The following is a 58,490-nucleotide window of genomic DNA, read 5'->3' as shown; positions in this document are numbered from 1 at the left end:
GATCGGATTATTCCTGTTAGTCGGGGATGTTATTGCATCACGATTAACTCCACAACAAGTTTAATACCCTACCATATCGTCTCGCAGGCATTTACGATTCTTTGTGAATAGGTCTTACTGAGTTAAGAGTCCTCTTGAGGACTTTTAAGCTCTCCTAGACTTAGGTGCTACTTTTAGGCCTAAAATACTTTGTGAATTGCTCTTAGTGAAAAAAATTAGGAGTCCTAAATGTAAGAGTGACACGCCCATTATTTTTAGGAGTTACTCCTAAATTCGCCAGTTAGGACCTACTTTTAGCCCTAAGATCCTTTGTGAATACGGCCCCTGGTCTGTATTTATATGTGGATTTTTGAGACTCTTCTGACGTGGCTGGATTCACAAATGCATTTTTTTCAACAAGGAAATCTCTGTATCAGATGCCTCCCTCGTTTTCAGCCAATCACATGACTGCAGTGACTGGGTTTTTAGATTGTCTGTGCCATTAAAGTAGAATTAATAATTGTTTAGTACTTTAACGGCACCGACAAAACCTAGTCGAAACTAGATGGTAAAAGTGTGTAGTTCAAAACGTGATGCAGCTTTTACTTCTTCGCCACCTAGAGATTGTTATGTAAGATCATTTAAAAAACCCATGTTATTTCCCATAGACATTTGACCGAGGGAACCGGGAGGCTCGGAGGCTGGACTTATTCTTCAGAGGTCGGACTGCAGTCATGTGATTGGCTGAAAACGAGGGAGGCATATGATTGGCTACAGAGAGTTTCTTGTTGAAAAAAATGCATTTGTGAATCCAGCCACGTCAGGAGTCTCAAAAATCCACACATAAATGCAGACCAGTTCACACACAAATGCAAACAAGTTCACAAAGGAAAAGCGTTGTTAATACAAGTTTAACAGTATGTTTATGTAACAACATCCAAATACATTTTTGATGAAAATTGCTAATATTTTTTTAATTAATATATTTATGGATTTTTATTACATTTATTTAAAACAAGGCAAATTTGTGTGTGGATCAGAAATGTGTTTGTGAATCTTATTTTTGCTTAGGGATTTATTTTACATTTATACATACCGATATCCACTTGTGTGTGCATTGAAATGTATTTGTTAGAAGAGAGTAATTCGTATATAAATCACAAAATACATTTGTGAATCCTTCTCTGTGCATTCATTATTAATGAGACTGTTCTGACCCATAAAAATGTGAGGGTTCCAGACTAATACACATTTGCGAATTGGTCTGGCGATGTCGGGCTTGGATATAAACACACTTCGAAACAAACAGATGCGGTGTCCTGAGTGTGTTCTGGTAGATAAATAATCACATTGAAACACCATGCAGCTCCACAGCTGAGTACACAGACACAAACTTTCTGTGTGTGTGTATTCATCCAATCTAGGAAAAATAGCAACTGTATGACCATTGAAAATAACAGCATCACAAGTATACTTATTAGTGTCAAATCAACAAATGAAACAACCTATCAAACTCTGTTTAAGTCTGTATCTTTGCCGAGTTGCGTGTAACGCCTCTATCCAGCGCAACAAATTTTGTTTAGGAAACGTTCTCTCTAGGGATTTTTTCTAGAATGAATGACCGTTATTATAATCCATTCCTATCAGTGACAAAAACAAGCCATTTTAGAGGACGAACATTGACAGGGGGAAATTATTAGGTTTAAAATAGGTTGAAAGATTCTTCTTTAAAGACACCCAGTTGCTCATTGCCCCGTTACATTTCATAAGGTGCAATACAAATAGACTGGACAAATTCAAACATCTTACAACTTTATGGTAGTAAAAATTAATGAATTATAATGACTGTTTGTTTGGGCGTTGTCCCTAAACTTCTGCAGCCCAGTCCACATCATTTGGGGTGGATTTTTAGATCTGCTCCGAAACCATGTCCTTGTCCTAACCTGCAGTGTGTTGTTCATGCCTCCCCGCTGGGGACTGAGCGGAGTCAACAGCCCTCAGCTCTACAGATGAGGCAGCCTGAGACTCGAGTCCACCGTCCTCATTGGCTCACCTGTCCCATGGAGGGGGATGGAAGAGTGTGGCGCTGGCCACTTCTGCCTGGGTCTGCTGCTCATAGCCTTGTTGTTAAACCACCAAGTCCCCATACCTGTTGGATTCTGGGAAAGGATTTTAAAGGGCATTTAAATGATCAACATTTTTATTTTGTTGGACTATTGTTAGGGGTGTACGGTATAATCAGTATAAAACACAGGTGTGAATTCCGTCAGACTTTGAACAATGACAATGTAACATGAATAACCATTGTATTGTGCTACGGTATGAATTTTGACGTTACCGTGTGACCGGGTAAACAGTGTTGGTGTAACATGTTACATAGTAAGTAACACGTAATGCAGCAACGTAAATACTATTTTGCGTAAAAAGTAAAGTTACACGCAACTACTGAAGATGATGTAACGATACTTATTTCCTTTTTCTATTCGGCGCAACGTTACTTTTCCAGGGACAGATTTGACAGCAATACTGCCCTCTCAGGCAGTATGCTATTGCGCAAGCACACAGGCGCAATAGTCCCTTCACGAGCTCACATTCCACACCGTACGAGACTATGGGGTCAGAACAGTCTCATTAATAATGAATGCACAGAGAAGGATTCACAAATGTATTTTGTGATTTATACATAAATTACTCTCTTCTCACAAATACATTTCAATGCACACAAATGGATATCGGTATATGTATAAATGTAAAATAAATCCATAAACAAAAATAAGTTTCACAAACACATTTCTGATCCACACACAAATGTGCCTTGTTTTAAATAAATATAATAAATGTAATATAAATCCATAAATATATTAATTAAAAATGTATTTGGATGTTGTTAGATTTATATACAAACGGTTAAACTTGAGTTAACAAGACGATTTTCATTTGTGAACTTGTTTGCATTTGTTTGTGAACTGGACTGTATTTATATGTGGATCTTTGAGACTCTCCTGACGTCGCTAGATTCACAAATGCATTTTTTAAAAGTAAACTTCACCGACAATGTAAAAACCCTGTCACTGCAGTCATGTGATTGGCTGAAAACGAGGGAGGCATCTGATTGGCTACAGAGAGTTCCTTGTTGAAAAAAATGCATTTGTGAATCTAGCAACGTCAAAAATGCACTTATAAATACAGACCAGTTCACACACAAATGCAAAAGAGTTCACAAATGAAAAACGTCTTGTAATTTCAAGTTTAACAGTTTGTATATAAATGTAACAACATCCAAATACATTGCAATAGGAAAATTGCAAATAATATTTTTTTTATTCATATATTTATGGATAGATTTTACATTTATTTAAAACAAGATACATTTGTGTGTGAATCAGAAATGTGTTTGTGAAACTTATTTTTGTTTATGGATAAATTTTACATTTATACATACCGATATCCATTTGTGTGTGCATTGAAATGTATTTGTGAGAAGAGAGTAATTTATATATAAATCACAAAATACATTTCTGAATCCTTTCATTATTAATGAGACTGTTCTGACCCCATACGAGACAGACGCTGGTAGCGTGAAGCTGTCTCTGCATCTCTTCCACAGACATCGCTTCCGCAGGCATTTTACAAAGCCAGTGCTTACGACCAAAAAAGCCAGCGTTGGAACGAGATAACAAACACCGTCACTATTAACCTGTGTAAGGACATGGTTTACTTTCAAAATGTCGATAGAAAGGGCTTTAAAGAGATGGTCAAAACACTCGATCCTAGGTACGCGTTACCTGCCCGCACATACTTCAGCCAAATTGAGATGTCAAAACTATACGTCAAGGTCCGCAAGCAAGTGGAGAAAGAAATGCATACTATTAAACATTTGTGTTTTTCAGAGATGGAAGTAACTTTTTAAAGTAATTTAGCTTTTTTTTTTCATGCAGTTTTGCTGCCTAACCACCAGTATTTTACCCCTTCAGTAGCATTTCTATCGAAATTAGTAGATAACATTAACATACTGGGATATAATACCGTTACCATCTATGCCTCAAATCATACTGTGGTATATATTTTAGTCCATACCGTACCGTACAGCCCTAGATATAGAGTGGCAAAGTCACACACCTTCCGGTAGAGCCCATGGGACCTATGAGATCGAAAAATATGAATGGGTTTCAATGGAGAGAAAGTAATTATCTTCTGGTCCCAGTCTTTATATGCCCCGGATTACATATATGTTGTTTGTGGATTTAAATGATAATTTTTCATTCAAAGAAAACTAACCATTTTCGTGAAGGAGTTTGATAATGTTAGGTTTTTTCCAAGGGAGGATAAAAGCAGCAAAAGAGGTGAAAACCATTATAAGTCGGGGCATGTGGAGAGTTTCAGTTATGCAGATGGGGAGATGGTCAGTCTTGTCCACGCCAGTCGCAGGGAGCGTGACGGCACATACGAGACGTGTAGTCTTCCTCTTTGTGTTTTCTCTACAGCCTCGGTTTAGTGAACAGAATATAAAGTGTAGTCTGTAGATCTCGAGCAAGTTAGCTGTTTGTACGATGGCAAAGAATCTTGTTACAAAGATTGAGCAAGAAAGGTCCCCCCCCCCCCAAAATATGGATTTGCGCAAAAAACCTGGACTGGGAACACTTTTCTGAATCCACCTCATGCATATAATAGTATGATGAAGAATTTTTTTTATCATGCTGAGATATTAACGTCTTCCTGTCCGCTCCCCCCCCTGCATACTTCCTGTCCCCCAGAGGAAGAGGAGAGCCTGCGGGACAAAATCCGCGCCGACCACGAGCGCGCCCTGCAGGAGGCCAAGGAGAAGCTGCGCAAGTCGCGGGCGGAGCTGCAAGCAGAGATCCAGACGGAGAAGGTGCGGGTGGTGGAGGAGCTGAAGAAGAAGGAGGCGGGGCCAAGGCCCCTCCCCCCAGTCCCCATGCCCAAAGTGGTGGGCGTCAGCGACGGCGAGCCGCCTGAGCCCGCCGTCAAGGAGAAGAGGGACAAGATCCGAGAGGTAAGCCCCCTGATGTAGGGTCTGTGGGGGGGGGGGGGGGGGATGGTATGTGTCACTCTGGGCCTTCACACGTTCTTACAAATCCTCGATCCCAAGCAACTTGATGGGTGGAATCATATCTAGGGAGTGAAGGCTGTTGCAGTGTGGCATTGTATGAAGGCTGGGCCAATTTGATCAACAGACTTCATTAACCTTCCATCTCTTGCTAACCATGACTGTACAGTGTAGACTTCGTCTAGATTACAGCCACGCTTCATAATCAGCAGGACTACTGCAATTACCTCTGAACCGAGCTAGAGCAGATGAATGTTGTGTTCAGCAGTGTGCTGGAGCCCTCTCTGGGTGTGTCAGCACGGTTCAGGAGGAGTGGGAGGTTTGTTCGTCTCCAGGTCGGAGGGAAGGGCTGAACCAGGCTTGGGGAGAGAGAGCTGTTTTCATCTGAGGTGTTTTAGATTTATTCATGTTTGTGTGTGTGTGGAACGCAGGGGGAATGATAATATGCCTGATTATTATAAGTAGTATTAGTCGAGTGTGAGAGCGAGTGTCAGACAAAAACTCCATGAGCTTAGCCATATGCTTCTACCCCATGTTCCTTTGCATCTAAAAGGTGCCATGTGACTACCTCGTATCATGTACGCGTCTCGCTATGGGGCCACGCGTGAGTGCTGATCGCATTCCCAAGAAGAATACCTCCCCGTCCTTCTGTCTGTAAACAAACCCTTTGTTCCCGTCATAATTGTCCTTCAGTAAGAGAGAGCTACACTCTCCCCAAACCACGCAGAAGCTAGCAGCACACCGGCTGCAGCAAGGCATGACGGTTGGCCTGGTTGCTTTGCACAGCAAGAGTCATCAACAGACAAGGCTGCTGTACAAAAGTGCATTGTTTTTCATGCAAACAATCCTGTTATTTATATTTCTGCCAGAGGCGTGGGTTTCATTAGCTCTATTATGTTTCGATGGAGCATGGCGGTGTAGGTTCATTACCGAGCGGCTTCAAGACGCACACCGCACGTGTTGTTTCACAGTCTTCCACATGTGATGTCATTGTGATATGTCAGCATCGGTGCTCTCTGTCACATCAGACGTTTACCAGGAGTATAGTATGATGATCTACGATGATAGCATCGGCAGGAAAAAGAAGAAGTAATTAGATGTGCTCAAGTTGATTACTTCAGTGAGGTGCACTTGTTAGGTTAAGCATGCTCTTTATATTGAGTGTAAAAAGCCTTCTATTGGTCGGCCTAGAAGGCCTCTCCAGCCTTATCCTCCTCCAGCCTCATCTTATGTCTTGTAATGTATATATTTCAGTGACCGAATGGAACAAAATGACATGTTACCCTCATGACATCCATTGGACCAGAGCTATATGTAATTTTCTTTTCACACACCACACACATTACCATCCATTTGCTGCTAGTAGCCATTAGCCACCATTAGCCTTGTGTCCAAAGAGATAGTGCATACGCTAATAGGGGGAAGGCATGCTAGGATAAAGTGCTTTTTGTAAATAAACTGTTTCAGGGGTAAACAACTGCGTAAATCGAGTGTAATTGGATGGAATCAACTATAGCAAAAAGGCCCGCAGAACAATATGGACTTTGACAAACAAGCAGGCTTTTTCCTGCGTAAAGTACCGCAAGCCAACAGTCATTGTGAGATCTACCTGTGAACCAGGGCCCTCTTACCCCATAGAGAAGCTCCGCTACGACAACGCTTTGACCCTCTGCTGCTCCTGGTGGTTAACCACCACCATACAACATCTCACAACACATTCTGCCCACTTAAAAAAGAGCTCCAGGGTAACCAAGTGTGAAATCAGAAACATGCATTTTAAAGATGTAGAGGAAATAAAGAGACCACCAGTATGGCCCTCCGAGGCCTACCTTAAAGTTCACCGTAAGGGTAACTATATTCTCCAACAACAACCCTGCATACCCAAGCCAAACACTTTACATGACTCACAGGGGTGTGTGTGTGTGTGTGTTGTGTGTGTGTGTGTGGTGTGTGTGTGTGTGTGTGTGTGTGTGTGTGTGTGTGTGTGTGTGTGTGTGTGTGTGTGTGTGGTGTGTGTGTGTGTGCGTGCGTGCGCGCTACAGATGCACGAGCCCATAAAGGGACGACACAGACTCCCTGAGGAAGCACAGAATCTGCCGAGAAGGCAATAAGCCCTCGTTCTCCCTCTCGCCCTCGCTATGGTCCTGTGCCATGTAGTCTGTGTGCGTGCCGAGCTCAGCTTTAACTCCATCTTATTCCTCCCCCTCTCTCTGGCTTCCTCTCTGCCACTCTCTCCCGCTACACCTTGCCCCTGGCTCTAATCCCGTTTATTGTGCTCTTCCTCTATGCTGATCTCTCTATTCTCTCTACTCTCCCTAATGTCTCGCTCTCACCCCCCTCACCGCCTCTTTCAACCCACCTGTCCCACATATCTATCTATCTGGCACTCTACCCGACTCATGTAGTATTCTGAATACTGCTGTGTGTGTGTGTGTCTGTGTGTGTGTGTGGACGGTGAGCACAAAGCGAGGAATTCTTAAGTTCTTTAAGCGGTCGTAAAGCCTTGAAAAGCACTGTACATAAATGTAGAGAAAATGAAAGTTCAAATGAATGGCTCCACCCGGCTAACATCAAACGATGCTCTATGAAGAAGGAGATCAGAGGACCCGTGGGGAGCTGCTTTAATAGGATACGATGAGGCCGTTTATTACGGGTTGGTTGCCATATTATGCTTTAATCAGCTGGATTTTAAATACATTTACAGTAGGGTAGGGTACACTCCAAAATATCATCCATAGTAAATCCATATTATTTACACTTGAGCATGCTAGTGCTAACCAGATTCTCACACAAATAATAAAATATAAATAAATATTCAATAAATAAATATATTTTATGATGGAGTTGAAGAACATTTCCATTTTAATATATGATGAGTTAAGAACAGTTGCATGCATGGTGGCTTACTTATACAGCAGGCACAATAAGTGTCAGCTACTGTGATCTACTGCCTAGCATATCTTCGGTTTATCAAATACCCAGATAAGCAAGTCGCACCCCTCCAGGTCGCTGTGATGACTGCGTCAAGTCAGGTGCCACTGCTGCGTCGTGGGCGGTTGACCTGTCGGCTGAGGACCAGGCCGGGTCTGAGGCCCCGATTGGGGCTGAGGCCCAACGATCAGCCCCAGCCTGAGGCCCAGGCTGGGGCTGAGCGATGGACATGTCGACTGAGGCCTCGTTGGCTGAGGCCCAGGCTGGTTCTCAGCTGATGGAAGAGAGTGGGAGGCTGGAACAGAGAAGCTAGCATACCACACATCCCACCAAGCTCTTCCTTCCCTGGGCTTCTGCCACGGTATCGGCCCACTGTTCAAACAAACCAACTGTTAAACACACAGCGGCCTGCTTTACTGATGTCTGCTGGGTGGGTGTGGTTGTGTGTGAGGGTGTGTGTTTATACAACATAATACACACGAGAAGGAGTTTACTGGAAGGCTTCCAACATTTATGTCTAAAAAGCTGTAGGCCTATATTATTCCTGGGCTGTTTACAACGTCCTGTTTCTTTTGGTTAAAAAGTAACGTGTATACTGTCGCTATAACGGTTTAAAGCTACAGCCACTATCCATGGAGAAAGTCTGTCGTCAGTAGGTGACACGTCATGTGTTTTACTGCTGAAATGACCTCTACTGCTAATGGTTTGGGATCCAAATGAGTCAGAATTATTTTATACTGATTGAACACTTTATATTGATTAATTCTACGGATGCACGCAGTTCAACTCAATTCTTTGGTAATGCTGTGTTCTTGAGCCTATGCTGGGATGGACTGCACAAGGGAGGATTTTATGAATAGAGGTGAATTTAGTGTGTTGTTGCTCTGTAACAACCTGTGACGGCCTTATCCCATCACACCAGGTCTGGTATGGTGCTCCGGAACAGGTCTTGGCTGGGTGTTCGGTGGGAATCCTCCATAGCGCCACTATTTTAATCATCTGTTAGTTTAGTTTTTAATGAGCTCGGTGGGAGAGCGTTGCGGCGTTATGCTAGGTAGTCTTAATATTACATGACTCACCCGCTCCTCAGTTGTTCTCAGAGGCAGGGTGGTAGAGCGCAGCTTGGAAGGAACGTGTGTTTTTAAAAGACGAGTCATGGCTCTGTTGCTCTTGGAACGCCAAGGGAGTGTCTGCAAACTTCCAATGCTACCACTAACTGAACCAAACGGTAGTGGGAAAGAGTCAGCTGGTAACAGGAACGCGAGTTACAGGGACAGATGCTAGGAATGGAGCCGGAGGGTTTGGTATGGCTGCTCTATCTTCTGTTCTGCTGTACTGGGTTCAGCCCAGTGGAATCCTGAGCCCATTCGTTCCAGTGTGACTTCAACTCTCTAAGAGAGTCTTCTTCTCCTGTCGTGACTGATTTACTGACAGGCCTCATAGGCATGGTGGGGGGTTGGTGTTTACAGCTGTATGACCTCCAGAGGTCACTCCTTACTGCGGCTGTCTAGGGCTCTGATACATCACTTGGATTGATCCCTGTAACACAAGGCTCCACAATGCATGTGATCAGCAGGCAGCAGGTCTACAGCAGCTGCTTTGGAGATGGAGGTGCCTCTCAAGAAGAAGGTCACCAGCTCTACCGGTCGCCTCCTACTCCTCCTGTCCTTTAGGAAGTGGCTCACTGCTGCTGACAGGCCACTGGTCACCGTGCTCTGACATCTCCGTGGCTGTGGGTCTATTGCCAAGCGCTGAGAACCCTTATGGGGGACGTTTCCAGTCCAGAGCTATGAGGCCCTTGTATGCAGTGTCAAATAAGTCGCCTAAAAATAAAGATGTTGTTCTGAAGGAACAACATCTTTTATGCAAGCCTATATGCAAGCGTCAGTCTTTGCTAAAACTAAAAGATGTTGTGAAGGCCTGTACAAGCGGCAATAGGCTTGGACACATCTGCGCGATAAGGCGTTACAACAGTTAATAGATATTTTTTGTGTCACACACATGACACACAGCATGCGCAAGCTCACGTTCAGTGACTACTATATGTGACAACGCAATGCAAGAGAGCGATTGAGGACGTTAAGAAGATACTAAGAAAAATTAGAGAATAGCGCCGGACAGTCAGATTTTTTTCAGTTATCGTGGCCTTTTTTGTGACTTTATGAAGTTAAGATTTAGCCTCATGTGCTTGCAGTTAACGCACGCTTGTTGCGCTGATCGGTTGACAATTCCAAAACGCCTTGCATTCGTTTAATATAGGCGTGATTTCACGGTACAAACGTAAACGTGTCAATACTAGTGCGGTAAAAATCGACCTCAACTGTCGGCCTGGGTCGGGCTCGGACTTATCTTGATGCCTGTCGGGCTCGGGTCGGGCTTGGTTACTTCTCTGTCGGACGCGGGCGGGGCTCGAACAGAAAAATGCAGACCGTTCCACACTCTATTGCAGTTCTATGACTCATGCACGCATCCAAAGTTGTTTTCTCAGCCTAATCTTAAATCACACAATTTGCTAGACCGTTACACGGCTTCCCTAGAGAGACAAACCAATAAACCAATAATAGCAAACAGTAAGTAGTGCCTTGGATTGAATCCCCTCCCCCTATTTTTTGCTGAGGAATTGTGTCTAATAAGCTACCTGATTTAACGATTCCTACCAATGTTAGATTTAGTTTTAATGTTATGCAGCAAGAGTGCACTTTACTTGCTGTTTACCTTTTGAAACCAATGTTCATTTTGGGAGTTATGCAAAAGTCTCTGATTGTACTTGAATACAAGTCTAAACCACGTCAACATTCTTGTTGAATGTTCATACTTTGCAGAATTGCACTTGCACAATTGATTGAAATCGGTTTGAAAAAAAACTTTGGCCTAAATGGTCTGTTATTCTTTCAGTTTTGTTACCTTGTAGGGCTATACTTTTTTAAATAGGGAAATAAGTTTGGTGATACTGTTACTTGCAAAATAGTCTTAAAAACCAACATGAAAAAGAATTGTGATAAGATTGTGGATCGTGATCCTGCCTGAAAGAAATCGTGATATGTTATTTTTGCCATATTGCCCACCACTAGCACAGGCAATCGTAAAAGGAACAAGACACGTTTACTCAGATGATGACAGCCTGGAAGACAGAGAAAAAATGCCAATGCCATCACTTTCCAAGTGATGGCATTGGCCTCCATCATAAAGGGCCGTCCAATTACAAATCAACTGTTCGAAGATGCTGTTTGAATAATGTAAAATAAACTAACATAAGAGACAGCAAACGGCAGACAAAGCTCTGAAGAGGGTAGAAGCATGTGCAAAGGATAAAGCAGTGGTTTAGGGACGTGGCACCAAAGTTACAGCCCTTACTTGAAATTTAGGTTTTGATTTTCAAAGCATTATTCCAATAAATCTATATCCTTTCTTTCACTGGCACCAATGGGACTTAGGAAAAAAATTCCTGGCATCCACATGATAAATGGTGGCAGTATTCAGCCCTGCAACCTCTTCAGTGTGTGTGTGTATGCGTGTGTGCGTTTATGTTTGTTTGTGAGAATGTGGGGCATGCATCGCGGAAGGTAGAAAAGCGGTAAGTAAGTATTCCAGCTGCCATCTTAGCAGACTCTATGGGTTGGAGAGAGGGAGGTAAGGGTGTTGGTGGCGTATTTGTAAGAGAGAGGAGAAAAGGGGGGCTTGAGGTGGCGTTATTTAAATCAATCAGGCTGACTACGGAGGTCAATCGGGCAGAGCAGCTTCACTCAGCCAATCAGAAGGCTCCTGCAGACCTAAGATGGATGCTTCGGGGAGCCTAGCTGATTTCTTTCTCGTTTCGCAGTGGCACACGTATTGGCCGCACTCTCAGCACGCTCAAAGCCTCCTTATGAATATTTCAAGTGTGTGTGTGACCTTGGTGCATCAGGATAAGGTTGTGGGAATCCCTACTGTTCTTTTCCCCTCTCAGGCTGGATGGCTTGGTGTCACATCAGGCCTCCTGTGTGCCAGTGCCGGCAGACGGACAGACAGCGGGTACCTGTTTGACGGGCACTTGGCTGGCATTGAGAAGGTCATAGTTCCTAGCGTACACAATCCCCCCTCCCCCCAGGTGTCAGGTAGTTGATGGCATTTCCGGTTGACAGGCCCCTTAGTCTGCTCCACATCCACCAGGGCATTCTGCAGGCCTGCGTGGCACTGGGCAGCAGCTGTCCTCTGCCTTCACTCTTTGGTCAGTCTTGTGGTGTTGGGAATTCTAGTACACTAAGGTGTTCAAACCCCAGCCACAGGGTTCAGGTTTGAGATCCCTTGGCAGTCCCCGACTACCTGTCTCTTATTACTAATTAATTAATCTTATCAGCATTGAATTTAAATTGCCTAAAGTGAATCACTCATCTTTTCACCACGCTCTACCTTCTAGTGCTAAAGCCCAAGGATGGCATGGGAATGCATAACCAGACGGGTGATCAACAGGTTCTCTTTACGATGAATGGATTTTGATTCAGAGGATTTCTGCAGCGTAATATTAGCAACCTGTTTACTGCTGCTAAACTGGAATTTCCATAGCCATTCAGTGTTAATGAGGTAATTGAGAGGATAGGGTAGCTTGCATCAGTACCCCTCTGCATGCATCAGCCAACCTGGTCAACTCATAACATGTGCTAAACTCACACTGACCTTTACCAGGCTTGAGCCATGCAGTCAACACAGCTCTAGTTTTTGTTTATTTAAGTCTCAGAGATGTATAGAGAGCAAGACTCTGTCTTAATAACTTGGGTCCATTTAAGGCAATTCCAAGGCGAGGCACAACATATAATGTTGCATGATTATTGCGTCTACCCTGGTTTTATCAACAGTCGGCTCAATGAAATTAATAAAGATAGACGGACCAGATGATAAAGGACGTCTGCAGAAACAGACCACAGTATAGTTAGTACATAGTACATAGGGCTGCTAGATTATGGGAAAAATCATAATCACGATTATTTTGGTCAATATTAAAATCACGATTATTCAAACAATTATTTTTGAGTTTGAAAACATGTTGTATTTATTCAGCATGTCTCTCCCAAAAAAGACGTAACTGAGAACTTTGAAATTTCGGCTTAGAAAATAATATGCAGATATGTATCCAGCTGTTCTGCCCTTTCTATAAAACATTAAATATAGTATTAAATATATAGTACAGTTTACTACTACTACTGCCTCTAGTGGGGATGCTTTTAGTGTGATTAGGTTTAAGTGTGGTTTATTTATGTAAGTGAAGCAAATAATGCACACAAATAATGCACATCTAAAGCAGTTACTTATGAAATATCCATCCAACTGTAATCAGCTTTAATGAAACGAGATGCAGAATGCTGATTACACTAGATGTGTAATCGTTTGATGGATGTATGGATAGAAGGATGGCTAAACATGTAGCTTGCTTTGAGCAGCTTGGAGCCAAATGTTCTGTGGGATGTCTTTTAAATTTAGTTCCTATTAAGTTCCCTGTGAAACTAATTGCATGCTCAACAGGGACAGATCATCATTTTGTAAACAAACTCCTTACTTGAACACAAATGGTAGTCGATGTCACATTCTTTTAAATAATATTGTATGCCCTTTATGATAACATTTTATGTTGCCATATCCAACAAGATAATTGCACAAAGCATCTGATGAAGCTGTACTTGAACTGGCTGTTAAGTGAAGCCCAAAGATTGCCACCACCAAGCAGGGGGATACACGACCCAGCGACCGACGTACAGCCAGCGTCATGGATGTGAAGGCATTGTTTGAGGTGGCCAACTCGATAGGGGCGCCGCGTGGTGGGGCGTTCCTGAAGCTATGCTGGATATCTACAACTATGCAGTGATTCGGGTATCAAAAGATTTAATAATCAATAATTGGAAGAGATGGCTCTTGGGTGCAATTGATGGCTCGACACTAGAGCTCATGATAGGTGTCATGATGTTTTTTGTAGGTCTCCTATCCATGTGAATCCGTATGGTTTCAGTTTTCCCGTTGTAAAAGTACACTATGTGTGATCATGTGACTCCCGAGACTTCTGTTTTGTCCCCCCCCCGGCCCGTGGGATTGGCTTAAGCGGCTCCATGCTTCTGTCACCAAGCAACCGGGCGTCCTCCGCATACGCGCTGTAGTGGAAGCCGTTGGGTTATCAGATGGCAGTGTGTTTTGCCAGCAGGCTCTTGACGTCCCCCTTTTGGGGTATGCTCGGTCATACCGTCTGATAGACCATTAAACCTGGGCTACCACACGGATGCCTATCTCTGGATGGTTATATTTAGACGGGCGGACTGTAACTCTACTGATGCAGACTGCTTCTAGGCCCTGTTGGCATGGTGATGAAGGTTTTTATGACCCAGTGGATAATGGTGGCAGTACATATATCAGTGGGCGGTGTGCGCTAAGCAGTATTCTTTGATTGTGAATTTCTGCAGTGGTGATCTCCCATACTGAATTATCCCTTTTCTTTGTTATATGTTTTGTTTAGGATAAGTTTTGTGTATTTGGTTAAAGATGGTTCAGTTCAGGTAAGGGTTTTGCGTTGCTAAAGTCACAGTAGGATCCAGGAGAAAACACTGCATCATGGGAATATTTTGTCACACTGATTCAGAGGCCATTGAAGCACCAAACTACATGTGTGTTCATGGTTATTTTAATGACGTCACCAGCATTATTCTGACGGAGTTTGAATATGTAGAGATAACTTTCTACTGTTAAACCAAATCTAATCTGAAACACCCATCTAATTAAATTGCAATCCAACGTTGATGGTTTCATCTTGGCTGCCATCTTGTTTTTAAGGATGGAACAGGTTAATGAGTGACTCATGAAAAGAGCTTGTCACTTTGGCTAGTGGACAAAAATTATATTAGTTCCTCTCCCTCTTCTCAAATACGCCTCAATGGCAAGGAGGAGCTGTCAAGATCTCTCCGCACTCTCCCTGCGTTAATGTCCAATTAGTCTGCCAAGATCCTTGTAGCCGAGCAGTCAACATCCTCAAAGCTAGGACCGTCCCACAGGGCCTCCGCATATGGCCCTCTCAGAGTCTGATAAGGCGTCCAATCAACATGTATCAAAGGGTAGCAGCACGTGCCTAAGTGTCGTGTCCATGTCCCAGCCTGTGTAAACGTGATTTATTGACCTCAGTGTTCACGCTGCGGACGTCACGGAAATGCCAACGCCAAGAAGAGAGTGAGACCCGGGCACGGATCCCTGTGAGCCCGACTAGCCGCCCACCGCAGGGGGAGGGAGGGGGAGGGGGGAGAGGGGAGAGAGATCTGGAGGTTATTTTCAACATGGCTGCCTTGGCCAAGAAGAGGCCAGAAACACAAACTCATAGGCAGGTAGAAAGAGAGACGGACAGGCCGAATTGTGCCCTGTTTAACGGCAGTGTTCGAAGGTAGTTCTATCTCTTCACTTTATAAATTTGGCTTTGTGCTTTGCATGTTAATGAGCATGGCGCCTAGTCGGACGCGTGTACGTTCAACTAGCTTTGACCATAGTCAAACCCATACTGAAAACGTGTTGTGTTGATGTGCGGCTGGGTCTATTCTTTGTAAAGTAGTTGCATTTCAAGTGTTGTGTGTGATTGTGTTGCAGATGATGAAGCACGCCTGGGACAGCTACCGACAGTACGGCTGGGGTCACAACGAGCTGAAGCCCCTGGCTAAGAAAGGACACACCACCAATATCTTCGGTAAGACTTCCTCACACAGACACAGAGAATTCATGCATTTTTCTAGCTGATATCTGACTGGATATCGTACCATTAAATAAATATCACAAATATCATGCACTGTGGGATGAATGCTAACCTGGGGGGTTAGTCCCTGGTTACCTGGGACCCCATGTCGCAGCACTGTGGGCTGAATGCTAACCAGGGGTGTTGGTCACTGTTCTCAGTGATACCATGCTCCCACTATCTCTCTCTCTTCTCTCTTTCTTCTTTCGTTCTCCTCTGTCCCTCTCTCCTCTGTTGGAGGAGCACTAATGTTGCTGTGGAGGACAGATATAAACTGAGCCATTGTCTCTAGAGAGCTAGCTGTTAGCAATTCAGCACAGGATATAAGGCATCTCCTTGGAAGGAAGGAAGGAAGGAAGGGATCAAACCAGAGAGAACCAGAGACAGGACCCCCCTACACAGTGACAGGCAGTGCCAGCTATGTAGTTTATGCTCGCTCTTGCAGGCGACCTCAGATTGCACTTGAATACTCAATGAGTCTTTCACAATGTTCTTGTTGTGGAGCGTGACAATCGAGACGAAAAGATAGAAACAGACTGCTTCATGTTCATCGAAACTTTCCTCTAATCACTTACAGGGGTAATTATATAGCTAGCATAGAGGAATTTGATTTTGAACAGCGCTTGTACTCAGATGATGCCCTAACAGTGTTACAATATGGTTGTCAGAAAATGATATCCGCCTACTCAATGCTCGTTACTCAATCATAACAGTGTCTGTTTTTGAGGTGGTATGCACTGAACAGGCAAGGTTAAGTCAGGTTCTGGAAGACCAAAACCCTTTAACATTTTAACCTAGCACATCTTTAGAAAAAGTCATGATTGATTTGCTTATTTTGTAAAATGTAGTTAATGTGATTCTACAACCAATCCACGATTAACGTGGGCTTCAGTACATTGCTGGTTTGGAAATCAGGTGGTGTTTATTTCAGAGTGATTGTTTCCTATATAATCGCTGTTGGTCTGACCTCACTAACGGGACACGCTGGCCATCTGTACAAGGTCTTATGTCTCCTGTTACGTGTGCCTTTGATCATATTGTGTGGCCTACATCTGCTGTGGTTTCAGTGATCGATCAGATAAAAGACTTCTACAACCATTCTCCTAATCTCATGGCGTCTGATGTAGAAACTCCTGCTCATCCACACATGCTCTCACTCTTTTCTTACACTGAGGTGATGGTCATTGATCAGCTGCCATTGATCCATCTTGAAAGCATTTGACCTGCGCCGTGAGCCTAGGTTTCTAGTAGGGATGGGCATGATTAATCGACGATCGACTAATTGATCATTAAGAATTTCGTCTATGGGCAGTAGAGTAGAAAATATCGAGTCAACTCTTACGCAACACATTATAGCTTTAGCCTTTTTGTCGGTTAAACAAATCGTTGTGATGAATTGGAACCAAATTGCTTCAACACTGACAATTGGTTAAAAGACCTTATGTATCTCCTGACAATGATCTTGACCGTGGGGATGAAGATCTATGGATTTTTATAAAACTTTATAAGACTGTATTTGAGAAACTGGGCATTTAAATGAATTTATTAAAAAATTACTTTTGTCTTGTAATGTCCTTTGAGTTTTATCATCTTGTGATGTATGTTTATGAGGTTTGTGATTGTTTTGTTTGATGTTTTGTTTTGTGTTTAAGAAAATTAACAAAAACCCAAAAAAATATATAGATGTAAATTTCTCATCGAAAAAAACTCTTACTAAAAATATCTTTTTACAATTACCATTCTTAGTGTTGTTCAGCAGAGAAATAGTCCGCCAAAGGCGGACTATTTCTCTTGTTGCTTAGCGACCGGACACACTGGGGTTGATCATTTACCAGACTACTTGCAGAGTGAGAAGAAAGAAGAAGAATCAGGAAAAAAATCCACTTCCTTGACAGCGGTTCAGTTTGGTGTGCATAGAAGTACAGACGGACCAATTGCGAACTACTGCAACTGCTGATGCCATCTCTCGAAGTTAAAAAGTAGCCGCACCCACCCCAAACCATCGGAATAAGTGTGTTTGTCGATTATAGCAGATTACACCACCTCTTCTATTCTATTCCGCATGGAATTCTATTCCGATCAGAGATTTGTATTCCGATTAGCCGTGATTACATAGACACTTCTGATCCGATTAGATTTATAATCTGAATAGATGTATTCCTATCATGCAATCCGAATGTACTGTATATATGGCCCTTACAAAAGTGGTCAGCGTACGTCCGTATGTCTCTCGCGCATTCTCGTGTATTCCGATTTAGCCGTATAAATGATCATTTTCTATTCCGATTGAGCTGTTCTTCCACTTCTAATCGGACCAGAAGTTTCCATGTAATCGTGGGAGAATTAACAATAAATTGTCATTGCATTTCGAATATAGCGTATAAAGGGGCTGTGTCTCAATTCAGGGGACGCATCCTTTGAAGGACGAGGTCTATGAAGGTGTGGCCTTTGTAGACCGTGAAGGCCGGACCGAAGGCTGAACAAACGGTCTGGCCTACGGAGCATTTCAAGTTGGCGTAACAAGACGTTAACACCCTTTACCTTGCGTGACGACGCGCCGCTCCTGTCACCTAGCAACCCTGACAGCTGCGGTTCAAACCGGACGGCGGAGGAGAAATATGGTTAGATAATAATTATATAAAATATAACGTTAATTAGTTTAACGTTATATGGCTCGTGTTAATGTCATTGAACTTTGACGATAAAGTTACAAATTTAAAATAGTCCCAACTTTATTTAATATAAAAAAATGTTTTGTCATTAAATATGTAATTTGCTGCAACTGCCGCTTCCGCTCTCTCCGACGCTATTTCAATGCGCATTCCAACGCGCAATGAATCTTGGGATACGTTGGGCCGTGAAGGATCCAGCCGGTGGATCCTTCAAATCCAGGAAAAGAAGGCTGCATTTGTCGGCCGCATTTGAAGGAGCCTTCGTTATGGGACAGCCTTGACGCGTCGCAGTGGTGCAATCGGCCTTCGAATGCAGCCTTCGAAGGATGCGTCCCCTGAATTGAGAAACAGCCATAGTTAATTTTAATCTAAAATGATTAATGATCAATCAAAGATTTATCGCTAATTCTCCCGACGATCGACTAAGACAATTTAATTGAATGCCCATCCCTAGTTTCGAGGGAGAATGAGATGTTATCTGGAGCTGGGCTGTTCTGCCGGTTGCGTCTAGATATCCCCATTGATCTTTAATGCTCTGAAGCACCGGCCCGACTGTCGGCGCGCCTCCGATGTGGGGCATTTGGTGACTGTCTGTGGTCTTTGGTGACCGTCTGGGGTCTCTGGTGACCGTCTGGGACCTTTGGTGAGTGTCTGGGGGCTATGGTGAGGGTCTGGGGCCTCTGGTAAGGGTCTCGGGCCTCTGGTGAGCATCTAGGGCCTCTGGTGAGCATCTAGGGCCTCTGGTGACCGTCTGGGGCCTCTGGTGAGCGTCTAGGGCCTATGGTGACCATCTAGGGCCTCTGGTGACCGTCTGGGGCCTCTGGTGACCGTCTAGGGCCTCTGGTGACCGTCTGGGGCCTCTGGTGAGCATCTAGCCTGGGTTTCTGCGGCGTGCCCCACACCTATGGCACTAGTCTGCCTGTGTCTGCGTTTTTTTTCCCGCTCTTGTTTTTCGGCCGATTCAGGAAGTCGGGAATGGAAGCTGCCTATGGGTGAAATCACTTTGATTGGCTGTCGGCTTAAGCGAATCAATGCACGAGAAGATAAGCGGAATTGGGCAAAGCAGCAAACGACTAGGTCAGGAGTAGGGATGGGCATTCGATTAAGCTGTCTTAGTCGATCGTCGGGAGAATTAACGATCAATTAGTCGATTAATCGTTAATATTTTACATTAAAATTTAAAAAATATTATATTCAAAATGAAATAAATACAAATGCAACGTGTTTTCCTCATTGGGATTTTTATTTTTAGATGAACAACTCAGTTAAACCAGATCCGTTCAATAGTTATGCGCTTCTCTGCTCTAAGCAACGGAGCATGCAGCTCGAAGCCGGTGCTCAAAAAATAAACACAACCCTAGTTTCATCCCAAAATAATAACAATAATAATATAAAAAAAAACAATCATGTTATAACTTAACCAACCAGTCTACGGACTTGGCCGTGGCCTCATCCGCTTCATGATTACATCGCCGTGTTCCAATATCCATACTATCCGTACTTACTAGTCTAAGTTTGAGTACGTAGGGCGTTCCGATTCAGATCGGGCGAAAATAAGTGTACTGAAAACGGTCAAATCGCGAAGTGTGTGGCGATTTACACTTTTCGTACTCAACGGCAGCCATCTTAGCTACGTAGCGGAAGAGGGCTGAGCCAAAGTCGGCGCATTTTCCACATAGCCTGCATTAATAGTCATTTTGTAGTTTTTATAGTTTTTATAGCTTTTTACACCTGCTAGGCGTAAAGAGTTCACCGTTCAAAGCGGGATGTTTATTGCGGGGGAGGAGCCGCAAATTTAAATATTGCCCCCGTGTGGTAAAATGTTTAATTGCACACTGCATTAGTTTAATCAATGAAACATTTACGTAATCGACGAAACTCTTAACGATCAATTAGTCGATCGTCGATTAATCATGCCCATCCCTAGTCAGGAGGGCACCTGCTGGGATGGAAAGTTACTTCCTCTCACGCAGGCGCAAAGCCTACCTGCTAGTTGGCCGTTGGCTGTAGTCTTTGCCCTGTGTTCTAGGGGAACTTTTTGGCCAAGAAACGGGTGACCCTACGCATGGCAGCTCGTTCATTGATGTTTCAGGGCCTTTACACACAATGTGCTGTTCCTGGAAAAACGTTCTCAGGGGAGCAGGTCAGTTTTCATAGATCTATACGGTGAGACTTGTAAGCCCACACTGTTCTCTGTCACTATTTTCTCTCCTTCCTGTTCCTCTGTGGTCCGACAGACCAAGCCACCTTCTCTGGGATCCCCACAATACTTGTTTTCGGGATTCATTCACAGCACAACCATGAAAGGTTCTGACGTGGGTTAATTGAGTCACTTTGAACCATGTGCTTTAAGCTTAAAGATGTATTATTAAAACGGAGTAATTTTAAATAAGATTATACTGAGGAATTTAATCTGTGACCTTTTAGAGTGTTTTTCTTGGATTACTTTCAGTGGATTAAATTCAGCCAACTGAAATCATTGGGAGTTCTAGTGTTAAGTCTTCTAAAACCTTCTGCTCTGACATGTCGGTGCATGGCTTTGGCAGCTGTATACGTTGTTGTCCTGTCTCCTGGATTATCTCCTGGTTTCAGTTCTACCTTGCAGAGCAGCATCATCCCACACCACATAGCCTCTCTCTAGCCCTATTGACACCATCACAGAAGGTGAGCCAGGGCTGTGTTGGAGAGCAGGTGGTACCAAGCTAGGACAAATGGTCATGGTCAAATTACAAATAAGCCTTGTGTATTGACCATAGAAACACAAGCAGGCCTGTTGCTGTCATTGAAGCAAGGAATAGATTCCATGATAGTTCGATTTGAAGCTTTCGACTAGTGTTGTTCACATTCTCACTGTAGTCCACAAACCCCCCAAACACCTGATGATGAAACACAGCTTTGATCACCAGCCACCAACCATCAATATGAACCCACTAGTAGTAGTGGAAATGCACGCACGGACACACACACACAGACATACATACATACACACTGCTTTTACTACCATTGCCAATATTAGTGTGTTTGTTGTTCTCATTATTATCAATATCTAGGCTACATCTAAATGTGGTATCCTGCCAGGGCAGAAAGTAGTGGTGCATTCTGGGAAACCCAGGACCAGGCTTGACAAAGCGGTCACCATGGTAATGCGTCCCGGCACTGTGCTGATGATTTGGTGGCAGCATTAGAGAGATGATGTGTATGGAGGCCAGAAGGAAAGTGTGTGTTTCTGAACCTGGGGAGAGGGAGAGAAGAGCCTTGATTCCACCAGAGAGAGGGAGAGAACAAAGGTAAAATAGTGTGAAAGGAGAGGTAGAAGAGAAAGGGGGAGTGAGCAGTGTGGGGGGGTTTGGTGTGAGATAGAGAAAGAGATGGAGGGTGTGTGATTTCATGTGAGGATCTATAAATGGAAGCCAGCCAGGTAATGTTTTGAGCTGAAAAGGTTCTGAGTGTGAAACATAGCTTCTAGGCTCTAGCCCAGCCTGTGCATCTTCTCCTAGAAGGGAGTTATGTGTATTCAATAGCTGTAGGGCTGCAGAATGAGGAGGCAGAGAACCACTTTGTGATGAACCAACAATTCAGCTTATTCAGATCATTGTAAAGCTGACGTAAACACTAGAACTGAAACCAATTGTTAAACTGAACCCAATTCAAGAGATGCCACTTTCTAGAAGAGCCCCTAATTCAAGAAGGGATGCTTATTCCTAAGCAGTAGCGTGTTTCCTGGTAGCCAATTAAGATCCTTCCTCTTCCTTGATCGCTAGGGGATAATGGCTAGATGAAACTCTGTCTCCGCCTGGGTGCCAATTCCACCTGATCACTCCATAACCTCATTACCACAATCCGCCCCCTTTATTACCACTTACCTCCCCCTTCACTTCGTGCACCAAACTATCCTCAGCCCCTTCGCTAGCTCAAAAATAAAATCTCACGCATGCACGCACACACGCTCACGCACGCACACACGTATCCTCACGGTGAATTGCAGAGTTGTGTACCCCGGGAGGTTAATATCATCTTAATGAAAGAGTTGATTTCCCTTGTTAGAGGGGTTGCACAGAGCCAACCTTCTCTGCTTTACGATGACAGTGACTCCGTGCCAAACAACAGGTTCTCGCTAAATCCGGGGGTAAACTGAGAGTATGGAAGTATCCGGAAGCTTCTGTACAGAGGCAGATATGCTTGTTAGCAGAGCCGTGAATGGAGTACTTTTGTGGGGCTGGGAGATTAGACATTAGGGAGAGGTAAGATCAAATGCCACAGGGCCTGAAGCAGCCTGTTACGAGAGAGAGGGAGAGGACATGCGATGGTTCTGCTTGGGATATAAGCATGTTTATAATTGCTCTGGAGCTATTCTGACTAATGGGGGAGAAAACTGTGCAGATGCACAGTTAAAGCGACTACTCTGTCTTTGTGTCATTATAACATTGAGGCTGCATGCCGCTGTAAGTGCACTTAAAAAACGCTTTTCCAGTGCCTGTGCCAACTCAGAAACCAATCCATGTTCTGCTTCCCATAACCCCATGTACATCCACATTCGCATGCAGACAGTAGTTTGAGCCAGCTTGTTGGGAGCGGTCTCTGTTGGGGTGTTCTGCTCAACAGTTGCTTCGCTATATTAGCCAGAATTTAGCTAACTTTTTTCCCAAATGTAAGCATCATTAATCCAATAGCCAAACCCATCCTTTTTAATTACCGGAGAAAGGCATGATGGCGTATAGTTGTACCCTAATCGCAGCCCTTCGGCTGGATTCAGTGAATGGAAGGCTCACTTCCAACAGCGTCGCAACTCTCTAAAACATTGGCTCGTCGTCATTCGCTGCTTTCCGACCAATTTAAAGCTTAAACATGGCTCCAGCGCCCAATCGGAGGGTAGGAAAGTGGAGGATTGGCCGAGAGCTGCAGGAATGTGAATAAGCCCTTCAAAGACAAGAGTTGAGGCTACCTTGTTAGTCACTAACCCTTCTGTTGTGAAACCCTATCTGCCCAAACTGGGAAGAGATAGTCCGGACTAATTGGGACCGGCCAAGTTGTAGCTATCACCCAAGAATCCATCTAGCATAACGGGCGCTGTGAGGGTGTGTATTAATGTTGATATAAATTGGCTATTACTGGCTCCAAGGAGCTGCTTTGAGATGATGCGGGGGCCACTCTCCAGCGGCATGGTGGGTTATTTAGATATTAAAACAAGTTGTTGTGTGCCCCGGGGGATGGTCCCTGTGCGGCACAGCCTGGTGATTCGTCCCTGATCTGGGCGATGGGAGTACGCCATTGCTTGGTAAATATTCATCAGCCTCTGACGGCGACCGGCACGACTCTGCCCGCGCCTGGGAAAACAAGACTGCACTGCATCTGTAATCAGCCATCATCACACAAACCCCATCGCACTACCTCTATCAAGAAGACCAAATTATTAGCATGGTTATTATAGCATAGAACTGCAGTATTCCAACATATGCTCTAGTGGCATTTGCCAAGAAAATGTGTTTGTGTGCATTTTTGTTATCTCTTGTAGAAAAGATGTCAACTTAAGTTTGTGCTTTAATTGAATAAATAACATTCTCAATGCTAGGCTGAGCCGAATATTACTTTCCAGGTGTTGCATCTCAACTTTGGTTTATTCGCTGTAACTTTTTCACTGTCCTCAATGTTGCTTAGGGTACAGCTAATGAGATCCAGTGGTTTAGATTCGAGCACATTTCTATTTTTGTTTATCATGTCCCGCTCTTTTAGGTTTAAGGGTTACATAGATGGCTGTACACTACTCTGGGCCTAAATCCTAGTTATAAATCCTATAGTATTCATACAATTTTGAATGTATGTAGGTACCACAAAATTGTCGTTCAGACACCGCTGCGCAATTTGTGTTGATAAATACTTTTTTATCCTTACGCTCATTTACATACTTTTACACCCATAAATGACCATAGATGGTCACAAGACATCCCCTTTAATTCCACGGGAAATGGGTGAATGATTATGACAAATGGAAACAGACAATTAAATTGTTGTATCCAACGAGTAAATTACATTTATCGCAGAGTGAGATAGAATTTGTGACAGAATCGTAATCAAAGAAGTACTTTGTAGACTCTAAGCTCCCTTCCAAACTCTAGGAGGTTGCCTGTGAGCGTGTGTGTCCATGAACAGAGAGTCCCTCTAACCCACACAATAAAATCAAGCTCTAGAATGCGTGTTTCGCCACATTGGCCGAATTGGTGGGTGAATAAGTGAGGCTGACCAAGTCCTCTAAAGATGAACATTACCAGAATCATTGGCCTGTACATAACCTTTCTATTTACATGATTGAATTCATTGCCTGATGGGATGGTCTATCACTTCTTTGATGTTTGGAAGTGTTGCCTCGGAAGTTCCTCTTTATATCAGCCTGTCATGCAGTGGTGTATGGAAACAAATTAAATGTACTGTTCATATAGCGATGATGCTGTCAAGCACTGCAGGCATCAAACTACTTAGTGAGAGCCTGGAAACGCCTGCTTTATCTCCTGTTTCTCAGTGAAACGGGCTAGTAGCCAATAACCTGAGGGTGGATAGGACTTGGACACTGCATTGTCTGAAAATGCTCCCTTCTCCTTATGCGGCCTGCAGCCCCTTTCAATTGCAATAATAATAATACATTTTAGTTATGACGCACTTTTTATCAACTCAATGACCTCAAAGTGATTCAATGCACATTAAAAGAAATAATACAAAATAGGGATGGGCGTGAGGAATCGATTACTCGAGTACTCCTCGTTACAAATGAACTCGGTTGGTGGACAGGCAAACTCGAGTTTGCATATACACACACAAACAAAGTTTTCTGAAGCAAATGTATCAATTTTCTGTCGGCGCTGTCACACTAAATTTGTACCGGCTGCCAAATTTGTACCGGGCGCGTCATCAATACGTAATCCATTCCAAACCTGCCCGGCAACAGATGATCGCGTCGTCCGTTGCCTGGCAACGGACGATCGCGTCGAATGACGTGAAAGGTTCATGAACATTCGCGAACCTTCTATCTAGCGATCCGTTATCTGTATTGTGCTATTTCGTCCTTGACCTGCTTTAAACACTCAGTTTACTTGCTAAATTTGATTAAACAATAAAATACAATACAAATATAAAGTAAAAACAAGTGTTATCTAGCGATCCGTTTTCTGTATTATGTTATTTCGTCTTTGGCAACATGAGCGCGAATGTTTTTTGAAACCCGCTTTAAACACTCAGCTTACTAGCTAAATTTGATTAAAAACTGAAATACAATACAAATATAAAGTAAAAACAAGTGTTATCTACCGATCCGTTAACTGTACTATGTTATTTAGTCTTTGGCAACATGAGCGCGAATGTTTTTTGAAACCTGCCCGGCAACGGACGACGCGATCATCTGTTGCAGGCAGGTTTGGAATGGATTACGTATGGATGACGCGCCCGCTACAAATTTGGCAGCCGGTACAAATTTAGTGTGACAGCGCCACTAACGCATGACGTGGGCACAAAGAAAATTAAATGCATCCATTTCCATGGCGCGTTCCGTGCCGTCATGCCAAATTTGTACCGGGCGCGTCATCCATACGTAATCCACTCCAAATCTGCCTGGCAACAGATGATCGCTTCGTCCGTTGCCTGGCAACGGACGATCGCGTCGAATGACGTGAACATTCGCAAACCTTCTATCTAGCGATCCGTTATCTGTATTGTGCTATTTCGTCCTTGACCTGCTTTAAACACTCAGTTTACTTGCTAAATTTGATTAAACAATTAAATACAATACAAATATAAAGTAAAAACAAGTGTTATCTGTAATGATATCAACATCAGTTATTAGACCGTCACACGGAGCATGCGCAGTTGGATTGGCGCGCTGCATGTTGATGTCTGTTCCAAGATACATCGTGTGTTTATTAAGGAACCCAACAAAACATTACATTATCTAGCGATCCGTTAACTGTATTATGTTATTTCCTCTTTGGCAACATGAGCGCGAATGTTTTTTGAAACCTGCCCGGCAACGGACGACGCGATCATCTGCTGCCATGCAGGTTTGGAATGGATTACGTATGGATGACGCGCCCGGTACAAATTTGGCAGCCGGTACAAATTTGGCATGACACAGGCACGCCAGAATTCAAAAAGTTAAGAGATAGCGGTTAAAGCAAAGCGCAGCGAAGAATTTAAATACTTTAAAGAAATAGGAGATCATAAGGTGAAATGTAAAATATGCCAAGCGAAATCGAGCTACCAGAAAGTACTATGCGGCAACATATGCTCCTGAAACACAACGGTGAGTTCGGGAAAGCAGACCCGCAGCAACCAAGTGTGTCGGCTATATTCACCGCCGCAAGACGCAGCTGTAATCCCGGGCTTGTAGAGAAGATCACAACGCTGAGTATTTCCATAGTCCATTTGCTGCCGTTTTATTTGCAGCTTTAAATTATTTGCAATGGTTAGGCTACTTGTATCGTTTTGGTTTTTTTAAACCGTTACAGGCCTTGGTTCGACGTGATTTAAATTGTGGGACGCATATTTATTTTTGTAAGGAAAATGTGTTTTGAACGTTTGCAAAAATAAATAATGAATACTCTGATAACTCTGACTGTTTTGATGGAGAATAAGCATTACATGTTTGGTTGGTAATATTGCTGTTCATCATCAGGCCTATTCCTGCTGCAGATGCGTTGCATTCTAAAAATAGATTTGATTTAACGAGTAGGCTACTCGATTGATCCTCGAGGAATTCCTTCGATCACTCGAGTTTGGAATTTACTACTCGTGCCCATCCCTAATACAAAATAATGTCATGACGTCACTTGAATGAGTAATAAACAGCATAGTCAAATTAAATAAATAATGAATACTCTGATAACTCTGACTGTTTTGATGGAGAATAAGCATTACATGTTTGGTTGGTAATATTGCCGTTCATCATCAGGCCTATTCCTGCTGCAGATGCGTTGCATTCTAAAAATAGATTTGATTTAACGAGTAGGCTACTCGATTGATCCTCGAGGAATTCCTTCGATCACTCGAGTTTGGAATTTACTACTCGTGCCCATCCCTAATACAAAATAATGTCATGACGTCACTTGAATGAGTAATAAACAGCATAGTCAAATTATCACATTGATGGAAGATCATCAATCTTCCTTCGGTCAATTGTTTTCTAGGCCTGCTCTAGGCGTAGGACTACATCAATGTTATCATTAAAACTCACTTTATTTCCAGAGGGTTAATAGTATTTGTATAATTTGGTTGTGTTACAATTTCTATCTGGTAATTCTCCTATTCACTCTATTGTTTGGTGACCATACATTCACTCCCGATGTCGTGTTGTCCATAAACTGTGTATGGTTTGCAAACAGATTCCTTTGATTGAAATGTGGTTTAAAAAGGTCCCTGTTTTTTAAATACTAAGACTGAAATCCATTCTTTCAGGACTTAGTGCTTTGTTGCATTTGGGTTATTTGGGGAGATCTCCAAACAAGGAAGTAACCGCATTCATTCGTAGTTTGAATTGGACCACACTGATGAGCTGACAGAGTGTTCTCCTCAAGATTAGGCAATTCTGTGAGGCGCTGCTCAGACAGCCCAGCATGGAGCCTTGTTCAGCAGGACAGCCTGTTCTAGACCCTCAAACATTTCCAATCCCCCTCCACATCTTAAAAGACGCTGATGCTCACGCCCAGGTTTGGGTTGGTGTGTCAAGGCTGGGGATTATACAGGTTACAACACCCTGAACGTAGCCATCGCTAGGCTCATATTTGCTGACCTCTGTTGGAAAGTGCGAAGAAATGACTGAAAGGTTTCACTGTTTCACAGAGAATCATTCCCCTAAGTCTCTCAGTCTAGCCCACTCTTTTCCCGCAGCCACACTGACGTAATCTTCTTACCACTTCAGAAAAGCATGGTACACACTTTTCAAGGGACACAGGATGGTCACCGTCTCTGGTTTAGCAGTATATAAAGTAGAGCCCAGACCGTACTAAAGCCTAGATTGTTTCTCCCACTCTTCTGCTGTCAGATTATTGGTAATTACTTTGTTCCAGTGTCTTTTATTTAAAGCCTATCAGGAGGGACATGAGCAGATCTCCAGATCTGCTCATGTCTCCAGACAAAAACATATCTGATGGGGGGATACTAAGGTAGTTGAGGCAAACCTGACCACTTTACTAACGGTAACGTTCAACTGCTCAAGGAGATTCTAAAATGAGGAGGTTGAAGGTCTGGGCTTTGGAGGGAGATAAGAGGAGATGCAAGACATTGAAGAGATAGAGGGAGGGAGGGAGGGAGGAGAGAACGTGTGCAGAACCAACAGAATCAACGATGAAGGTCTTCTGTCCCGTTTCACTGCAAAATTGTATCCTGTTAAGACAATAGACACGTGTGTGTGTGTGTGCGTGTGCGTGCGTGCGTGCGCGTGTGTGAGACAAGTATGAGCTGTCTGGTATAAACGTATACAGCAAGGGAGACGTGCTGATATCACTATTCAGCCTCCGCTCTCCCGGTCTGCTGATCTGCCAGCAGCGAGAGAAGAAGATGGAGCCGCCACGGGGGGCGGGGAGGTTGTGTGTGTGTGTGTGTGTGTGTGTGTGTAGTTGCTGGGTGCATTGTGTGTGTGGGGAACTGTATCTCATTAGCTAGGATGCTTCCTAGATTTGCAGTAATGTCAGGGGATATGAGTGGACGAGTTTCCTTGCAGTAGGAAGCATAGGAAACTAGTCTTCCTAGTCTGATTCCTCAACGGAGGATATACCAAATGGCCCGACTGCTGATATCACTGGTTCTCTGGACCAATAACGTTTGAGCATTAGCACTATATAATCATCCTCAGAAGATAAAATCATCATGTCGGTTGGGTTAGCACCAACTCTCATCATTCCACAAAATCTGAAGATCTGTAATTCTCCATTGGCCCATCACCCCTCACTTCGTTTGAGGGTTTCTTTGGCCAAGGGTTAGGGGCATGCTCAAATGACTACTGAATATGGGCCTTATAACGCCAACAATAGAAAGGGGACTCGGCTTAAATAATGGTTATCACTGGAAAAGGTTGTTGAGCCTGTGGAGGTGGCATGCTAAGGGCTACCTGGAAGGGAAGAGGGGGTTGGAGGAAGGAGATGGGAAGGAGAGAGCCTGATAAATGATGCAAGACTGAGTAATAACAGGATTTAAGTTCCCCTGCCGAGATGGACCTCTGTGGATATTGCGTTGGCTCCACCATGACACCCAAAGTAAACAAACCTCATCCCAGCCAATTCGTCTCCGATTAGCGGCGCCTGCCACCTCTCAGCCAATCGGCTCCAAGTGCCAATTCGGGCTAATTTGCAGTGGGCTTGGCGACGTTTGAAATGCCTTCTGGTTGGCTCAGGAAGGGGAGGTAGGGTTAGTATGGGGCTTGTCAAGTGAGAAAAGCATACAGGTGGATGACGGCAGTGACAAGTGTGTGCTGAGAAGTGATAAAAGCCCCCCCACTGCTTCTCCCCCGTATGCCACCCCCCGTATCAACCCCTGTATCCGATACCTCCCTCCCCCTGTCCCCCGGGACTTCACACACATGATGGCGTGTGAGTTTACGGCTGGTCAACCAAGGCCATCAAGGAGGAGATGGAGGTGTGCGTGGGCGAGCGGGGGCTGGTTTAAAGTCCAACAGGAGCAGGACAGGGAAATGATACAAGCAGCAATCCTCCAATGGCACCTTATATCTCACTGATTGTTCTGTTGATGTGTCAGAGACATAAGGTAGAACCGACAGAGAGGAGCACACACATCCGTGTATTTGGTGAGCATGTGCAGTCCAATGTGAGCATGTGCAGTCCAATCCCCGGGGGTTTAAAGCGAAGTAAGAAATGAAAAAGTGCAAACCATGGGGACCCCATGAACACCTTCAGTAAGACCTTCATAGAACACAGGATTAAGAGTGTTTGAATAGTCAACTCAAAAAGTGGTTTGAGTTGATTATTCTCTCGGAAGAGACTGTAGGCTTCTGCTTTGGACACAGTAGTGGTTTCAGGTTTCATATGTCAACCATGGTTAAATACTTTTGTTACACCAGGCCTCCCCGGCTATCCATTACTTCTTATGGGGTCATTTTGAATGCGGCTCATTTCTGGAAATGGCAAATTTAGTGGCGTTTAAAGACGAGGTAGAATTGCTCCATATTAAAGTGTGAGAAAGTAACCCCTGCCAATAGTGCTCAGTCAATTGGGTTTGGTGGCCCTGGACGAATTGATCAGAATAACTAGTGAGATAGTAGAGCAGTTTGAGTAAGATGAGGAGAAGCTTCTGGTTAAAGCAGATGATTGTTACTTGTATCACTTCCTAGTCCTACTCAACTTCTGTCCTCTCCTTGTTCTGCTTTTTTCTCTTTGCATTTCCTCTCTACCCGCTGCCTAGCTGGCTAACGCCAGACCATCACACGCACTCAACGCCCCTTGCCTCTTGTCAGCTGGAGGGAGGGAGGAGGGAGAGGGAGAGAGAGAGAGAGAGAGAGAGGGAGGGAGAGAACCCACCTGGCCTTATTTCCTCATTGAAGTTAGGGACAGAAAAAGAGGAGAGCGACGGATAAGTGAAGCAGTAGAGAGGAACAGGCATGTTTGGTGTGGGCTTCTTATGAGCTCCTATAAGCAGTTGGTGAGAGAATTTGTGAAAGAGAAAGAAGGACAACCTTCCAGTTTTTAGAAACAGCGTCTCACGCTGGTTACCGGGTAACACATCCACTACACTAATACACTAGTAATGCCTATCTAATGGGTGTCTTCACCAGTTGTTTTTGAGCTGATGTTAATAGATGAAGCATTATCTCCATTTGATGCCTTTCAGCCAACAGTGTCCTGCTTCCTGGAGACCCTATGCAGTTTGTTTGGATAATCAGTTGAGAAGTGTGTAACCAGTGTGTTCTATGTGTTGCAGGTAACTCCCAGATGGGCGCCACCATCGTGGATGCCCTGGACTCCCTTTACATCATGGGTCTACACGAGGAGTTTAAGGATGGGCAGGAGTGGATCGAGCAGAACCTGGACTTCACCGGCGTGGTCAGTAGAGCCCTTTGACCTTTGCTTCAGAAAACCTTCCAGATACACAGCTTGATCCAAGAAACTGACAGACAGAAGCTTTCAGAGACAGAGATATGATGCACAGATACAGAATCACGACCCCCATTGAGAAGAATAGAATGAGATGAAAGCACACGGGAATAAGGAGCAGTGTGGGTGATCAAACCATCGGGACCTCTCTCCGGCCCTTATAAAAACGCGGGCATGGGCTTTTGAATACAGAACCAGCTGGGCACTCAACACCCTACACCATCCTGTCCAACAATTCATCAGACTAGAGTTTTACTAACAGTTGCTGACTGACTGTCAAATTTCATTCCTGAAAATATCTGAACCGTTAAAAACATTCCAAAACAGAATATCACTCCAGCCACAAAGACTCGGACCATAACAATGCTCAAACTTGTATTCAAAACAATTTTAACAGGTTTCTTGATGAAACTTTTAAGAGTGTGGCCATATCGCCAAGCCTGAGTTTTTGGCCCACTGAGGTGATAGAAGGACAAACAGACTAGAACACACTTCAATGGTATGAGAGAGACTATCACTCCTCTGTATCTCTGTATCTCGCTCTCGCTCCTCGCTCTCGCAATTGCAACTTCAGCCCCTTTCTCACCTCACACACACGGTCGTTGTCATCATTCTTACCTGGATGCACGCTCCCTGACATGCTGCCACAAATGTATTATCATTTCCCAAAGCTGTGAGCGTTCGGCCTTGAGTTTGATCCTTAGTATTGACAGAAAAGGAGGGTTGCTGTGGTAACCGGGACACAAAGCAGGAGCCATGGTAAACATGCAGGCGCAATGGTAACCCATGCAGGCAGAGGCTACAGCTCATGGAAAGAGGCCTTAGGACTACTTTAGGGGCCATGTTTAAACCAACCTCATTCGTCGTCAGGTCAGTTCAGTCATTCAAGGGTTAATACTTTTATATAGTATATGCCTTACTCTAGGAATAGAGCCCTAAACAATGGGGTGATGTATGCATTTGCAGTTTATCATCGTTCCTACCTTCCAATATATACATGTTATTACTTCCATCTCATGTATTATAGCTGGTTCCTCAATACAATAATTAGTGGAAACTAATTACGACCCTGTAGAACTTAACCAGTTTAAATCCGTTAAAAACATGCACTAGTTAAAACCGTCCATCTTGAATCTGCATTTTTCTATAGATCTCTCCTCCCTCTATCTCTCTCTCGCTCTCTCCTCATCTCTCTCTCTCTCTCTTCTATATCTCTCTCTCTCTCTCTCTCGCTCTCTCTCTCTCTTTTCTCTCTCTCCTCTCTCTCTCTCTCTCTTGATACTCACCTTATCACCACCTCTCTCCAGGGCCAGCCCTCCCCTATCACCAGCTTTCTCTGGCTAGGGGTGCCACATGTAATACTCAGTGCAGAGGTGATGGAGGTAGGCAGGGGGGGCTTTCATGGCGAGGTCGTGACGCTCATTAAACCTCTGTAGTAAAAAGGTGAGGGAGACAAGAGGGAGGAGCAGAGTGAGAGTGGAACAAGTTGCGAAAACGGCCAATTGATGGTGTGGTGAAGGAATAGAGGAATAGAGAAAGGGCAGAGAAAGGGGAGGAACTGATATTCAGGAGCAGAGGCAGCCATGGAATGGAGAATAGTGAAGACAACAAAGGAAAGAGATGGGGTGAGAGAGGGGGGGACAGAAAACCATTCTTAAAACAACAATCATTTGAAAATGTTATTTCCATCTCAATCAGCTACTAGGGAATTCATTTGCGGTTGATGGACACACTTGTTACATAGGCACAGTTGTAAGGTACCAGGCAACCAACCCATCACACCCCAGACTGGCCTGGGGGTCACACAGATGGCATTCATTCTTCATGATCTCAATGATTCATCTTAATCCAAAACAGGAAACGGACCCGTTAAGCATTCACGTTTTCTGCAGACTTGTCACCCAGAGAGAAGTTCAACCAACAAAGTCGGAGAGCGACGCATCGTACAAGCAAAATAAACTTGCATTCTGTAGCTCACAGTGTTTGCCCATGCATAGGACCCAATGTGTGGCGCATCGCCACAGAAACAACACAGAGCGCCACAAATTGATTCTTCTTTTTTTTTCTTTTTTTTTATAGTGCGCGTTTTTGAAATATAAATATTCATTCTGTTCAATTCATCTCCGCATAGCACTCTTCTTCCCTGTCATCTCTCGTTTGCACACGCAACACAGAGACAAGCGCGCATACATGGCCCAATGGTGCGCGGGTATGCACTACCACTTATTGGATCAACCTGCGTATCACTGATACTTGCACACGTAACTGACAGCTGACTTCACCTGCTCCTCCCTATCAACGCGCCCTACAAAGGAAAACCCGAAGCAGCGGGATACTTTGGAGACGGTCGCGCACATCTGAAGTTTAACAATGTGTGCTCAAACACCACCTGGCCAAAATTTATTGTTGACTCAGAAAAGATAATGTTACCCCTTATGAACTCAACCTTATTGATATGAACATTCCCGCACCCTAGGTCAGCATAGACAACGTTGGTAACGCAGGCAAACGATGGTGATTAATGTGAAATGCGGTTATAGTTTAGATAGATTACGGTGTTAGACTGGGTATCCCCAGCCCGTTCTCCCGGCGATTTCTGTTTCCGATCCCTTTTATGGAGCTAATCACAATCCCGTTTCTCCTCTTGCGCGCTAATGGCTGGTGTAACACAATCATGACAGGGAAGCGATTGCTGCGATCGAAACGATCGTTGGTCTGATAGTTTGAAGGACCTATTATTATTTTTTGTTCCCCCCGTCAGAACTCACTTTTGTGTTGTAGTAAAACATTTGTGAGAACGGATTGAATCGTTTACAAATCAGAAAAGGCATCTCATTTGTGCGCTGGTTAAGGGCCCTGCGCAACTTCCGTCGATGTGTCTCCAGCCCAACTGATTAAGGTGTTTCTAACAAGCTGTTAGAAGGGACAGTGAGCAGCTCCAGCTTAACCTGTGCTTGCCAATACTCTCATGGCTCCATTCAAGTTTTTACAGCGTTTACAGGTCCCTTAAAGAAAAACATTAGGACATTAAATGGTCTTAGCTATGTTTATGTCTTGGCATTTGTGTTTATGTTTGTTAAGGCAGATGCGTGCATGTGTATCCCACCAATACATACCCTAACACATTCAAAGCATACTACATTGTGTTCACACACACGTACCTATTTTCATGACACACACACAGTTATTTTAAAATGTAATGGCCTGCCTTGTCTGCTTTAATCCAGCAATAAGTCAGTGTGGACTGTCCAGGGGCCCTGATGAAGGATGGCAGTGGGTCCCTGGGTATCTGTCACCATGGTCAGAGGACCAAGCTTGACTGACTTGAGTGCATTCGTCAGAGCATAATAAACCTTTATCCTTTGTCAGAAGGAGATGGAAGGCTGCATGGGACCCTCTTCCGTCGGTCTCCCTCCTCGTGTCTCGTCTCTGTCTCTCTGTCTCTCTCTCTCTCTCTCTCTTTCTCTCCCTCTCTCTCTCTCTCTCTCTCTCCTCTTCGCTCTCTCTTCTCTCTCTCTCTGTCTGTGTCTCTGTTTCTGTTTCTGTGAGAAAGACTCTCGTGTCTTTCTCCCCGTCGATCTCGTCCTTCCGTCTATCTCTTCCTCTCTCTCCCTCCCTATGCTCACTCTCTCTCCATCTAGCTCTCTCTTGTCTTCATCTCTATCTCTCTGTCTGTGACCCAAATGTGATCCACTACAGGTAGCAGGGCAGTCTTGCAAAACTGTAGAAAACGATGGTGCTGCTCTGGATATTGCTCTGCGTTCAGCGCCTGCGGGGTCGTAGTCAGGCGGATTGCAGTTGCAGTTAAGCACTGACTATGGGATCCATAATCAACACTTTGGGCTGTGCAAAGAAAAGGCGTTATATTTTAGTCAGTATGGCCGTTGCCTACATGCTCGTGAAACTATATGCTGTGTGTGCTGCATATGTGACATGTCACAAAATCGAGGGCAGAAGGCAGCCATAAAGGAGATGTGGAGAGAGAAGCCAGTGGACAGGCTATCTGGCGAATTTTATTTTGATATGAAATTCCCCCGGTCCTGCATGGCTGCTCCCATACGGCAGGACCTGTCATGTTAGTCATGATTAGTCTCTTCAAGGTAAAGGCGTTCTCCCCCCCCCTCTCTCTCTCTCTGTTTACCCTGCTCTTGGTCTTAACCCCCTATTGAGTGACAAGGAGATTCAGAATTAAACATTTAAGATGGCTGCCACTTGGATGACAGTTTGTGAAATTGTTTTCCTTCAGACCTGAAGAACTGTCACCATATTTATGTAGTGCAGCTTGGGGAATGTAAAGGATGAAACCAGCATCTATCTCTCACACACACACTGTCAAGTTATCTGGGTGATGTTTTCATTTGTGCTCCAACTTGAAATGGCACTGTTAGACAGAGTACGCAGGACAGCTCAAATCCTTCTCCTTCCTTTTATTGAACATGAATTGTTTTAAACATGAACATGAATCTGAGACCTGTTCAGTGTGCTCAGAAATCTGTGAAGCTCCTCCAGAGCAGGTCTGGCCCCTACAAAGTTTGTGCCAGGATCTGTCCACAATTTCCTAGGGTGTCACTCACAACATCAGTGTGTATGGCTCTTGAAGCCATGCAGCAGAATACAACCCCCCAGACTTTGAGTTTGACCCTTTTCCTTACTTCATCTTTTACCTCATAAGGTCTGAACAGGTCCATGGTTGTAAACTCAAATGGCAATGCTGGGCCTGTTCGCTCTGGTGGCAAGTCACTCATGATCTGCTGGCACTGTTTTGCCCTGTTTTTCCTGCATACCACACAACTGTCTACTACTTGTTTTGCAATTCTTCGACCTTTGATTACCCAGGCTTTTTTCCTCATCCTGAGCAAGGTTCCTGCTATCCCCTCATGGTTTGCCTTGTGGGCTTCCTGTGCCAGCAATGTAGACACCCATGCCTCGTATGGTAAGACGGGCACTGCAGTTTTGTCTTCATCAAACATCTGAATCCTGCCTCCACAAACCAAGAGCTCAGAGTCCACATCTCTGTATACTGCCAGTCTGCTTAGGGTAGTGTCAGGAAAAGCTACACCTTCCTGAGCTTCACCAAAGAGATCCCTGAGGGCATCTTCACGCTCTCTCACTGTAAGCACAGTTTGCTTGGCCTTTTCCTTTAGTGATGACACTTTATGCTTAGCTTCTTGAGTTCTTGACTGGCTTTTCATCTCTATCCACTTCTTGGCAGCTCGCCATATCCAGGCGATGATCCTGACCAGCTTGGACAAGGAGCTGTAATTCCTCACTTCCAGTAGGTTCTTTATTTTCCATCTCCTGGGTGGCCTTCCTGCCAGAAGAGCTGGATCAGCGGCCATACTTTTCTCTTCACTTTCATCCTTCAGGTCTTTTGAGGGGCACTTGCTTGGCTTATTTTTGCTTGAGCCCTTGTCATTCCTGCTGAGAATGCCTTTCTCTGGAGTCTGTTGACACTCTCTCTAGCGTGCGCTGCAACCTCTCCTGCTGACTTTTTAGGCCACTCCTCCAATGTCAGCAATGTTATACTCTCCAGGGATCCACCACCAGTCTTCAACTGGGCCAGCCTTCTGGATTTCACCCACTCTGTTCGCAAAGAAAGTTTGGTACCCATAACTCTCTCTTTGAATGGCTCCTAGGACTGTTTGACTGTCCACCAGATGGAGCCATCGCTCTATTTCCAGGCCTCCATGCTTCTCAACATACTTCCTGAGCCTGGCTGCAAAGACTGCGCCGCAGATTTCAGCCTTCACGGCCTCCCCTTTCTGATCCAGTGGAGTCAGCTTGGCTTTCGACTCTACAAACCGGATATCGGCTCCTTCACTAGTGTTCCACCTCAGGTACATCACAGCTCCATATGATTTGTCACTCCCGTCTGAGAATGTGATTCCCCATGGTTTCCCTTTCCAGTGAGCTGGTGTCAGGCTTCTTTGAAACTGAACTTGTCCAAGCTGCGCATACTCCTCAAACAGCTGAATGGCTTCTTCTCTGAGGCTCTCTGACGGTGGTTTATCCCAGGTCTCACGGGTCAACTTCCCTCCTCCTGCCTCCTGGAATGCTCTCCTAACAAGGATAGCGCCCTTCTGTTTCAGAGGTGATACCAAACCGATGGGGTCGTAGAGTCCAGCTACTTGGCTTAACAGGTCCCTTCTTGTCAGCGGGTTAGGCGTTCCAGGTTTCACCTCCATTCTGAGAAGATCCTTGCCTACTCTCATCTTCTTTTTCCTTTTGGAAAAGTTGATCGAGGTCATCATGTAGAGCTTGTCATCCTCCACCTTGTATCCAATGCCCAGGGCTTTGTTATCTTCATCCCTCATTTGGTTTGGGAGGATGAAGGTTTTCTTCTTCTCCATCCCTTCCACTCTTGATGTCAGGACCTTTGCTGCAGCCTCTGGCCTCCCACTTTGGCCTGACCGGACCCACGGTTTCAGAAAGAAGCCTCCGGCTCTCAGAATTTCTTCAACCCCTTCAGTGATCTTGTCTAGTTCCTCCAGGCTGTTATGGGAAGTTAGAATGTCATCCACATAACTGTCCTTTTCCAGGACTCTGCGCTACCTGTGCAATGCAACCGGCTGGTCTGTCTCCAATGTTCACCCTTGTGATGGCATATTGACCCATCTCCTCGTCTGGACTGTCCCTCCAAAGGAATCGGTGGAGATGCATCTCTCGCTCTTCTAGCCACACTGAATTATACATCTTCCTGATGTCTCCAAGTGCAGCATGCACACCTCTTCTGAATCTCAGCAGCACAGCTCTGATCGGGTTTAGAACATCTGGCCCCTTTAGCAGAATATCATTCATGCTCACTCCCCTGCACTTCTGGCTGCTGTTCCACACAAGCCGGACTGGAGTCGTCACTGAGTGAGGGTTTGGCGCCACCAAATGGCTTACATACCACACTGGTCCTGTCCACTTGCTGATGACATCATTAGTGAGTTTTACGGCTGCGCCCTTCTCAACCATCTCGTGGACCTGGGCTGTGTATGCTGATTTCCACTCTGGCTCCCTCCTTAGTTGTCTTTCTGTTCTCAAGAATGTAGCTTCAACTGCACCTTTGTTGTTGGGGAGCGAGGCAGGATCTTCTGTCCATGGATACTTTGCATCCCAATGCGGAGATGTTGTGTGAGAGTCTTGGCTGGCTTCCCCTTGCAGGGGGTATTCGTTCCAACTCCTCCAGGATTTCTATGGCAATGGTTGATTTATTTCCATACCGGTTGTCCATGACTCTGAACATATCCTCTGCAGTGTTGTAGGTTGACAGCCGGATATCCTTCCCAATCTTGTCATCCACACTGTCCAGGAGTTGAATTTTCTTGACTTCGGCTGAGCCAGACGGCTCTCCCTGTCTTTGAAGGCTCTCCCAGTCTTTCTTCCATCTGTGGTATTCTCTTTTGCAGCCTGAAAAGATGGGCAGTGTGGTTGGTTTTATTCTGACAATTGGTTTTGCTGGCGGGGGATGTGCTCTCACTGCTTCAGGTCCTGAGGCTCCTGCAGCCAGCGCATCCTCCGACATCCTCTGTGCAGTGACAAACTCAGCCTTCCTCAGTTCAAGGTTGCCGTTTAAAGCTTTCAGGTCCTTGACCCTGCCATCTAGCTCCTCTCTTTCAGCCTTTGGGATCCACCGCTCCCAGGTTGACATAACTCTGGCAGCCTCATTGATCCTTTTCTCCAGTAGAGTCAGGTGCATCTCATATGCATCCAGGTGAGTACTCTCCACAGGTAACTTCTCCGCCCGACCGCAGGCCTTCTCTCCTTCAGTGATTGCAGTTGTGATAGCGTATTGGCCATATCTGGACCACAGGTTTGTTTGGACAATTCTTCTCACCTCTCCAAACCTTGCTTCTGCCTTGTTAGCGGTTCTCTCAACGCTAGCTCCTCCTTCTCTTCGAGAACCGCGTCTTCCTCTTCTGGCTCTTGAGACTCGGCCAAAAGCCCTGTCTTGTAATCATCATTCGCCTCAAGAACGATTTTCCGGCAGTATGAGAGCTCGGCAAACTCCTCCCTCAGCTCTGCTTCCACCATGCTGTCTGCCCCTTTGCTGAGGAAGTTGGCCTGTCTGGTGAAGGTGCTTTTCGCAGCGGTTCTCTCCTTCTTTAGCTGCTTCACCGTTTTCCCCACGACATCTTCCGCCATCTTGACCTCACGGACCAGCACAGCTCTCTTCTCCTGCGTAAACAGCTTTTCCTGGACTTCCAAGGCCTTTTATCCTCTTCTCCAAGCTGCTCCGCTGGTTTTCAACTGTCAAGTTATCTGGGTGATGTTTTAATTTGTGCTTGCCCAACTTGAAATGGCACTGTTAGACAGAGTACGCAGGACAGCTCAAATCCTTCTCCTTCCTTTTATTGAACATGAATTGTTTTAAACATGAACAACAAGCATTCTGTATTGCGATTCGGATTAGGATTAGGATTAGGTTGAAAACCTATTGATAAAGACAAATTAAATCAAGTTAGTTCTCAAATAAATCAAAATGCCTAATCAAACATTTAAATCAAATCCAAATATCTGTTAGATATCAAACAAATCCAAGTAATTCGGTTAGATATCATAAACAAATATATAATTACAATATCACTATGATATCTAATATCACTGTGTTGTAAAATAACAATGGTCTTCCACACAAACATTTTCACCATGTGCGCCTCCACCAAACGTGCCCAAGACGTCACTAACGACGTCTGCGCCGTCCCATGCGCTGTCACATGGAAGACATGACAAACGGGAAAAAGTGCCAGAAACATACGCATTGTTCAAACTACACCTTAGTTCAAAATATAAATTACATACCAATGCGTGCTCTCGTGTCGTCCAATGCACAAACCCTTCTAAGCCCGGCCGGAAATCGCGGACCTTTATAGCCTCACCCGTGCTCACTCACCTCACGTGCCGTAATCAGGCAAGTGCCACCCGGTGTGTTTACAAATCGAACACGCCTCCACGCCACTAGAGGTCGTCCTCAACGATGCGATGCTATTTCTTTTAATCTAAATGTGATCTCTGTCTTTACACACACACACACACACACACCCTCTCTCTCACACTAGGGGTGGGAATCTCTTGGCACCTCACGATTCGATTCAGATTATTAGGTCAACGATTAGATTCTAAAACGATTATCAATGCATCTCGATGCAACAAAAGATTTTATGTACATTTCCATGCGTGATTTTCAAAAATGTATCTACACATCTTAGTTTGCTACTCTTGAGTTTGCTAATCACTTCCTACTTTTGTGATGATCATTAAAGACATCAACATTTCAAAAAGTTTACAAATGTATCTGGGGTCATGGAAAAAATATCCTTGCATTAATTGTCACATCATGATAATTTCACTCTTGGCAACATCAGCTGACTAGCAGATGAGACAGGGCTGTAGCGCATAGAAAGGTGGAGGTTTGCGTCTTATTTTGGGAAAGATGTTCTGTATCATCTGTGGGCGTGTCCTGCCAGTGACTCCGCTGTGTCTGATTGATCTCTCCTGTTTCCTCCCCAGAATGCCGAGGTGTCCGTCTTTGAGGTCAACATCCGCTTCATTGGAGGACTGCTGGCTGCCTACTACCTCTCTGGACAGGAGGTAGCCTCACGTGTGTGTGTGTGTGTGTGTGTGTGTGTGTGTGTGGGTGTGTGTTGTGTGTGTGTGTGTGTGTGTGTGTGTGTGTGTGTGTGTGTGTGTGTGTGTGTGTGTGTGTGTGTGTGCTGATGCCAAGTCAGCGTATTTGCTCTGGAAGGACATGATTTTAGGTCTCTCAATATATCATTACGGCCGATAGTTTCTTAACTCTCCTGTCGGTTCTCTCCTCCCTCCTCCTGTTCTATCTCTCTCCCGCTCTCATATGTCGGCAATGCCGCCATCTAAATAGATTCCTCAGCATCCAGGGCTTTACGCCATATTTATTAGCTGGTAGACTTCAGTAGACCAAATACTAATTTTGTTATAGCTTATTGTTAATAATAATGAAATTAATGATAATAAATCAAGATGGACAGATTATAGGCTACTGAAAACGGTAAAAAAGTTTAGTCCAGGACAACAACATAGAAACGGATGGATTCAACGCTCAAGTGAAGATGATTTTATGATCCTCCCTTTCCCCAAAATATATTTAGTAGTTAGAGATTTCAGTAATAATGGAGTCCTTTCACAGCTTTACCTATGCACCTCACGGTGCCCGTGAGATGTGAAACAAAAAAGATTAGACAGTTCTACTCTTTATGAAATGGGCACAACGTAGAGAAGAGAAACTGAAACTGGTATCGATCCTATTGACGCTACTACCTAGCTTCGAAAATGAGACGTAGTATCCGTAGTATTGACATTTTGGGATCAATCTGCCCACCCTTAGTTTATCCATATGTTCTCTTCGCACACAATCATTAGTAATAGCATATGCATTCAAAACGGTGGCGCTGTACAGCCCTATCTGCCTCACTCACTCAAACACACACGCCTCAAAGCCCTGACAGATGTTCAGATGATTCAGCTGCTGTCTACCTCCTGTTCTAACTATCTTCATTTAAACCATTTCGGGGAGGGGACCATGAACCGACCCAGTAGCGTTTTTTTGTTGACGGGACTGGCTATGTCTTATGTAACGACAAATAGATTTGAAATACAGTCTAAAAGGACAGAATGATGAGCTGGAGCTGATTCAGTGTGTTTTCAACCTGCCCTGCTGGAGAACAGCGCGCCCGCCTGGCAGTGCGGTGTTGGGGTAGACTCTCTGTTGAGGATCATTGGAGATGATGGATTTGTACTGAGCCAGATGGAGGATTATACCACCTAAACATGCTCAGAGATCTGCCGTCACATCTAGTGGTGTTATTACCTTCCTTTCCCTGCTCAAGTGCCCCCCTACGCTCTCTGCTACCGAGCGGTCTCTGACGCCCATTACAGGAACCCAACCCTGGTTTTACTGAGCCCACTAGACTGGGGTCGCTGGTTTCATCTCTCCTCACTGCATAAGGAGGGTTCCTGTTGGACTGTTAACACGGTTTCATGCAATGACAGTTTATAATGAAGGGGAGAGACATCCTGTGTCTCTCCCCCTCTCTGTCTCTCTCCCTCTCTCTCTCTCTCTCTCTCCCTATGTCTGTCTGTCTCCCTCTGTGTCTCTCTCCCTCTCTCTTTGTGTCTCTCTCCTCCCTATGTATGTCTCTCTCCTTCTCTGTGGGTCTCTCTCCCTCTATTTGTGTCTCCCTCTCTTTCGCTCTCTGCCTCTCTTTCTTCCTGTGTATCTCCCCCTCTCCGTCTCTCCCCCTCTCCCTCTTTCTGTGTGTGTCTCTCCCTCTGTCTCTTTCCTTCCTGTTTCTCTCCCCCTCTCTGTCTCTCTCCCTCTGTGTCTCTCTCCCTCTCTGTGTGTCTCTCTCCCTCTCTGTGTGTCTCTCCCTCTCTCTATGTCTCACTCCTGTGTGTTTCTCCCTCTATCTGTGTCTCCTTCTTCCTGTGTCTCTCTCCCTCTCTCTGTGTCTATTTCTTCCTTTATCAACCCCCCTCTCTCCCTCTTCTTTCTTTCCCTCATCTACAATCATGGAGTAAACGCTCAGACGATGCTTCCACAGAGTTCACTATTCCTGTTCATGTTTATTTTTCTTATTTATCGGCTGCATTATGTAAAAACACTATTATAAAGCCACTTACAAAGACCAAACCTACCTTATGTAACCGTGTTTCTGTACTTCACAGCAAACTAACAGTTCCCGGTGCAAAGTTGAGCGGTGCAACAGTAGTGTGACCAGTTGATGGGTTCTGAAAGTCCTACTGATGAGTCAGGTTTACATCTTGTCTCAATAACATCATCTGAATGACAGACGGAGGGTCCCCAGGCAGTCTGGCTATGACCACACAGACATCAGGCTGTCTCCTGTCTTTGTTTTCTTCATTCATCTCTGTCGGCCTCTGGATATATTAACTGTATGTATATATGTCAGTATGTGCTTGACAGTGTGCTTCCTTGCAATTTGTACTTTGAACTCTAATTCTGCATTTTCCATACCGACATTGATAGTACTATGTAGGTGTACTAGGAAGTAATGGTGGCAATATCGCTCCTGGCACCTGCTTCTGGTAGCGAGCTCTGATACCATTTGGGATGCTAGACACAACCTGTATTTACAAATGTTCTCTCTCTGTCCCTCTTCATCTTCCTCTCGCTCTCCAGGTGTTCAAGCTGAAGGCCGTGCAGCTTGCAGAGAAGCTGCTGCCAGCCTTCAACACTCCTACTGGAATCCCATGGGCCATGGTAAACCTCAAGAGGTGATTAGCAAGCGTCTACATTACCCATGATGCACCTCATACAGAGACACACCCACTCTCTTAATGAATTAATTAAAATTCAGAGCTTTATTGGCATGGAAAATGAACAAGAACATTGTTAAAATTTAAGGTATAAGTTACTATAAAGTTTTAAAATAAGTTTACTCAAAATGACCAGGGATGTGTGAATGAAAATATAAAATACCATGCATAGGGAAAAAAAGGGAAAACATAATATTTTATGTTATAAAAATGTAATGTGTTCTGTCCCTAATCATTAGGCCTTATGATCCTCTTTAAGTTCCCGGTGCTTGTTCTAAGTGCGTGTGTACATGTGTGTTTTACTCTGGGACTTTCTCTCAGTACTGCTGTTCACCAGGGCTGTCTGTGCTCTGTATTTATTTATCCATTGAATAAATAAATAATAAAACCAAATGACTTCATTAAACCACAGGCCGACTCCTTCCACTCGGGTGGGAGGGTGGGTATCATTAGTTCTCTAGTAATTCCATTCATTTTGATGCATCCAACTGGCGGTAAGCAAACGAGACAATGGGCAGAAGTAGAGGCAGTATCTGCATAATGGTCCAACTGTTCCACTGTTTGCCATGGGGTCGACAATCCCCAAGATCTCATGCAACAACTATCACGCTTTGTGGGGCAGGTCTCCATTCAGGGTTGTTTTTTCTCACTAACACAGCACAGTGGAAACCTCTGCTGCTATTAAGGCTGTGGTCAAGTTGTCAGTGAATATCGACACAAAAACGAACCATCAGCCGATGAACTAGGGCCTGACTTGGCCTTTGTTTTACTTCTTGCTGTGAAAATGCACTGGACTTTAAAAGTCAGTGACCCAATGTATTCTGTCAAGGTCTGCATGGGTATTGTGTGTGGATTATTAGTTATACGTATATATAGCAATACAAGTCAGGAGTCCATACAACTTGAGTTTACATTGGATTCTTTGGTCACAACTCCTGTGTCTCAGAATATGCAATGTTTCTATAACTCTCACCCTGTCCCTCCCTCCCTCCCTCCCTCCCTCCCTCCCCCCTTCGCTCAGTGGTGTGGGTCGTAACTGGGGCTGGGCGTCTGCAGGCAGCAGTATCCTGGCCGAGTTCGGAACGCTGCACATGGAGTTCGTCCACCTCACCTACCTGACCGGGAACCCCGTCTACTACCAGAAGGTAGGAGAACCCTGTCGACTAATAGCAGGTAGGATGACCCTGTCTACTAACAGTCGGTAGGAAGACCCTATCTACTACCAGAAGGTAGGAAGACCTAAACACACGATGAAGGTCTGAGTGTTGTTACCGTCTACTACCATTGACTGATTGCCGATACGTTTTTTTTTGCCGATGCAAAAACGTATTGTTGCATCGGCTACATGGTGTGCAAGTTCCGCTCCTTTTGTTGTTGTCAAGAAAGGCAATTCTATATGGTGTATTCAAATGTATTTGATAATTTCAGGCACAGATAATTTCACTTACTATCAGCCCTGCTCCTTGCATCCACCGCAAGGGCCTGACAAGGGCCTGCGCCTCCAAACAACTTTATCCTTGCGTCGAGGCAACGCAGAAGCAAGGGCTGTGATTGGTCCGCTCACTAAAACCCAACGCAGAACCAAAACAGGTTCACGCGTCTGCGTGGTCCTTGCGTTGTGTCGAGATGGAACCATAATCAGCCCTTAACACATGTTGAAGGTCTGAGTGTTGTTTCCGTCTACTACCAGAATGTAGGAAGGCCTAACACATGATGAAAGTCTTGAGTGTTGTTCCCGTCTACTACCAGAATGTTGGAAGACCTGAACACATGGTGAAGGTCTGAGGTTGAACAGAGCTCTGAACACACTCCTGCTTCCTCATAGGTGATGCACATCAGGAAGCTGCTGGCCAAGATGGACCGTCCTAATGGACTGTACCCCAACTACCTGAACCCACGCACCGGGCGCTGGGGACAGCGTGAGTACCCCCTGGGTCTCTCTCTCTTTTTCTCTTCTCTTTTTTTTATCGGTCTATTATATATCTATGTCTCTTCTATCACTCTGTATTTATACTGTTAATATCTATGTATGTCTCTTATATACCTCTTTATGTCTATTGTATCTCTCTGTATGTCTCCTATCCATCTGTATGTCTCTGCTATACCTCTCTGCCTATTGTGACTCTCTGCATGTCTCTTATCTATCTGTATATCTCTTTTATAGCCACTCTGTCTATTGTATCACTCTACATGTCTCTTATCTATCTGTATGTCTATTCTATACCTCTGTCTATTCTTTCTATATGCATGTCTCTTATCTATCGGTATTGTTGTTTATTGTTGTTTAAAAGGATCCCCATTAGCTGTCACCGAAGTGGGACGAGCTAGTCTTCATGGGGTCCACACATAAAGACACAAAACATAACAAGACACAAATCATAATTCAGCTAACAATGATAATAAAGGGAGTAAATCATTATCAACATCCTCAACAACAAATTATTCAGATATAGTTATTACATTCATGGGTATTACAATCATTGCATTCATACAGTAGGTATGACAATTCCCTACTCGCAAATTTAAATAGTGCATTCTCAAACGATATTTGAAAGAGAATTTGTTATTAAATTGACGTATATTCAGTGGGCAATTATTCCAATGATTGATGGCCCGTTAAATAACTTCTCTTTAAAGCATTTGATTTTGGATTTGGTAATATCATCTGGCCATCATCGGCTGACCTAGTAAAATGAGACTGAACCTGACTACATCTAACAATTTGGTTACATAAGAAAACGGGTTGAGACGAGAAGACAGTGTTCCTGAAAAATGTTGTATTGAAAACCAGCCTGTTCTCTACCGTTAACCATGAGAGTTGATGGTGCATACTGATAGTGTTTGTTCGTATGGACAATGTAATACTAACCTGGCAGCCCTGGCCTGAGCAGTTTGTAATTTCTTTAGTTGACCTTTAGATGCAGAGGAACAGATGCAGAGGATGGATGTCTCTTCTATACCTCTCTATGTCTATTGTAACTCTCTGTATGTCTCTTATCTATCTGTATGTCCCTTCTATACCTCTCTTATGTCTATTGTAACTCTCTGCATGTCTCTTATCTATCTGTATGTCTCTTCTATACCTCTCTATGTCTATTGTGTCTCTCTGCATTTCTATTCTGTCTGCCTGCTCGTCTGTCTGTCCGTTAGTTAAAAAAGTGTTGAAAGATGAGCTGGTTTTGTTTGGCCGACAAGCTGGTTGGCTGGTTGGCCAGCTGGCTGGGCAGACAAGTGAGCAGACAAGTGAGCAGGTAGAGGCCTTTAGATACCTGGGCACAGATATCGACACCCACCTGTCCTTCTCCCAGCACACAGACTCTGTGTAGAAAAAGGCACAGCAACGCCTGTTCCTGCTGAGGAAACTCAGGAGCTTTGATGTCACAAAGGACATCTTAACAGCTGTCTATAGATCACTCATATATTCTGTACTCACGTTCAACATCACATCCTGGTTCACCCTCACCTCTGTCAAAAACAAATCAAAGCTTTCCCGGATCATCAATCAAGGAAGCAAAAAAACTGGCAAAACTCAAAATCAATTACCAGTACTCCACAGCCAGGCAGTTAAAAGAAAAGCCAACCTTATTACACAGGATCCCAGCCACCCCCTGCACAAGTCCTTCCAACTTCTGCCACCAGGCTGCCTATATAGAGTACCCCTATCTAAGAAAAACATACACAAAAACTCATTAATACCCATTGCAATAAACAGCTTAAATAAACAATGAACAATGGACAAATTAACCCTGACGCACGGTCACTTTACACTTCAAACATAGCCACAGCTTTTGTCTTTGGTCTTGGTTATTTTTACAGTTTTTAATATTTATACTTGTTTTAAGATCGATACACAATATGTGTGCTCTCAGAAATCAATGTTGTACGAGTGCCTATCAGTACATTGTCCTGTTTGTATGTCGAGCCAAGTCAAAGATGATTTTCTGTTACGACAGACAATTACGTTTTCTGAATCTGAATCTTGCCGGCTGGCTGGCTGGCTGGCTGGCTGGCTGGCTGGCTGGCTGGCTGGCTGGCTGGCTGGCTGGCTGGCTGGCTGGCTGGCCGGCTGGCTGGTTGGCCGGCTGGCTGGCTGGTTGGCCGGCTGGCTGGCTGGCTGGTTGGCCGGCTGGTTGGCCGGCTAGCTGGCCGGCTGGCTGGCTGGTTGGCCGGCTGGCTGGCTGGTTGGCCGGCTGGTTGGCCGGCTAGCTGGTCGGCCGGCTAGCTGGCTGGTTGGCTGGCTAGCTAGTTGTCTTAGCATGCAGACAGTGGGTGGACTGCAGGGTGAAGGAGAGCGAGAGCATGGCAGAGTGATGGATGCATGCAGACTACATTAACAGATGGATCGTTAGGTGTGGAGTCATCCCGACAGCTGGTGATGGATCTTGTATCTCTGCCTGTTTGTTCTTCACTTTGTCATGTACCATTCTCTTTGTGCGTGTGCCTGGGTGCATGTGTGTGTCTGTGTCTGTGTGTGTGTGTGTGTGTGTGTGTGCGTGTGCGTGCGTGCGTCCAGATATTTTGGTATGTTTTAATGAAGACCACAGTAATTATGGGATGTTCTCTGCACTACCTTGTCCTCTAGGCCCCTGTGTTAATCAGTAAGAGATAACTGCTGCCTAATTAACACTTACAGATGCTGAGAGAGGGACATAGGTGGAAGAGGGTGAAGGAAAAAGGAGCAGAGAGAATACATGAGAAAGAGAGATGGTGTGTGTGTGTGTGTGAGTGATTTGTCTGCGTCACTCTGACTCAGTGGAAAGTAACATTAGCATAATGAAGATTAACCAACCCTGGTCTGGTTCACTGTGACCTGCCTTTACATGGTCTCAGTACCTCCATCTCGCTCTTTGTATCTCTAGATGGCTTTTTTTTTTTCTTCTTTATGCCTCATACATGGCCCTGTTAGATTGTTAAACATTCAAAAGAGACTATCTGCATTTAAACAGTTATTTGAGCCTCCCAGCTAGGATGGCTCATGTTAGTATTGGATCATTGGGCACACTGGAATTGGATTTAATGGTTCATAATTCAATGAATATAATATATTTATATTGAATAAATTACATTTTCCTCAAGGCATAACCTCTTGATCAATAAACCCTATTAATGGAATCTCACTTTAGCAACGTGATCCATAGAAACATACAAACACCTCATTAGCAGCAGTATAAACAGTGGTAATATATTTTTAATTCTAATCAACAAATAGCTATGTAGACCATGATGAGGGTAATTGCTTGTTAAAGCACATTCTCTGAATTGAATACTAAGTCAACTTTTTTTCTTGAAACATTTAGACATATTTTGCAGAATCATTTTTCATCAGCTTATAATAAATGAGCTTGCTGCGACTGAGGGGTCCACTCTAATACATGTTAGATGGATCATTTTGATCTTCAATGTGCACGCCTGGCCTCTTCTGTGCTTGTTAATTTTACTGTGACATCTTTATTTGACTTCCCTGTCTCTCTCTCCATCTCTCTCTCCAGATCACACATCGGTGGGGGGTCTTGGAGACAGTTTCTATGAGTACCTGTTGAAGGCCTGGCTCATGTCCGACAAGACAGACACTGAGGCCCGCAAGACCTACGACGACGCAATCGAGGTACATGTCCAACATAACGCCGACTTTACCCTATAGCAAGGCATCAATACTGCCAGGGGTTGTGTTAGTCCCTATGTTGATCAATGGGTAAAACCAGGCCCTAACCCATTGTTTGACCCACAATCTAACACATATTGTAGACTAGGCTCTGGTGGGATTAGGTTGTACTGGGGTATGTAGAAATACAGACGAATGATTCAATGCCGTCAAAAATACAAGCTCTCCCGCCCGGAATGTCCCAACATTAAAACTGAAAGGGACATTTATTTTTAGCATACTGCTGCTGGGGCGGTGGATTAAAATAATCACACATAAATCTGAAAGATATTGATACTCAAACAGATATTCATGAATCCCAGCGAGGTGATGCAGGGAACTAAAGACGTGGTCCTGTAGGAGTCCTGTGTCTAGCAGACGGTGTATACCTGCCCTGGAGAATCCTCTCAATAGAGCCATCGTTTGGTCATTAGTTCTACACAATGGGCGCATTACAAAGTACCCTGCCTCAAACAATAGCCTAACTAAAATGCCATTTACTCAGACGCATATCACATTTCAAAATATCCCCAATGGATTAATGTTGCTGTGTAGAATTGTATCCTGCATGGCCAGTGGCGCTCTGGTGTAGGTGTAACACTGTATACAGTGGTAAGAATAAGTTTATGCACCAATGCTAAAGTTGACTAAAAATAGGAATAATAAATCACCTTTTGGAAATCGATCTTTATGCCTTGATTAAACAAATGAAGAAAAATCCAACCTTTTAGGCCACCAATTTTCTTTGTGAATGAATAATGTATTGTAAATAAATAAATGTTCTTCAATCAAATACAGGGTGCATAAGTATAGGAACCCCTATGTTAAATTCCCATAGAGGCAGGCAGATTTTTATTTTTAAAGGCCATTTATTTCATGGATCCAGGATAATATGCATCCTGATAAAGTCACCCAGGCCTTTGGAATTAAAATAGCCCCACATCATCACATAGCCTTCACCATACCTAGAGATTGGCATGGTTCTTTTCAGTTAGCCTAATGATTTCTCAATGCAAATCCAACCTAATAGGCTAACTGAAATAAAACCATGCCAATCTCTAGGTATGGTGAAGGCTATGTGATGATGTGGGGCTATTTTTTTTTTTATGTACGCACATAATTTTTTTTAAATAAAGCACTGTTCTTTTTAAAAAAGGGATGTGTACATATATGTAAAGATATGTGTACACATATCTGTGTGTACACATATGTATGTGTACACCAGGGATGGAAATTAACACCCGCCACACGCCACGTCAGGTCAGGGCCCCGTTTCCCGATATCGATGGATCTTCGCTCGTAAGATGGTTCGAAAGATGGATCTTTCGAACCATCGATAATTTCTTTGGAGCGTTTCCCGAAACTCCTCTTAACGTGAACGCGCATTCGCTGCACTCAAGACGATACTAGGATTGTACCTGTCCACTGACATGGTGCTGAAACGGGCTATGACGCAGGGGGAGACGCAGGAATGTCGGAGGAAAATGGGGTTAAAAAGGGTTAAAATATCTCCCCATCAAGGCCAACCGCAGAGTAGCCTACGAAAATAATAGATTGCAATAATATGAATGCTAAAGATATTAAAACACAATTGATTAAGCCTAGGCCGACATATATATCAGTCCTAATCCTGAGCGCACGATCGGGAGGTGGAAGTTGCGCTTTAGATGCCTTCACAAGTCCAGCGGAGGACTCCAGTTTTCGCCGGCCAAGTCATGCGCTGTGATGTGTGACAGCTATGTTGCACAAAATTGCAGCTAAGGCTGGGGTAGCTGGGGTAGACATTGAGGACGATGACGACGAGGAAGATCGGTGTGAGGACGGCCTCCCTCATAACTACGCGGTTGGTTTTCATGCACGTCAAAGAGTGATTGAGACTTTTTTTAACCCCCTCCACCCTCCCACATGTCACTAAACATTCCCGTCAACTTGACCAATCCCCAACATATCCAGCCTTTTGCCTGCTCCTTTGCATATTTGTTAATATTTTTATAATTAATATTTTTATTTTTATTTTATTTGTATTTTTTTTACATTATTTTAGACTCCGTTTTATGAGTAGCCTATGTCAGTCTGCACAAATCCCCCCCACTTTCTCTCACACATTTTAAGTGCCCTGCCTGCTCAAACATTTCCGACTGTCTCTCTCAAACTAAGAACATAATGGCCCACATTAGGCTCAGACGCACGTGATACACCATTACCAATGTGTTATAATAAAACGCATCCAATACTAGGAATGTCCGCTGGTTACGCCACTGAGGCTATAGTAGGCTAACGAGGCTCTTAGCGTCCTACGAGTACAATGGAGCACTCGTTAGCTACTCGTGACTCGTGAGCGTTTTTAAGACGTTCGTTACCAAAGATGCTTTCGGGAAACGGTGTGAAAACTGTACGATGCTCGTACGACCCACTCTGCGATCCACTTAGGCTAAAGATGCTTTCGGGAAACGGGGCCCAGATCAAATTTGCATATTTAATACATTCGTCATAAGGCGCTGCACAGTTCCACAACCATTACTGTCAACATCCGGTCCCCTTCTTCTACGCCTCTTTTGCTGAACTGCGACTGTCAACATCCTGGATAATATACCGGTAACGGGGCTCTCAAGTCTCACGCATTCGGCGTGAGACACACACAATTCAACCCATGCACACGCTCACACGCCACACTTTCTTTCTCGCGCAGAGAAATTACCAGGATAGCGCCCCCCAATTTGGGCCGCTATTTAACAGTGTTACAGGTAGGAATCAAATGGGTTTCCCGTACGTAGGGTAACCAGACGTCCTATTTTGCCCGGATATGCCCTCTTTTTGAGACACTTTAAAGAAATGTTTTTGTCCGGGATTTTATTAAAGCCTCATACATGTTCACATTGAATTTGCGTTGCGTTTCTCTGGGTCGTTCACAAACTAGTTAGGCTACGCCCTCCCCTACTCAGTTATGTTCGCTTTGCATTGGAGGAAGTGAGTAGGGGAGTGATTAAGTAGACTCTTCAGATTGGACGGTTTGACTTACTCAGTTACTGTCGTGTTTTGTATTTATTTTTTTACCATTATTGTTTTATAGGAACAAACATTAACAAATTTGTCCTTCAGGGGATTGATAAAGTTGTATCTATTGAACAGAAAGAAACACTTGGTCATACTTTACACACTTTACCACAGCATTGGACTGAATGCCACATAAATATATAATTATGTTTTTGCACGTTTGCAACGTTCAAAAAGTTCAGGGTATAAAGTTCAAGTATATGCCTCTACCTGTATTGCTTAAGCCAATAGCCTTTTGAGGCAATGTTTTTTCTGAATATTAGTGTTAAGGGCCAATAATGCTTACTATCATGCGTTAGTTACCATGTCTGTTGATACATTTGTATGCAGTCACATGTAAATATAAAAAAAAAAATCCCATTGACTTATGATGGTGTAGCCATGCATGTTGTTTTATTGTTAATATGTCAATTTGTTTTTTATTGAAGATATTTTGTATAGATGAATTATCCCCAAACTTGTCATCGTAACACCTTTGAAATAAACATGACTTAACATGGCAGATACCTGTATATTGTTTATCATATGCAGTAAGAGTGTAACGTTTTCAACTCAGTTTCTTGGTAGCACCTACTTACAGTAAAAATCACTTCTGATGGGAAAAAAAACATTTTTTTTCCATCAGAAAAACATTTTGCTTATCTATTGTTACTATTATATTGTTTAAAATGTACGCATATATTTTAAAAATATAGCGTATAAAAAAGTGGCTGGTCGATTTTTAAATCTACCTGTCACAGTGGCCAAAGTGGGCAAAAAAGTTATACATATATATGTACATACATATTGACCCCACATGCCCCACCCCTCCAGGCCATCGAGCGCCACCTGATCCGTAAGTCCAATGGCGGGCTGACCTTCATCGGCGAGTGGAAGAACGGCCACCTGGAGAGGAAGATGGGTCACCTGACCTGCTTCGCCGGGGGCATGTTCGCCCTGGGCGCAGACGGCTCTCCCGACGACAAGGCCGGCCACTACCTGCAGCTGGGGGCCGAGATCGCACACACCTGCCACGAGTCCTACGACCGCACAGGTAACGGGTACACGTACACATGTAAACACATGTATACACACGTTCACACACACACACCACACACACACACACACCACACACATATACACACACACACTACACATACTAACACACATACTAAAACACATACCAACACTCACACACTAACCTAGCCATTAGCTGTGTCCAAGAGGAGAGCACTCTGTCCACTCTGACCCCGGTGTTATCCTATATGGGCCACCAGGTCTGTCCATCTGGCCGTAGTGCCAGTCTTCATTGGCAAAAACCAACATTATTGGCTGAGAATAAAACTGAACGAACAAGAAATCTGAAAAACTGTCAAGGCCATGGAAAATCAATGAATTGAAAGGCAAAAGGCTTTCAATTCAAACACAAACAAACACACAGCCACAGGCACACACAACCCACATATTTACTTTACACAGGCCTATAGACACATTGAACTGAACACACAAGACTCCTTCCACTTTCTCCTGCTTTCCGCATCCTATCCCAAACACTAAATCGCCCTTCTTCTGTCTCCTCAATCTCTCCTTATTCTCCTTCCTCCCCTTGTTCTCTCTCTTCTACTCCTTATTCTCTCTCTCTCTTTCTCTTTCGCTCTCGCTCTCGCTCTCGCTATCGCTCTCTTGCTCTCTTGCTCTCTTTCTCCAGTGCTGAAGCTGGGACCAGAGGCCTTTAAATTCGACAGTGGCCTGGAGGCGGTTGCCGTGCGACAGAACGAGAAGTACTACATCCTGCGTCCGGAGGTCATCGAGACCTACTGGTACATGTGGCGCTTCACCCACGACCCCAAGTACCGCCAGTGGGGCTGGGAGGCTGCGCAGGTGAGGTCACTAAATAATGCGTCCCAGGCTAAGCGCCCTGTTTAGCAAATGTTGACTGAACAACTAGGCCAGACCGGAGAGAGACATAATACAAAACAAACAATGACCTAGACACTATGGACTAAAGCTATGAGCGCGAAAGAGCCAAAACAGAGCAAGTAGAGACCTAGAGAGAGAGTAGAGACCTAGAGAGGAGAGCGGAGAGACCTAGAGAGGAGAGAGTAGAGACCTAGAGAGGAGAGTAGAGACCTAGAGAGGAGAGAGTAGACCTAGAGAGGAGAGCGGAGAGACCTAGAGAGGAGGAGTAGAGACCTAGAGAGGAAAGAGGAGAGACCTAGAGAGGAGAGAGTAGAGACCGAGAGAGGAGAGAGTAGAGACCTAGAGAGGAGAGTAGAGACCTAGAGAGGAAAGAGGAGAGACCTAGAGAGGAGAGTAGAGACCTAGAGAGGAGAGAGTAGGGACCTAGAGAGGAGAGAGTAGAGACCGAGAGAGGAGAGTAGGGACCTAGGGAGGAGAAAGAGGGGGGGCTGTTGTTTAATAAGCAGGAAGCGATGATGAAGCCGTAAACGTAATCACGTTGTGCTTTGTGACTGATCACACAGAGCTGATCTCTTTTCTTCCAAAAGCCTTCTAGAAGTTAATCACATCCTCTCCATGAATTCATAACACGTTAGTAAATACACTAGGACCAGCTGGGCTCTCATCACCTCGGGCTGAGCGTAACCATAACAACAGGGGGAAAGCCTTCTCCCTCCCGCTCCAACCACCACTCCCCTCCCCCCTCTTGGATTCCTCCCATCTGCTCAATGAGGAACCCCTCTTCTGAGACCGCCGTCTGGGCTTCACGGAGCTATTTACAAAGCGTACCTCCCCTCAACTCCCCCCGCCCCCAGTCCACAGCCTCCTGGCTCTGGACCCCCTGGTAGCCATCCATGTCAGGGGGACGTCACCGGGGCTCTGTGGGGCACAGCCAGCCTGTCATAGACTAGAGCCTGGATGATGAAGATGATGATGATTATGCCTTCGTCCTCATGGACCCTTGACTCTCTTCGTTATTTGGCCTTCCCCTGAATATTTAAATGACTATACTACTCCTCTATGTTGGTGAGCTATAAATGAGCTGAACACGTGAGGCATTCTGAAGGTCTTCACTGAAACTAAACCCTGGGAGGTCTGTTCCGGTAGTCCTTCTGACCTGGCCATCATCGACCATGTCTGTTTCATCATATGTATCTCTGTTGTAAAGACGTCTGGTGCTGCTGGGCTCTTTTGAACATTGTAGCCCCCTACTCTATATAAGTGGTGTGTCATGTAGTGATGGTGTTGTTGAGGCTGTTAGTGTAATCTCTGTTCTGCCCAGTGTGTGTGTGTGTGTGTGTCTCCTCAGGACCTCGTCTCATATATAACAAGCAATGACATTAATTAAAGCATGCTGCTGTAAGCCCATTAAAGCCTCCCCTGCCTTTATCTCTCTCTCTCTCTCTCTCTTCTCTTCTCTTCTCTTCTCTTCTCTCTCTCTTTCCTCTCTCTTCCCCTCCCCCCTCTGGCTCCTGGTTGTATTCATGTCCTCCGTCTATCCCTCTCCTGCTCCCTCTCCTGCTTCTGGCTTCCTATTCATCACATGAGATAGAAGGCCATTTGAGTTCAAATAAACAATTAATGAACTAATAAATATGTGTATGAAAAAGTAAATGAGGCAACCCTGTGTGTGTGTTTCCAGGCTATAGATAATGATGCAGGGGGTCTCACTCTAACTCTTGTCTGTCCCTGTTTGTGTCCAGGCTATACATAAGTACTGCCGTGTGTCTCACCCTAACTCTGTCTGTCTGTCCCTGTGTGTCCAGGCTATCGATAAGTACTGCAGGGTGAGTGGGGGTTTCTCGGGGTGAAGGACGTCTACTCCTCCAACCCGACCTACGACGACGTGCAGCAGAGCTTCTTCCTGGCCGAGACCCTGAAGTAAGTGTCTGGTGCTCTACGGTGGATTTGATTGGCTGTGAGTAAGGGAAGTTAGGGTCTGGTGCTCTGGGTGGATTTGATTGGCTGTGGGTAAACAAAGCAAGTGTCTGGTGCTCTTCGGGTGGATTTGATTGGCTGTGTGCGGGGCGGTGAGTTCAATGACTTGTTGATGCAAGGTGGAGGCAGGCGTTAATATTTAACAGCCGAATGCTTCCAGCTTGAATTCAGTATAACAATATTTGTGCTATTATTAATAAATCATAAATTATCTGGACCATTGAACTTAAACTTTGTCTTGCAAAACATAACTATCATGTATTTTCTCGACTGTTTGCATCAACATAGCTAGCATGATATTAATTAATCGTAAATGTCTATATATTATCTCGTTCCACCTGTAACCTGCTGTTTGGATATCATCGGTGGCAGGTAGAGGGCGCTAGAGCTCCGTCAGCTGGCCCACATATAGCCCTTCCCTCTGGTGCCCCTGCTGGGGAAGCCACTCAACAACAGTAGTTAGAACACTTAGGTCAGTTATAGGTCAGTGTTAGGAACTGTGAATGAAGCTTGCTTGCACTCTCTCATGCACTCTCTCTCCTCCTCCTCCCTCCCTCCCTCTCTTCCTTTCCTCCTCTCCCCTCCCTCCCTCTCCTCCTCCTCCCCCCTCCCCTCCTCTCCCTCTCCTCCCCTCCCCCTCCCTCCTACTCTCCCTCTCCCCCTTCCTCCTCCCTCTCCTCCTTCTCGTCCTCCTCTCCCTCTCCTCCCTCCCTCTCCTCCCCTCCTCTCCCCCTTCCTCCTCCCTCCCTCCCTCTCCTCCTCTCCTCCTTCTCCCCCTCCCTCCCTCCCCCTCCCTCCTCTCCCCCTGCCTCCCTCCCTCCTCTCCCCCCGGCTCCAGGTACCTGTACCTGCTCTTCTCCAGTGATGACCTGCTGCCTCTGGACAGCTGGGTGTTCAACACAGAGGCCCACCCTCTGCCCGTGCTCCACCTGGGGAACATCACCCTGCCCGGCAGCCAACCCGCCCAGCGCTAGAGCGCCCCCCACCACCTCCACAGGGGGACGTTAGTGCTCATGAGGAGAGGAGCGCTCGGTGGCATCTCCCAGACTGCAGAGAGGGAGGAGTTAAGAGAGAGGAAACCCAGAGCATCAAGGACTCCCACTCTGGTTCAATGTCTCTCTATCTCTGTCCCTTTCTATCTTTCTCTATCACACACCCCCTTCTTTGTGTTTTTGTCTCTCTCTTCCTCTCTCTTCCTACTGAGGACACCATGAGGACAGTGAGGTGCGATACTCGATATTTTTACCTGTCGGACCGAGCTCCAATCAGGAGGCTCAAACAAGCTTATGTTGTTTGATTGTTTTTGTTTTTCTACTATCATGAAGTTGACCAAACTGTCCTCTGAGCGGACCGTGGCGCGTTTAGTGCTTCTTGTACAGACAGACGGATGGACGGCCCCGGGGACCTTCGGGGGCCGTCCTCCAAACCTTTTCTTTGGTGTTTATCAGCTCTTCTTCACCTGCGGCGGGGGCCGGATCACGGCCTTCCTTTCCCCCCCCTCCCCCCCCCCCCCCCCCCCCCCCTCCGGTCACATGACCTCTGACCTGGGGTTGTATATGGACCTTTTGGGTACCGCCAGCGGGGAGACGCTAGCGCCGCTCGGGTTGGTTGAGAGATGGAACAGTACGAACAGTGATGATGATGACGCCCCTCGGACAACTCCTGATCACCTTCAGCCCCTCCTCCTCTTCACCCTCCAGTCCCCCCAGCTGTGTCCTCGCCTCTCTCTCTGCGTAACTGTTTCCATTCATTTCTGTTTCTTTGCTATTGACTCACATCATTCCCTGCCTCATCATCCTCTGCCTTCATGAGCTTGTGTGCGGTGTGCATGTGTGCATCCGTGCGTGCGTGTGTGCATGTGTATGCTTGCGTGTGTGCGTCCATGCGTGCGTGTGTGTGTGCGTGCCCGTGGCTGGGACAAGTCTTAATGAGAGCACGTGATTTACTTTAAAGCCTTACTTGATGTGTTGATTTGGACGCCTTGAGCTAAAGCTCTGATCCCCCTCACCTTAGCATCGTAGGGTGGTTCCTCCTCATGTTCCAGTGATCACACAGAACCTCCCCTGACGGCCTCTAGCTCTCTGAGCAGCTCCCACTGAGGTTCTAGAGGGTTCTGAATGAGTTCTTTATGATATGTTTGGTCTTTGGTTCTATACTATGG

The 58,490-nt window shown here is 44.8% G+C and overlaps 1 protein-coding gene across 1 annotated transcript; it reads left to right on the top strand.

Moving 5' to 3' along the window:
• Positions 1 to 2,348: 2,348 nt before the first annotated feature.
• On the top strand, positions 2,349 to 57,304 carry LOC130373065 (mannosyl-oligosaccharide 1,2-alpha-mannosidase IB-like). Its single transcript, XM_056579297.1, is given in 14 exon segments — positions 2,349 to 2,358; positions 4,734 to 4,993; positions 15,566 to 15,662; positions 31,289 to 31,410; positions 40,957 to 41,037; positions 43,622 to 43,716; positions 44,780 to 44,903; positions 45,584 to 45,677; positions 49,248 to 49,363; positions 53,267 to 53,486; positions 54,141 to 54,313; positions 56,158 to 56,191; positions 56,194 to 56,272; positions 57,168 to 57,304. Coding segments are annotated over 14 exon segments (1,641 nt in total). The 3' UTR covers position 57,304.
• The last annotated feature ends 1,186 nt before the right edge of the window (positions 57,305 to 58,490 follow it).

The sequence above is a fragment of the Gadus chalcogrammus genome, chromosome 20 (assembly GCF_026213295.1).
Source record: "Gadus chalcogrammus isolate NIFS_2021 chromosome 20, NIFS_Gcha_1.0, whole genome shotgun sequence".
Classification (NCBI taxonomy): domain Eukaryota; kingdom Metazoa; phylum Chordata; class Actinopteri; order Gadiformes; family Gadidae; genus Gadus; species Gadus chalcogrammus.
This window is presented reverse-complemented; position numbering and strand designations above follow the sequence as displayed.